Here is a 72,089-nt window from a genome sequence, read left to right as displayed (position 1 = left end):
TTATTCTTTGAAATTTTATTTTAATAACAATTTTCATCAATATTCATATTTTTCTTTTTTTATATACAACAATATATATAATACAAGAAAATTTATATATATACATATATAATTGTTTATATATTATTAAAATAATAATGACAAAAATAGAAATTTATAAAATTATAAAGGCTTATTTATAAATAATTATAATATTTAAGAATTAATTTATAAATATATGAATAATTTTGTAACTAGTCAAAACTTTTAAAGATCTAAAAATAATTAATCAAGATTTTAATAATTTAAATTTAAAGTTTTTTAATTGAATGAGACCTATATTTTAAAAATATATACTGATATGTATCACCAATTCAATATATAAACAATGAAATGATGGCATCTTGAATATGTGGAGATAATCGTGGAGTTTTTTTTGTTTCTTTTAAACAGAAAATGAGAATGCTTCAGATAAAACAATACAAGCCTACATAAAAATAAAAAAAAAATAAAAATAAAAATAAAAAAAAGGAAAAGAATACCACAAAAACTCCCCCAGGTGTCGGTTTAGTTCTTAAAACCAAACTTGTAATAATTGAGCTTCGGATGCAGACACCTGGCTCAATCCGAGAAAGAGGGGGATTATGGAATATGCTTCGGTGCCGTTTATGATGATGCTGAGAATTTCCTAAGGTTGGAAGCCAGCGACCAGCGGTTCAGCTTAATTCAGAAACGAAGATTCAACGCCCTTAAGACCAAAGTACCCTCGTCTCATTGAACAATATAAAGGCTTGTTTGTTTGTGAAAAATTATTTTTTAATTTTTTTGGTAAAATTATAAATTTTATTTTTAATAAAAATTAAAATCATGAAAAAGCACACAGATAAAAATAATTTTTAATTTAAAAAATTAAAAAAATATTTACATATTTAGAATTTAAAAATTTTATTATAAAATATATTTAAAAACTTATTTTACTATTAAAATTTCTTAATATGTTTTATTTATTTATTTTATAATAATATGATTACTTTTTATTTGTAATTAAATATTTCTTTTTATTTGTAATTAAATATTTTTAAATAATTATTTAATTTAGTTATAAAAAATTATAATATAATTTTAATTTCAGAAAAGACATTATTTCTGTTTAAAAAATAGTTAGAAAACAATTATTATAGAAAAATAATGAAAAACAACTAAAATTATGTTTTCTAAATTTTAATTAAATTTTAAAAATTTAATTTTTCAGATTTGCACTTCAAAAATTGGTTTATTTTCAATTTTCTTAAAAATATTTTAAAAAAAATTACTCTAATTTTTTAGTCTTGAAAAATCCTTATAATTTTTTTTTTTTCATTCTTTTGATGTTTTCATTTGAAAGCCAATTTTATCCCTATTCCCATCTAAATAATGGAGCACTGGAGATCTTTCCAAGCCCAGCCCTTTATGATATATGGAGGCACTGCCCATTGCAAAATATTAAATAAATAATATGAATATTAAGAAATAAGTATCTATAAAGACAGAATTTTCTTTTTTAGATTCGGTTACCATAAATTTAAAATACAAATATGCAAATCTCACTTATTAAATAGGTGAATTTCACTATATATTCTGTGAATCAGGTTTATGTAAAAATATTTTCACACTTTCACATCATTCACTGCTAGTTTCTCCGAATCTATCAATGGCTTTGGCTACTTGAAAAGATAAAAAAAAAAAAAGAAAAATAAAATTATATAACATATTACATATCGTATGAGAAGGCATATTTTCCTAGGGAAAACCCATTTATGTGAAGGGTATTTAAAAAAAAAATTCCAAGTCAAATATAGACTTACTTCTTGATCCCAATTAGTGCATGCATTTACTGTAACAAGTGCCACAACTTGTACTGAGAGCCCAAATATGATTCCCATCCAAAGCCCCTGACCACATGACAATTTGTTCTAATTATAAACTAAATCTACCAAAGAAAGAATAATACAGTGTAATGTGAGTGTAGGAAAGATACACAGACTCACCATGCCTCCAATATGCAAGACAAAAGCAAAGAGCAAAGCACAAGGAATTGCTACAACATAATAAGCCCCAAGGTTGATAAATGCACATAGATTTTGCCATCCACATCCTCTAGCAGCACCTGTATATCAAACCATATTGAGTACTTATTAATTGCTCTCATGAACTTCTTACCTATACCTGAGTATATATAGATAAGGATTTTGGATGAGCGTATTATGTTAGACTTTTAACCAATCCCGTTTGACTTGTGATAAGAAATTAGGACCTGAGAGCACACACTGGAATCCATCCAAGAAATCAGATAGTGCTAATAGAGGCATCATTTTAGCAACATATTTGATCACCTCTTCTTCATTGCTGTAGAGCTTTCCCCATTGTCTGCGTACCAAAATTGTACTGATTCCGACCACTGCACCTTCTGAGAGTGCTATTATGATCATGACACAGAGAGCCAGACGCGCACCTTGTGGGCGCCCTGCCCCTAGTTCATTTGATACTCTTGTACTGTTACAATGAGACAATGAGAGAGATGATCATCAACTAAAATCAAAGGAAGAATTGAAGAGAATATAAGATGGAAGACCGACCTTATGGCACTACCAAGGCCAACAGAGATCATGTAGACCATCCAACATGTGTTAAGGCTGTCAAAAACAGGATTATAAGCAGAAAGGAATAAAGATATGTTTTTTTCCTGTTTCCTTAATTTATTTTTCAAGAGAAGAATGAAAACTAATGGGCTCTCCAGGGCTATGTTTGCTGTGCAATCAAAGCTCAATCAACAAAGTAAAAATGGAGAAAGGAAGAGGAAGGAATGTATGTACCTTATCGATAGCACAGATGTCTCCAGTTTGGGATTTGGGAGTAGACCAGACAAGAGAACCACCATCTCAAAAGACCAATATTCCAAGCTAACAAAATTTAATTTACTTTAAGCATGAATTGCTGTCTAAAACAAAACTATCCATTCATATTGATTTCTGATTAGCAATTACCATATCATGATTGCTGAAGGAATTGCAAGCTTTACAAAGCTGAGGATATCATGCAGTGCTTCTCTTGAAAACCCTCTCCAAGTCTTCATGCAAGCTGGGGAGAATTTAATATACATTGCTAATAAGAATACGTTAATCCAATAGGAAATGGTAATTGCCAAGGCAGCTCCTTTGCTTCCAAGTCCAGACTTGAAAACAAGAACCCAACACATAAGAATGTGCAGAGAAGCTGTAATCCCAGAGCTGACCATCATAGGAATAACATTATTTTGGGTTTGGAGAAATCTGTTCAGGCATTGCAGCAAGCCAAAGGCAAAAAGGCTAGGAATCATCCAGCGATTGAATGTTCCTGCTCCAGTTGATATCTCGTGATCTTGGCCAACAAATATAAGAATGGTGCTGGTGTAAAACCAGATGATTGCCAGGGGAATGCTTAGTGCTAGAAGGGTTAGCATTGCCCTTTGTGCGTGAATTCCAAGCATGTGGTATTGTTTTGCTCCATAGGCTTGCCCACAAAGTGTCTCCAATGCACTTCCCATCCCTAGCTATAAAAATGAGAACGTTTCAGAGAAAACAAAAATTTTTTTTCTCACCCTTGCACTTCTGAAATTTAAGAAGAAATTGAAAGGAAGGGTTTTATAAAACCCTATTGTGTCTTACATGACCTTCAAAGCACTCCCTCACTTCTCTTACCTATAATTGTTTACAAAATTTTATGCTAACAAACAACAGTTGCATAACTAGACCAAACAATTCATTTACTAACTCTTCCTGAGACACTCCAAAGTGTTGAAGGTTTGATATTATTATCAGAGGTTTCTGGTCTGAATCTTACTGAAATTGGATAGAATTTAATTAATTCAACTAAGGCCCAATTGTCCAACTACAAAGGTCCAATGAATTGAAAACCAACCAACAAAAAGTGTAAAGCCCATTAGCTGGAACAGTGTTACATGATCAAATTATTGATTTGTGCAATAGAGACCACACAATTTATGATACTGGATGCCAGGGAAAGTCAGTGCACCAACCGACCACGTACTTGCTGAACATGAAAAATAATACATACCAATACACTGAAACCAGTCACTGAACCGAAGGAAGATGCCATGGAAGCGCTAGAAAGAGCAAGCTCACCAAGATGCCCCACAAACATAACAGATATCAATTGCAAACAATACTGCAGCATACTAACTGCTATAAGTGGCCCCGCAAGCCACAGTTGCTTCTTTGCTTCTTCAATAAAATCCCCTCTGCAGCAATTTTGTTTAGATAATTCTTCTTCTTCTTCTTCTTCGTCAAGTTCTTGGCTTGGAATCAGAGAAGATTCAAGACTTGATTTTTCTCCTCTTTCCATTCTGCTTTGGCCCCGTTTTAGTCAATGGATCAATGCAAGAAGAAAGAGGTAGCGTGCTTATATAATAAATTATTCAGTAATTGATGAGTATAATATGCTCAAATACATGTGTTAATAAAAATTAAAAAAATGCTTGTGTTAATTGAGAACGAGACAAAAATCTGTCATCACATAATAAAGGAAATGATTAATATAAATGGTACCCACCATTTTTTATTTTAAGTGTATTTTTTGGAAATATTGCAAGGTCATTAAGCCTTACCAAATTTACATGTGGATGTGGTGTAGAAAGGAATGGTTTAAGGTATTTCTTTTTTTTTTTTTTTTTTTTTACGAAGTTTCCTTTTTTTTAAATAATATTTGCAGCTAGAAATATAAATGTAATATTCTTTAATTTTTTGAGAAACTAACCAAAGCATCTATTTATATATTTTCTTTAATCCCTTTTATACTTTCTTAATTTAGCACTATTAATCTTATTGTTTACATCAAAAATATAATTTAATTTCCGTGCTAAAGCTCATGGCTAATTAAATTAATTTTTATAAAATTAATTTAATTAATTATATTTTATTAATTTAATTAAAAAGCCTGAAATAAGTATCTAGATATTATTTTGATTATTAATTAAGTGGTGGAATTGAGAAGTTAACTCTTCCAAGGAAGTTATTAAGTTATAGAGTAGTTACAAGCAGTTGCAAGAAAAGTTACAAGAATTGCAAGACGTGAAGGAATGCTAGTATCAAATACCAATCTATTTATTTTTATTTTACTTGTCATTTAATTTTTTTAATTTTGTATTCAATTCTCAAGTAATTAATCCATTTTTTTAAAAAAAATTTTATTCAATTTACAGTGAGATTTTAATGAAACTATATTTAGTGCAATAAAATTATCGCAACTGTTCGATTAAAGGTTAAAAAGTGCATTACTGATATATTTAATATTTAGTACACCCGTATTTTTTAAGCTGTTGGCCGTTGGATATTATTTTTTAAGGAAAACCTATAAAAAAAATAGCAATATTAATAATTCAAGCAAGATAATTTTATCAATGGAGACAAAATAAATATGTTGGAGTGAAATGGATAAAAGGGGAATAAATTCGTTGCTTCTAATGGCTCTTAACATGCTACGATGTTTGGTCCATTGTAGTTATACGAGGAAAATTTTAGAAAATAACTAATTATTTTTATTTTATTTTAATTATTAAGTATCATAAATTTTATATGATTTTTATTAAATATATTAAATAAATTCTGATTTTTTTCAATATAATTATAGTAGTACAAGATATATATATATATAGAAAACTTTTAAGATTTTGGGACCTCAAAGAAATTACATAATTTGGTATTAAGCCATCTGGATTTTCTGTCATTTTCTGTTTAATTTATTTATTACAAAATAAAAATCTAATTTTATTTGTATCGATTTGAGATTAAATTGAGGTTATCTAATTAATTAATAGATTGACCCTTTCATGTCATTTTTTAGATTTTATTTCTGTAAAACTTCCATATTAAAATAAAATGTTATTTATTAAAAAAAAAAAAAAGGGTCTAAAAACACAAAATAAAGTTTCATTTTTTCAGTAAGATTTTTTTGAAAGAATTTTGCATGTTTACTGCTTTATTAAAAGTAAATTCTAATCAAACTAAACTATTATCTCGCATCAAAACTCAACTATTGTTGATATGTAATTATTGCTTTAATCTAATGGTAAATATAAAGTTATCTTGATCCATATGGATATTACACTATAAATTTAAAAATAATCAGTTTTGCAACTAATTATTACAACTTACAGAAATTAATTATTATTAGCAATCAATTTTATAACCAATTTGTGATTTCAGTTTTTTTTTTAGTAAATTAATTAATTTTAAAAAAAAATTTAATAATTGATTCAAGAATTGGTTGTTAAATTGGTTATTATTAGCAACTGATTTATAATTATTTACTAAATCGATTGTTAATCGATATTAGAAAAATCTTAAATACATGATTAGCAATCAATTAAGAAATCAGTAACTAAAATTTGCTACTAATAGCAATCAATTTTAAAATTGATTGCTAACAGCAATCGAAAAAATTATTTTAGTTGACTCTATAGTTAGCAACTGATTTGTAATCAATTGCTAAAATTGGTTGTTATTTACAATCGATTAATTGTCGGTTGTTAATAACAATCAATTTTTACAACCAATTATAAATCAGTTGTTAAATTTTTTCCCTAAAAAATTTTTGCTCAGTTTTTTTTTTGATTTGTAACCAATTTGCGAATTAGTTGCTAACAATAAATGATTTTCCCCGACAAACAATTTTTTATTTTCTTTTTTCTATTTGCAACTTATTTGCGAATTGGTTGCTAGCAACAATCTGTAACAAAAAAAAAAAATGATGATGGGATTTTGGCGTGTGACAGTGAGTTTCCACTGTCACAGCCAGCCTTTTATTAAAAAAAAAAGAAAAAAAGTTCAAAAACGGGAGGAGGACCCCCCCCCCCCCCAAATTTTCCCTTTTCTCCTCTCCTTCCCTCTCTTCTTCTTCTTTCTTTCTCCGGTGACCGGCCGGCGACCTCCCAAGCGGCTCCTCCACCGGGCCGGCGACCCTCCGGTGACGGCCAGACACCAGAAAACGGCGGCAAGAGAGGGAGAAGAGAGAGAAAATGAGCGCACAGTGGGCAGCGGCTTTCCGGGCAATTCCGACTTCATCCGACGTCCGATCGAGGCGATTCAGGTGGCGTTGGAAAAGCTTGTTCCGAGAGCTTTCTTTTGATACCAATTTCGCAGCAAATGGAGGTCGGATAAGTGAGATATGGAGGAGAGAAGTTTCGGGTTTTTCAAGCTTTTTCGTCAGATCTACGACGATCCGACCGTTGGATCGACGATCTGAGACCACCTATGGACTGAGGAAGAGGAGAGGAACATGGTGGTATGATCAGATCCGTCAAATGTCGCCGGCGACCGGCGGCCGGTCACCGTGCGCGGTGGTTCCGACGGTGACTCCGGTGGGCTATGGAGATGATTCAACTTCCAGAGGCTTCCTCATAAATTTTTGGAATTTTTGAGACACAGATAAACTTCGGATAAGACAATTTTTATTATTTCTCTGTCTGTGGAGCATAAATACAGTGTTTCTTAAACAGGAAAAATTAAAGAAAAATTTTAAGAAAAATATATGATGAAAGTAAAATTATTTGGAGATATTCTATGGTATTTGTTGAATTTTTGAGTGATTGTAAAATATTTTTGAAAAATATAGATAGATTTTAGTTAGATTTTTAGCATATGGGCATATAAGATTATTTGAAATTAAGATATTTAAATTTTATATAATTGGTTGAAGCTTGAGGATGGAGGTTTAAATATGTGAATATTGAATTGGGTTGAATTAAGAATATGTTAGATGTTGGAAACTTATGGAATCGAGTAAAATTCTTGAATAAAATATTCATGGGTGATTAGAAAATTATAATTCATTTTGCAATAGCCTTATAATATTATTAAGGACTGCGGGACAAAATTTTAGAATTTTTAGAGCATGTTTGAGTGGATTTTTACAAAATGTCAATTATAGGGACTAAAACGTAATTTTTAAGATTTTGGGTATTGTTTGGTTTGGAGGGGCCATATAATGATGATGAATATGAGTTGAATTTAGAAGTGTTATTTGAGCCTTTTTGCAGGTTGGGTAGGTCCCAGGTATAGGAGAAACTCTGCCGGATTTCCGACATAAATTAGGCTGTCTATTGCCTCTTTAGAGTTTTATTCTAACTTAGTACTAATAAATTTATAACTTAATTATTAGGTGATCGAGATCAGCTATTTTTTCTGCATCCAGCAGCCACAATAGTCATCGGTGTACTGTGAGTAAAATATTAATTTTAATTGTAATTTCGATATTATTATATGTTTAAGCATGCCCATGTATCACCTATAAGTATGTATCTATATAGTTAAACTCTAGGCACGTTTTATGTTGCATTCTCAATTGTGAAAGTGCCATGGATGTTGTTGTGGTAATTTGGAGCAGTGTGCGTGCATTAGCATGCGTGTGATGTGGTGTGAACTATGGATAGGACGGGTAGACACGGCTTGAGATCTTCGCTGGGACCCGGTCGTTCGGGTTAGACACGGCTTGAGTTCTTCGCTGGGATCCCGATTTGGTTATTAAGTGGAAGTCCGAGCTGAGTTCTTCGCTGGCACAGGTTGGATTTAAGAGAGCTGTATAGGGGATTAGCTCCCATATATTATGATTGATATTACTGGGTGTGTGAGTACTCCAAAATACCTTTTTGCTGTTATGATGTGAATTCATTGTTGATGTTGCATTTCACTCTACAGGTTGCATTAGTATTAGATAGTTATAGAGATTATGGTTAAAATTGATATTTTACTCTCTGAGTCGAACGCTCATTCCTGTTCAATATTTTTCCAGGCCACAGGAGGAGTTATTTTACAGAGCAACCTATTTTCTTCCTCGCAGGTTTAACGTCGATTATTTAATTATTTTACTATCTTTTCTAAATTTAAAATCAAGAACTCCGCATGTGTTAGTAATAGTGTGGACCTTGTTAGAAATTGTGTTAATTTAAATTTTTGAAATTAATAAATGAAGATTTGTATGGTATTTAAACAGTTTGTAAATGAGGTAACAGGGTTGAGCTGGGCTCCCCTGATTTTAGTTTCTGAAAATTTATGGGTTAAGTTGGCTCAAAATATAATTATAACAGTTTAATTTAAATTATTTTATGTGCATATTGGGCCTAAATTGTGGGCCTAGTTATGGATTTGAGAAATAGTTAGGCTTACTACGGGTTTCGGGGGCTTTAAGCTGGCCCAGGTCCTAGTGCCGGTCCAGCCCATAGGTTGGGTCGTGACACAATCAATATTTGCAACCGATTAAAATCAGTTGATATTAGCAATTGATTTTTTTCCCTCAAAAAATTCCTACCCAATTTTGAGTTTTTTTTTTTATTTGCTACCGATTTACGAATCAATTGTTGATTTTGCAATCGTTTCCCTCCCCATCCCCCTCCCCCTCACCCTCAAATTCTCCCCAATTTTTTTATTATTTTGATTTACAATCGATTTGCAAATTGACTGCAACTGATTTGCAAATAAGCTGCAACCAATTGAAATCAATTGTTATTAGTAATTGATTTTGCAATCATTTGCAAATCAATTGTAAAATTTTTGTCCCAAAAATTTTCGTCCAATTTTTAAAAGAAATAAGCAACCGACATTCGGTTACTAAAATAAATTATTAATTTGCTTGTATAAACTATTACTCATTTTCTTTCTTTTCTATTTATTTTTGCTCTCCTTTTTCTCTTTTAACTCGTTTTCTTCATCATCTTTTTCATTTTCATCTATTTTATTCATCTTTTTGCTCTCTATTTTCTTCTTCATCTTTTTCTTTCTCATCTATTTTCTTCATCTTTTTTTCTTCTTCATTTTCTTTTTCTTTATTGTCTTTTTTATTTAATTTAATTTTCCTTGACATAAAATAAAATTTTTGTGCAAATATATTTTTGTTAATAAATTATTTGTAGTATCAATTTTTAGTTTTTTTTGTTATTATATATATATATATATAGTAATTTTTTTAATAATTTGTCTTATAAATATGTTTTTATATTTAATTTTTTGTCAATATTTTTTTACATTAGTTATTAGTAGTATTTTTTTATAATATTTTTATATTAATTTTTAGTACTAATTTTCATTTTTAATTTATTATTTTAGTATTTTTTGAAATTTTTATTTATTTGAATTTTTTATTTGGAAATTTAATTTTTTTTATAATTTTATTAAAATTAACAACTGACTTTTCGGTTGTTAAATTAGTTACAAATAGCAATAAATTTACAAAATAATTGTAAAATTATAAAATTAAAGACACTAATTTTTTTACAATTAATTATATTTTTATTATAATTAGCAATCGATTTCGATTGCTAGTAGCAACTGATACTTTCTTACTTAAAGTGTTATTTTTTTTAAGTTTAATGAATTTAGCAATCAATTTAATTGTCGGTTGCTATTTGTAATCGATTTAGTTGTCGGTTATTATTTGTACTTAGACTCATTGGATTGAATCGATTGCTAAATCAAATAACAACCAATTTTAATGGATTAACAATTAATTTATTTTCAATTGTTAATTTTATTTTATTTTTAGTGTTAATTAACCTATACTGTTTAAACTTATTTTGCGTCCTATACATTTTGGGTGTAGTGGGTCCTAAATTGAGTGTATTGAGTGGTCCGCTGGCCATAAGTTATAATGGACATGATATGTTTCTTTTTTCAATAAAATTTAATTAAAAAAAAACTCTTATTGCTAGGTTGGCTTGGTCCAATGCTCACTTGACAATAGTGTTATAAGATTAGGATCAACATGGTGGATTGACCAGATATAAAATCGAGTCAATTCTCTCGTTAAATCAAATAATGAGTTATGATAGTTGAATTGATGACTTTGACCCAATGAACTGGTAAATTTAAAAATTTTTTAAAATATCAAATAATATTTTAAAATTTAAATTTATATTTACTTATTAAATAAAATGTTATTTAGCCATTATCTTTGTATTTATAGTAATACAAGAAGTTTCACAAATGTTAACAAGATAGTTATTCATTTGTGAATGTATTTTTATTTTATCTATTAGTTATAAATTTTGAGAATAAAAATATTTAAAATTTAAATATTTTTTTTTTCATGTAAAATATAAATTTATTATTAATATATATAAATATAACTTAATAAATTTGTTTAAAAAAACTAAATAAATGTTAAAAATATTAATTTTAAAGATAAAATTTAGTTGATTAAACTTATGTAATTATATTAGTAATTATAATATTTAATTAATTTTTTAATATTTCATTAGTTAAAACCAATGACAACTCATTAGTTAAATCAGTAACTCGTCGATTTAGTCTTTTAGTCGAGTTAAGTTTTAGATCGAATTTAATAACTATATTTGATAAAGTCAAGTTTGACCATTCGAGTCTTCACCCTCTTAATCTTCTACTTAAAAATAAAAACTCTTATTAAAAGATTGAAAACAAACTCACCAACTATAATAATTTATAGGATTTATCAAAAAAATTATATAATAAATAATAATTTTTATATTATCATTTAACATAAAATGACAATCTACTAATAGTTGCACATATATGCAAATATCATTATTATTTAAAAAAAAATTATAAGGTGATTATAAATTTTTGAAACTCATATATATATATATATATATATACCCATACATTTATGTTCCTTTACTATTAAATTACCATTTAATGTAAAATATTTTAAATAAAATAATAATTTCACTATATAATTACTAGGTGTACCTTTCCTCAATGGTTCAAACAATTAATTGGCACATACGGTTCAAACAATTAATTGAAATTAAATTGTTGTCGCCGACTAATAGGATTTGAAGAGGAAGTGTTTAGGCAAACTTTAAGTTTGTTGGGTCCTGAGCATTCAATTGGGAGGGACCGGAAGCGTTAAGTCCCACAATTAAAAGATTATTAAAAAAAAAAAAAAGAAGGAATTTAAAGAACCGATGATAATTTATTTACAAACATCAAGTTTGTTGAAAATTTATTTGGCCCCCAAATTTTTTTTTTGTCTTAAAATAGCAAATTTCGTCTCTTTGAATTAATTTTATTTGAGAGGAATAAAAATTGTCTCTATTTTACTAGTCTCTATAATATACAAAAATTAAATTATAAATATATACAACAAGTATAAATAATGTCTAACGCACTTTAAAAAAATTATTATTTTTAAAAATACTAACATGACCTATTTAAAAAATAATAATTAAATAATTTTTTTATCATTTTGATAAATTAATTGGTATTCAATTATTTATTTTTAAATTAAAAGTAAAAGTAAGTTGTGAAATAAAAATTATAAAAAAGAAAAAAATTTATAAAATTTCTATAAATTATTATGATCGTCTAATTTTATCTATTTTTTTTAGAGTTATTTTGTCCAAAATTATCTATCGTTTTATAAAAATTAAGGAGAATAAATTGTTTTATTCTAATTTTGCTCTCATATTTACTAAAAACTGTAACTATTTAAACAATTTTAAACTTATTTTAACATATTTTTTTTAATTAAATGAGATAAAAGATAATTCAGTCAAATTGAAGAGTAATTTATTATAATTTAAGTGATTTAATTATTTTTTTTTATAATCATAAATGATACATAAAAGTATACAGAGATAATAATTTATTTAACCTTAAAGAATAAATAAAAGTGGACGGAGATAAAAATCTCTTTATTTATTTTTATCTTTCATATTTAAATTTTTTATTTAAAATTATTTATCACATTTAAAAAATTGTGTTAATTATTTTTTAAAATTTTTTTATTTGTATTAAATATAATAAATACTTATAAAATAAATAATTTAATAAAATAAAAAATAATTTAATTAATTATTAATATATTTTATAAAAATAAAATTATCAAATATTTTTTTTAATTTTCATATAAAATTTAAATGAAATAGATAAAAATGAGACGGTGATTGCTCACATTCAAAGTATACTAATTATATTAATGAGATACCAAACTATCACGTCTCTCTGCCCCTCCATTTTATCCTCTCCTCTCATTCCAATCTCAAAATACTGAGAGAGAGAGGGCGACACTGCCTGGAAAGAGAGGCGGCTAAGAAGAAGCAAGAACAACCCCATGGGAGACACAGCAGAGAATAAGATCATGGAAGAGACTCTTTTAATCAAAGAAATTAGAGATCGCGATGATTCCTTATCAAATCTAACATGGCACGTGTTCAGTCAAGAAGTGAAAAAACTGGGTTACATAGCAGGACCCATGGTGGCTGTGACTCTTTCTCAGTACCTTTTGCAATTTGTTTCCATCATGATGGTTGGTCATCTTGATGAGCTTGCTCTCTCTAGCACCGCCATAGCCATTTCTCTAGCTAGCGTCACTGGTTTTAGTCTTCTTGTAAGTCCTCTCCTCTGATCTTCTTATTCTTCGGCTTCTTCCTCCCCTGCACACCCTTTCCTCTTCTCTTTTAATATTGTTAATAATCTTTTCTGGGTTTGGTTTCTTATGCTGAATTGCTGGTTTTAATATTCTTTCTTTATTTGTTTTTTTCACTCTTTCTTGTCATGGTTATGAATGTGCATGGTTAAGTAAAAGAATCCAACTTATTTTCTGTGTGTAAATTAATTCTTGTTGATAGGTAACACTGTGTCTGCTTCTTTGGTGTTGTTTTCTAATTGTAGCAGAATATGTTTTGTCTGTTTACGATTATTATAGTAATTTCAACTTTAAATGGTGAGAAATCGAGAAGATAAAGAATTGGGCTCCTTAATTTTCTACTTTTATGCACTTGTCCATTTCTTTCTTAAAATAAAAAAAAAAATCTTGATCTTTATCTTTTGGTGTTTTTTTCTAGCATCTCTTGGATTAGTTAATTACATTGGTTCCAGTAAAATTAATATTGATGAGATGAGACAATAGATGGGCAAATTAAGTTAATGAGTACTTAATAATAATTTGGTGTTTAAAATTTTAATTTAGTTAAACGTTAGCTGTTTTTCAATTAAAAATAATTTAGTTCATAAAATTTTATTTTATATAATTATTTAAATATAATGAATAATTATTTAAATATAAAATTTAGATATGAAATTATTTTATTAATAAAATAAAATTTTAATGATTAAATTATTTTAAATTAACAAAATAATTAACTAATTTGTTAATGAAATTTAAATATAATGATTAAATTGTTATTAATAAATTAGTTAAATTTTCATATAACTATATAATAACTTCTAATTTTAAGATTAGTTTCCCACGATAATAATATATTAAAATAAATAAATCTCGTTATAATTACATTCTAAAAATTAAACAAAATATAATTTTATCAAAATAATTATTGAATTATTTTGCAAATCTAAATTATTAAATTTAATTAATTTATTATTATTTATTTAAAAAAGTATTTTCTTTAATTTTTGACACTTGAATAATTTAAACTAATTTAAACATATTATATTGCATAATATAATACTTTGTTATCATGATGATGACTTTCTTTGGCTATATGATTCCATGAGCTAATCTTTAAGTACATAATTTAAAAACTTTCTTGGCATCATTTTCTTCTCGCAAATTATTCTATATAGATATTGACGTCCTGATTTAACCTGTCGCCAATGAACATTATTGACTTCAAATGTTTGTTCTTTACTCTCAAAAGGTTAATTATTGGTTTTAACATTCGAAAATTCCCTAAGAGGTATATAGAAATACTGACAGTTTCTGTTTTAAATTATTATAATTAATATTTAACTGTTAATATAATAATCGATAACTATTAAAATAATTAATAATTATTAGAATGAACAAATCTTAAATATAGAAGAAGCAAAATCGGAGTCTACCTCTCAGTTCAGAATTGGCAGTTGTGGTGCGTGTTTTAGTCAAAAAAGGCTTTCGTTTTCATCCTTTTCTTTCTTTTCTTTTTTTTTTTTTTTTTTCTTTCCTTCTACAAAAGCCAACAAGTAAATATTTTGTAATGCCATTAAGTAAATTCATTATTCAATGCCTTGGGAAGCAAGTCCATCAATGAGGATGAGACATTGGACTTGATAAAAGCTAATATTGTCCTTTAGCAACAGTTTCTTTGAAGTGTCTTTGGCATTTGTCCTTTATGAAGATGAAAAAACTATCATACAAATTATATATTCTATATTATTTGATGGAGATTGGAATCTCTGCATTGAATAATCCAATGGCTGGTTTTATTATTATTTTTTTCTTAATATGTCTTGTAGGATGTAACAAACGTTTGATCATTAAATTTATTGATTTTAAGAACTATAAATAATATTGTCAATCCTGTTGTTGATGTGTAGAAGGCCTCTGTTACGAAGACCTGTTTTCTGCTCTGTTGGTTTCTTTTGATTTCCTTGTGGGGATGTTTGTTGGGTGCTTCTTGTGTCTCTTTAGCTTGATATTTGATCCTGTTTCTTTGTACTTTGTACTTCAATCAGGCCCCTAACCTTTTATTAATAATACCATCTCTTGATTGCTTATCAAAAAAGAAAAAATGTCATAAAATATACAACAAATTAACACTGATCTTTTACTCTTGAGAATCAATAAGATAAGACTTATTGGTTTGCAAAGCATACAGAAAAGCATCAAACTCCACAATCAAAAACTTATAGAAATGATATTATGTTAGTAATGATCTGAATTTTAGTTTGGATATAATCTTACAATTAACAAAATCTACTGATTTTTGTACGTGTCACACAGCTGGGGATGGCAAGTGCATTGGAAACTTTATCTGGACAAGCTTATGGAGCTAAGCAATATCAAAAACTGGGAATTCAAACTCAGACTGCTATATTCTGTTTAATCCTAGTTTGTATCCCTCTTTCTGTGATATGGATAAACGTGGGAAACATACTTATTTTCATTGGCCAAGATCCCAAAATTTCACATGAAGCTGGTAAATTTATAACGTCGCTAATTCCTGCACTCTTTGCCTATGCAACTCTTCAGCCTCTTGTTCGATACTTTCAGGCACAAAGTTTGATTTTCCCTATGGTCCTAAGCTCTTGTGGGACTCTTTGTCTCCATATCCCTCTGTGTTGGGCTTTAGTGTTCAAGTCAGGACTAGAAAACCTTGGAGCAGCATTAGCAATGTGTATTTCAAATTGGACGAATGTAATTTTTCTTGGACTATACATGAAGTACTCCTCTGCCTGTGCCAAAACACGTGCCCCAATTTCTATGCAGTTACTCCATGGAATCGGAGAATTCTTTCGCTTTGCTATACCTTCTGCAGTAATGATCTGGTAATTTATCTCTCCTCTGTATTTATACTTATTGTAAAACAAGTTTTTGTTGTGATCTTTGATGCATTAATCATGCTGATGATTGTAGCCTTGAATGGTGGTCATTTGAGCTGCTTGTGTTGCTCTCAGGACTCTTACCAAATCCAGAGCTTGAAACGTCAGTCCTATCTGTTTGGTATGTTCTAATTCAGGCTAGTTTGGTCTACTTTGAAAATGAGATTAATTAGCATTTGTTAGCATGCAATTCTTGGAATAGAATTCCATTTTTTTTTCTAATTTATTATCTACTTTCTTCTGCAGTCTCACAATTATTTCTACACTCTATGGAATTCCATATGGATTTGGTGCTGCAGCAAGGTCTTGCTCTATACACTTACATGCTATTTAATTATTTTCCTAGTACACTTAGCTGATAATTTTCTCACATTTGATAATTTCTTTCCTTTTTTTTTTATTTTTTTATAGTACTAGAGTCTCAAATGAATTAGGAGCAGGAAACCCACAAGCAGCACGTATTGCTGTTTATGCTGTGTTGTTTCTTGTAATTGTGGAGACGACTGTATTCAGTGCTACCCTCTTTGCCAGCCGCCGCGTTTTCGGTTATGTTTTCAGCAACGAAAAGGAAGTAGTGGATTATGTCACAACTATGGCTCCTCTGGTTTGTCTGTCAGTAATATTGGACAGCTTACAAGGGGTGCTTTCAGGTTAGAACTCTTTTACTCTGTCAATAATTATTACGTGTCATAGATATAAAAGTTCTGCACACCCATGTAACCAATGAGCATTTACTCAATAATAACAGAGTTATCTCAAGAATTGCAGGGTTACAAGTTTGAAAAAACTTCTGCAACAATTTGTGTATAACATTTTCTTGTTTCAGGAGTTGCAAGGGGGTCTGGATGGCAGCACATAGGAGCTTATATAAACCTGGGGGCCTTCTATCTATGTGGGATTCCAGTTGCTGCAATATTGGGATTCTGGGTGAAGTTAAGAGGAAGGGGCCTTTGGATTGGAATACAAGTTGGTGCCTTTACACAAACAGTTCTACTTGCTATTGTAACAAGCTGCACAGATTGGAAAAGACAGGTGAGTTATCCAATCCATAGCCTTAAACAGCTGCTTTGGATGCTGCAAGAAATTTTGGTCATACATGTGTTATGCTTTGGAATGTTGCAGGCAAGCAAGGCAAAGGAAAGGTTATTTGAAGGAAGATCTTTAGTTGACAATGCAATAATGTGAATTAAGAGACAATGGAGTAATGAGGTAAAAAACACAAAGAATTAATGCTGAGTTACCCAAATGCAATTGATGGATTAATATTGTACTGAGGGATTGTATAATATTCTCTTTTGGGGTGTGGAATTAACCTATCCATCTCCCATTTGGAGTTTAAAAAAAATGTATGGATAGTTGTCTTGTAAGAGAGAGAGAACTGTTTTTAGTTCAATAATATCGGAGACTACTTTATTTTTGACACAAATTGGATTGGCTCAAAACACCTAGTATGGCCAAGTTTTTTCTTGATTTTTTTTAGGAATTGGGGGAGTGAGAATTTCTAATTGGGCATCGAGTAATATACCTTCAGCTATTGGATTAGACTAGACAGTCTTTTTTTAATAGGTCGAAGATATAAATAAGTCCCAGAAGTATACTTAAAAGTACAATTAAACCCTTAAATAAAGTTTTTACGTGTTTGCAAGTGCACGAATTCGTATGAGTAATATTTTTAATTATTAAAATTTAAGTTAATTTTACTATTATCTAAACTGTTAAATTGTATTAAATTTAAGAAATTAAAGTTCAGCTAAAATAAAATTAACTAATAAAAGTAAATGAAAACTTTGATTTTAAAACCAAGTAAAAAGTGGCTAGAAATATTGATTTCGCTTGCTTAAAAAAAATGTTAATTAATTTTGTCTAATAATCGATTTTAACTTATCTTATAAGGGTAAAAAATTAAAAGTATTTAATAATTTATTCTGAGCATCATCAAATCTTCTAATTAATAAATTAACTCATTTGTTTTAATAGAGAGTTACTCAATTAATTAGAACATTAAGATAAGATTATTTTAACAGAACTCTATAGACTTAATCTTAGTTTCTACTCTTAATTGACATATGTGATAATTGTTATTAAATCAAATTCATAATCATGTTTTACAATCATAAATTATAAATATAAAATCATTCAAGTATTTAGCTAAGATACTCAAAAATATTAAACTCAAAAATAATTTCTCCTGCTTTTCCTTTATCAATCATTTTTCTTTATTTATCTTCATTTCAAATAGGTGAGAAATATTTTTAGTTAAAATTTCTCCTGCTTTTCCTTTCTCTCTCTTCAATTATCTCTTCTATTTGATGTCCAAAGAAAAAAATTTAAAGACTTTTCTCTTCTCTTCATTTTCCTCGATCCAAACAAAGGATGGTCCAATTTGATTTGTAATACCCACCTAGACTCAAAATCATGAATATACAGCCTTCCCCCAGCATCAAACACAAATTCATCCGTACAATATTATCAAAATTACCCAAATCGATTCCCTTGATAGCAACAGTAATAATATACGCATTCAAACAAACGAATTTCTCATGGCATCGAGAAATGGATTTGTGTACAAATGGTATGACTATGGGATGGGAATATTCTTCTGTGGAAGGTGGTTTTCGTGGGTTTGTGGAGTTCCAAATGAGAAGCTGGGTTTGGAGGGGGGGGGTGTAGTAATCGTTGCAGGTGGTAATGAATTAAGGAGGAGGAGCAATGAATAATAATAAAATTTAATAGAGGGTTAGAAGATATAGAGCTTTTGACGATGCTCGGGAGTGTACTTGCCAATTCTGATGTCATCAACGAGGCGATGTGGGGTGCTCAAGAGGTCCTAATGCTTAACTCCTTGTGAGAGCAACTAGCGGCAGTAAGTGGATCTCATATTTGTGCTAAGATGAGTGAGTTACGTGTGCCGTGGTTTAAGAAGCGTAAATGAAGTCTTTTAGTTTTGTAGCTTGTGGGTATTCTCTTGGTAACGTAGAAGATCCATTTCGCAAGCTTAAACCTGGAAGTAGTGGATTCTGGAGAAACATTTTAACTAGCATTTTAATATATAAGAATAAGAAATCCTTCTATATAGGGGATGTAGTAGGGAGAATTTATGATAATAGTGATGCTACCATAAAATTTGCTCGTGCCATTGGATTGAAGTTCTTAATCCCTGAGGATTACTTCGATGCATAAAAGATTTTGGCAAGCATCTCCTGATGGCCAGTGCACGAGTTTCTAGCATAAAGGTTCTGATCCGAATTTTACTCATATATTATCCATATGATGTATCCATTTATCATACTTCTGATTTGTCACTTGAGAACCTCAATCTGAATCTGATATACTTTGTATTAATTCGTATAAAAAAATGAAGTCATTAGAGGTCTTGCCGGTTGTCTAATTGGACCTTTTATATGGCTAGTGAAAAAGACTAATAATTCGTTGATGTGAATAGAAAGAATGCAAACATTTACACTGATTGTTGTAGGTAAATTTTAGTTGTGATAAGTGTGTATATCGGATATAAAGGTGTCTTTAGGGGTAAGCATTCGGTTCAAGCCGAACCGAACTGAATTAAATTATCAAAATCAAATTATTATATTTTAGAATCGAACCGAACTGAAATTAATAAAAAATCGAATCGAACCGAACTGCTTTATTTAGGTTCAGTTCGGTTTAAATGGATTGGTTCCGAATTTTGCTTTTTTTTTTTTAATTTAGACTTAATTTTCAAGTTATTTGATTTTATTTTAACCTTAGCTTGAACCTAATAACCATTAATCAATGAAATTAAGCAATTTATATATATATATATATATATATATATATATATATATATATATAATTACATATAATTCATAAATTCTCCATTAAAATAACTTAATTCAAAAATAAAAGATATTATTCGGTTCGATTTTTTTCTCTAAAACTGAACCAAACCAAAATAATTGAAAATTTTAAAATACAAAACTAAACCGAATTGAATTATCGAATTAAGGTGGTTTGATTCGATTTTTCGATTTAAACTGAATAGTGCTCACCCCTAGGTGCCTTTAATATCTCTCTCTCTCTCTCTCTCTCTCTCTCTCTTTTTTTTCTTTTTACTGTGTTTACATGATGAGATAAATTGGCAGTGAAAGTCCATAGCTGCATGTGAGATCTTGATTTAAACAGTAACTTGATCCTTGCTCAAATGCTATCTTCATTTATGACTTCTCAAATGTTGCATTAAACATTACTCTTTTTTTTTTTTTTTTTTTTTTCCTTCATCCATATGTATGAATTACTCATTCACTATGATCATGTAGAAATGAATCTTTTTTTTTTCTCCATAAAACCATTTGAGATCAAAACATGGTCTCAAAGCCTAGAGGTGCAATTGGAGGAGATGGTAGCAGATTTAAAAAAAAAAAAAAGCTCTTGACGAGTTGAATGTAATTGCTTGTATGATGGGATTGAGTTTGCACACAAGTTGTTTGATGAAATGCAAAAACAAAACTTTATTTTGTGGAGTGGTGTTTAATGATAATATAATCTCTATTAACTTTGAGTCTTAATGTTCTATTTAAAAATTACAAGGGTCCAATTGAACTTAAACTTTTTTTTAAGAACTTTATTATACTTTTAAGTATATTTCAAGAGTTTATTTATACCTTCATAATATATATTAGTAAAATATGTTGTGCTTATTTTGAATAATACAACATATATAGACAAGCCAATAATTAACTATTTACCATAATGTCATTATGTTTGGAATACAAAAATATGGAATATTTGACTTAAGCATGTGTAATCAAATTCACTGAATTAAAATTTTAAAATTCCAAATAGTTTTTTTTTTTGAACAAAATCATCTTGTTAAATTTGAACATGTCTATATAAATGAATTCGTTTATTTATATACATGATTATATATTAAGGTCAACCTTACATTTAACAATTTTAACCATTAATGAAAAAGAAAAATTTATCATTTAATATTTATATTTTTTCAACCCCACAATGTGGCTTTTTCATTCATGTTATAAGCTCCATTACATGTAGAACGATCCATTATGGTACCCTATTACTTTCAAATTTTTATTTAATCATAATTTAAATAATCCAATTTGATTTATTTGAGACTCTGAGTCATAGAGTTTCAATTTAGTTCAAACCCGTAAAATAAGGGTTTCACTTTAATTTGGAATCTAAAGCCTCTAAATTTAAAGAGTTTTTACTTTATTTGAAATATTGGGATATATTTTTTTTTTATTAAATGGTAACTGAGATCACTCTTTAATTATTTGAATATAAATAACTACTTATTCAAATATAATTTTATTTTTCTATATAGATAATTCTCTAGTTACTCAAATGTGATTGTTTAATTATTTTTAGTATATACCTATAATTTTATTTTTCTCAAAGTTCTATTAGATTTTTAGAAAATTTTTGTCTAGATCCTATCCATTAAGCATATGGAATCCACGCATCATATATATTATATTTTGAATTCATAATAAGTTAAATTTAGGTAAGAAAAATCCTAAATTTCACACTAATTCTGCACTTAGATTCAATTTTTGTTTTATTTTATTTATTTATACTCAAGTAATATTTTTTAGGTAAGACTAAATTTTTTAAAAATAATTTAATATATATCGTAAAAATCACCTAATATCTAAAGTTTATTGGCCTGATTAATCCGAATTCGTACTGAATAGGCCCATAAAAGGGGGCAAATCGCTATCTCTCAAATTTTAAAGGTGCTCCATACCCAGATTTAAACTCGAGACGAGACCACTGATTGAGGGAGAAGGGACTTTTGTCATTTTATATACTTAGAGAATTTTGGACTTATCTATTGCTAAAACTTTTTAATCATTGATTTTAGAATCCAAGAAATTCTCACTTTGAAACCCTTTTCTTTTTAGCAAATGAGTATATATAAATACAAGTAGTTGATATAGTAGAATACAAATATAAAGATTAACCAATGGGCTTTAAGTTGTAGTATTAAAGCTAGTTTTTAGAGCCATAAAGTCTTAAATTTAAATTTAAATTTTAATTATTTATAATAAAAAAATATAAATATTAAATAATATTATAAAAAATAATGATTATTTGTTATGATCATCTGCCTTCTTTTTAGAACCTCTTTCCATTTTTCTTTTTCTTTTTTATTATTTATTATTTATTATTTTCCTTTCATTTTTTAAATTTCCTCGTGAAGTGATCATGGATGAGTTTTTCATGACTGGTTAGCTCTAGGTCAATTTCTTTTGTTTATTTTTATTTTTCAATTAACTCTCGGATATGAATCTGTTTCAAATAAATTTAAATTTATTTTCTAAGTCAACTTCCGTTAAAAATGGATTTAAAATTCTCTTTCTAATATTTGAGGTTTTGCTCTCTCCAATGTCGGGTCATATTTTCTCCTTTTAGTGGAGTTTTATTTGTTTATTTCTATATTTAACAGGCTATTTGATAGTTCCAAATATAGCATGTATCACCAACTATTTTAGTTATAGACTTTATATTTTTTAATATGAATAACGATTTTCTCTCAATAAAATATGATAGTATAGTCTATGTTTGATAGTTTAAACTCTACAACGGTAATAAATTTCTAAGAAAGAAGTATTGCAAAATAAAATTTTAATTTAATTTTTAAAAAAATGAGTTATTAAGGTATCTATGGAATATGTTAGAACAAAAGAAGGTATCTATTAGGTACATACAAGCGTTGAAAGATATGTATGAAGGAGCAACTACTATTGTCCGTACAGTGAGAGGGGACACAAGAGATTTTCTGATCTCAATTGAATTACACCAAGGATCAGCTATGAGCCTTTACCTTTTTACATTAGTTTTAGATGAATTAACGAAACATATACAATAGAGCATTCCTTGGTGCATGATGTTTGCGGACGATATTGTTCTGATAGATGAGACGTGAGAAGGAGTCAATAGAAAGCTAGAGCTTTGGAGAAGTATTCTAGAGTCAAAGGGCTTTAAGTTAAGTATAACGAAGACAGAATACATGCATTGCAAGTTCAGTGAAGGTCAAACTAGTGATAGGGAAGGAGTTAGCTTGAATGGAGTGGTACTTGAAGGAGCGGAAGCATGGTGATTGGTTCATAGGAGCATTAAATTTCAAAAAATTTTCTTCTAGGGTTTCATACATCATGCCACATCTCTTATGTGACTAATTAATTTCAATACTCAATTGCATATTAAAACACTTTTAATATGTATTAGGATCTATATTTGCCATTCAAGATTCTGAATTAACAAATTAATTCATTTAAACCCTAATTTAAAAGAAGAGTTTGAGCACTAAACTCTTTGATGCACTATGGATGCAATTGGCATATTTAGGAAGCAACTAGGACCCTAAGTGTTATCCCTCTAGCTTGTTCACACAAAGATCACCAATGGATAGCCCTCAAATTAGCTTCTCAAGCCTTGCCAACCAATTATAATTTGAGTTTTTACATTTAGAGAGGTTATATGTGTGTATAGGATAATAGAAATAATTTCTAGCAATTTTAATTCAAATAAACCAAGGGATTTTTCTTTGAATCAAGTGAGAAAGGAAGAGAGGAGAAGAAGAACACTTTGTGCTGTCACATATAAGAGAGAAAGGAGAGGTGGCTAAATTTTTCTTATAACTTCTCTTTATATACTTAGGTCAAATAATCACTTAAACCCTTTGTCACATGTCACCACTATATTGCATCTTATTTTTAATTGACTTAATCACATTAAGCCAAGTATCAAAGCTAGACTTAATCTTATCTTTGATCACCTTGTATGATAGGAAGACAAATGACAAACTTATATGATGCCATGTGTCACCATCTTATGGTGCTACATGTCACCATTTGAAATAACCAAATTACTCTTATGTTGTAATTTTGAATTCTCAACCCAAAATCATTATTTCTCCTCTTCAAATCAATTTATATCAAATATAAATTAATTAATTAATCTCCATTAATTAATTTCTCACAATTAAATTCATATTTAAACATTTTAAATATAAATTTAACTTATAGTATACATCCAATAACCTAGATTTGGTTTCAAGTCATGCTAGAGACTTTGCAATCTTATTGGAAACTAAACCTAATTAATTAATTAAACTCTTTAATTAATCAATTAAATTACATTTTACTTGGTGATTATCTTGTGTATGTGTGTGACTCACTAGGCTCATCATTAATTGGCAATGAGATATGATATTAACTCTTAATATCATCAGAATTCTTTCTTACCATAAATGATTTCTCTAAATCATTTTAGACATGTCATAGACCATGGTTGACACCTAGCATAGCGTGTCATCGCTACTCAATCAGTAACAAGAAATACCTTAAATGAACCTATAATTATATGTTACCATGCACTAAAATCTCTCTGTTACAAAATCCCAATTTGAGCTGGAGTCATGGTTTATGTCAAACCCCATTTGCTATGAACCTTATGTTCTCTTTTAATTCCAGTTCTTGATTAATTAGATTTTCTTGTCAGAAACTCTTTTCTGAATAAATCTGTCTGTCCTGGCCAGGAACTTGAAACATCAAGAACAATTAAATAAACATAGGATTTTATCCCTATTTACTTAGTGTAACAGATTCCATCTTGATCAACACCTATTTCCATATATAACTAGTAGGAGCTAACACATGCCCATATACCCATACACAGTACAAGTATGAAAGCAGTATCAGACTCAAATCACCTATATACAAGATAATTGTGTTATCTCAGGTCTAAAGATTATATGCACTAATATGATATATGATAATGCATTGACAAAAGTAAACTCCATGTGCTTGTCATATGCGTCACTGGTTTGGCCTACTTATCATGTATAAGTGCCTATCATGTTTGTTATATGGCATAAAACTCACCATTCCATTTTATTTATATCTCATATAAATACTTTAAGAACAAACATGAATACAATCTTTCTGAATAAGTCATGTCATGTGTGAAGTATTCTCGATTGTGAACCAATTTATGATACTTTATGCTAGAAATACTGTCACTCATATTCTTAACAACTTAATAATAGAATTTCTAACAAAATATCAATAGACCTTTTCTATTACACATAAATATATTATGTAAACAGAAAAGTGAAATTGCCTTTTATTAATGAAATATATACAAGATACATACAAAATGATATGCTCTAGGACATACTACTAAAAATCTCTCACTAGCACTAGAGCCATTCATTACAATATCTTAGATCCATCTTCTCAAGATGTCAGTCTAACTGAGTTTGTAACATAGGCTTTGTGAATGGATCAGCTGGATTTTTCAGTTGATGCTATTTTCTGTAAGGCTACATAGCCTTACCCAAATATCTCTCTGATAATGTGGTAGTGCCTTTCTATGTGTTTGGATTTCTGGTGAGGCCTCTTTTGCAGCATTTGATGCACCAATGTACTCGGCCTCTGTAGTGGATCAGCAGTCATACTCTATTTGAAACTCTTCTAACTGACTGCACCTCCATTACAAATGAGCACAAACTCAGAGGTAGACTTTCCATTATTGATATATGATTGGAAATCAGAATCAAGATAACCATCCAATTGCAAGTCACCACCTCCATAAATCAAAAATAAATCCTTAGTTCTTCTCAAGTACTTAAGGATATTATTGACAGCTATTCAGTGTTCCAAACCTAGATTGGATTGAAACCTGCTAGTCAAACTAACAGCATATACAATATTCGGCCTAGTACACATCATTGCATACATCAAACTTCCAATAGCCGAAGCATATGGAATCCTAGCCATTTTATCTCTTTCTTCAGGTGTCTTTGGAGACATCTCTTTAGAAAGATGGATATCATGTCTCACTAGTAACAATCCTCTCTTGGAATCAAGCATGTTAAACCTCTTTAACACCTTTTTCCAAGTATAGATTTGGGATAAATCAATTATTCTTTTCACTCTATCTCTATAGATGCGAATTCCAAGAATACAGGTTGCCTCCCCTAAGTCTTTCATGAAGAATGTATTTTATAACCATACCTTGACAGTTGTCAACATACCTATGTCATTACCTATCAACAGAATATCATCCATATATAAGACAAGGAAAGTGATAGCACTATCACTAACCTTTTTATATACACATGACTCATCCAAATTTTTGATAAAACCAAATGACTTAATGGCTTCATCAAAACGGATGTTTCAAATCCTCGAAGCTTGTTTCAACCCATAAATGGATCGCTTTAGCTTACACACCTTGGAACCATCTTGGGATTCAAAACCCTTCCATTGTTCCATGAAAATGTTTTCATCAATGTACACATTGAGAAAAGCTGTGTTGACATCCATCTATCAAATCTCATAATCATAGTATGCAGCTATTGTTAGTAAAATCCTAATTGATTTAAGCATGGCAATAGGCAAGAAAGTCTCCTCATAATCGATTCCTTGCCTTTAGCGAAACCCTTTTGCTACTAGCCTTGCTTTATAGGTCTCTACCTTTCCATCAGAACCAATTTTCTTCTTGAAAATCCATTTATTCCCTATAGGTACAATACCTTTAGGTGGGTCAACAAGGTCCTAAACTTGATTCTTATGCATGGAATCAATTTCGGATTTCATAGCTTCAATCCATTTTGAAGAGTCTATATCTGATATAGCTTCTTTATAGGTAAGAGGATCATCTCCATGATCTACTTCTTCATGAGTAAACAACTCTTGTTCATCTTCATGAAGAAAATCATATCTCACTGGTGGGTGAGATATCCTGATCGCTCTGCGAGGAATTACTGTAGATGTTTCATTAATAGGTGTAGGTTGACTAGATGGATCTATATCCATTTGATGTGTTGGTTAGTTAGAATTCTCCAATTCTAACTCTATTTGCCTTCCTTTGCCTCCTTTTTGAATAAATTGTTATTTAAGAAATATGGCATCTCTGCTTACCACAACCTTTTGTGATGTAGGCAAATAAAAATAATATCCAAAACTCTTTTTTGGATATCCAACAAATCGACCTTTTTTTGATCTGATTTCTAATTTATCAATGTTCAGCTTTTTGATATAAGTTGAACAACCCCAAATCTTAACATGCTTAAGACTCAGTTTTCTTCCATGCCATATCTCATAAGGTGTGGAAGAGACTGATTTTGATGGAATTCTATTCAGAATATGCAAAGCTAATTCTAATGCAAATCCCCAAAAAGAGATTGGCATGTAAGTATAACTCATCATATTACGTACCATATCTAATAGGGTACAATTTCTCCTTTCAGATACACCCTTCAACTGTGGCGTTCCTGGAGGAGTCAGCTGAAAATTAATGCCATGCTCTTTCAAGTATTCATCAAATTCAGTACTTAAGTATTCACTTCCATGATCTGATCGAAGAGTTTTAATACTTTTTCCTATTTGATTTTCTACTTCAGATTTAAATTCTTTAAACTTTTCAAAGGATTCATGTTTGTATTTCATCAAATACAAATACTCAAACCTTGATTTATCATCAGTAAAGGTAATAAAGTAATGAAAACCGCCTCTAGCCATTTCCTCAAATTGACCACATACATCACTATGTATTAGCTTCAAAATATTTTCAGCTCTTAGTCCTTATCCAACAAAGGGTGATCTAGTCATTTTGCCCTGAAGGCGGGATTCACAAGTTGGATTAGGTTCAGAACCTAATGAGGATAAAATCCCCATTTTCTATAGCTTTGCAATCCTATCTTCTGCAACATGACCTAACCTTAAGTGCCAAATATATTTTGAACTTGAGTTGATTTTTATCATGGCATTACATTCATTTAGATTGCTTGCATTAGATTTGTATTTAACATTATTATCTAAATAATAAAGTCCATTATGCATATAACCCGCACCAACATATTTATTTCCAAAATAAATATTGCAAACATCATTTATGAACTGAAATTCATAACTATCTCTAGTTAAATTAGATATAGAAATAATGTTCTTAAAAGTATCAAGTACATGCAAAACCTTATTTAAGTACAAAACATGTCCACACATGTATAAAGATTTAGATCCTATGGCTAAAGCTTTAACAGTTGAGCCATTGCCAATTCGGAGTCTAACATCTCTAGCATGCAAGCTGCTACTATTTGCTAGTCCTGCATATTATAAGAAATATGAGAACTAGCACCGGTATCTAAAACCCAAGCTGTAGATAAACTATAAGCATCATCAGTATTTAAATAACAAGATATAGACATACTTTCTAAAGGTGTATCCTTCTTGTTCTTCAGAGAAGCAAGATACTCTGGGCAGTTCCTTTTCTAGTGCCCATCTTTTTGGCAATGGAAACACTTTCTTTGCCTCCATCAGCTTTGGTCTTCCTTTTCTGTTTGGCTATCTTCTTGGAAGGTCCTGGAACTTGAGGTTTCTTATTCTTATTGCCCTTCTTCTTTTTGGACTTTCCAACATAAGAAGAAGATGTAATCAAAGCTACATCTTTTTCTTTATTACTCGGCATATTCTTTTGGGTAATAACTAGCATGTTAAGTAAACCAGCCAAGGTGTATTGCTGCTTAGTTATATGAAAATTTGTCACAAAATTCCCAAATGACTCAGGTAGGGATTGAAGGATCAAATTCGTCTGTAGTTGAAAATTCATGTTAAAGTCAAGATGTTCCAGCTACTCTATAAGTCGAGTCATCTTATGGACATGATCCCCAACATTCTATCCCTCAGACATCCTCATTTATAATAGCTGCCTAGATATCTCATACCTAGCATTCCTGCTATGCTCACCATACAACTCTTGCAGGTGAAGGAGAATCTCACTTGCACTTTGCATATTTTCATGCTGCTTCTGTAACTCATTATTCATAGAAGCAAGCATATAACACTTAGCTCTCATATCATGCTCCTTCCACTTGTCCAAAGGGTCATGTTCCTCTTGAGTGGCCTCTGGAGGTAAGGGATCAGAAACCTTTGAGTATAGAATATATCCAATACATTCTAGGTTCAGGACAAGTTTTAAATTTCCGAGCCAATGAGAAATATTAGGTCTTGTCAACCTATTTGTGATCAAGTATGCTCGCAAGGATATTGGTTGGTGGTGGTTGTTGTGTGCTCATTTTTATCAGAAAATTAACTACAGAAAATAACTAGATTAATTAGTAAATATATCAAGTAATTAACCAAAATGATTATGGTCTTTTAATCAAATTGGTCCTCCCACTAACTTGGGGAATCCTACACTTCCAAAGTAGGAAACATAAATCCTAGTTGGATGGATTTCTAGTGGGTGATTGAATTCTTATAGTCTTATTGATCATCCTCAGGCACATTCATTATTGGAATTACAATAAACTATAAGTGAGCAACTCCTTGCCCATCACATCTCATGTGAGGTTCAATCATTCATCTAGCTCCTAATGCTCAAAATCTCAGGCACATCCATTATTCATTTATCTTGCATTAGTTAAGTTGATCCCATTGAGTCAGTAAACATACAAATAAATTTAATTTTCTCAGGCACATCCATCATTGGCCATCAACTATTTACATATTTACAACATCTCATGCTTAAAAATTATCTTTAAGAAAATCTCTTAAATTAAATGCATTACATGCAAGTATTTAGAATTTCTTAAAATAATTGCATCAATGGAGGGCCCATGATATAATTACTTTAATTATACCATTTTCAACTTAATCATTTGTTTGGAAGATTTAGTGGTTGACTTGATTACTATTATGGTCTCACTTTGCATATTATCCAATTAGCATGCATATATCATATACTTGCATACATTCCCATACATCTCATGCATACATTGATAAACAATTAGTATGGTATGATCATGGAGTTTCTAAGGGATTCAATTCTGAGCCACCAAGAATTGAATCAGGGCATTCGTAGGTGCATTTCATTTATTCATTTTACAAGAGTTGCTGAAGGAGTACATAATCAACACTTGATCTTGATTTCCTCCCACTGGTCCCACCAATGCTCTTGACCTCCTTGATCTTCTTGCAATCCAATTACATTGTAATCCTTGGCATACCAAGGCGAATTTACAAGATTATAGACTTTAATGTTCTCAAATAAATGAAATTACAATCCAAATTATTACAACACTTATAATACATGCCACTAAAATAAAAATTAATTATTTTACAACCCAAAGAAAATAAAAGAAATAAATCCAATCACATTGATCTTTTATTGTCCATGATCATCTATCAAGCATATTACCATTTAACAATTAAATAAAACAAACATATTAAAATTAAATTGAATATCTTATTTTCTACTAAAAAATTCAGATTTGAATCTCATTCAAACAAATTTAAAAATTCAGATTTGAATCTCATGCAAACAAATTTAATAATTTAGATTTGAATCTCATTCAAACAAATTTAAAAATTCAGATTTGAATCTCATTCAAACAAATTTAAATTTAGAAACTCTTTCCAAATTTAATACCTTGAAAACAATTTTCAATAAATTAATTGTGTGATTAAAATTCCTAATTAAACAAATTAATTAGATATGGGCCTAAAGATATACAACAATTATATATTGAACCCAAGAAACCATGCACACCATTGAGGTTAGCTTCATTCTCTTGATGCCGCCACCTTTTTGATGCATCCAACCAGCATTAGATCAATCATAATTTGATCAAATCACACAATTAAATCTCATAAACAATCCTAATGGCAAATATAGTGGCTTTGATACCAATTGAAGGAGTGGAAGCATGGTGATTGGTTCATAAGAGCATTGAATTTAAAAAAATTTTCTTCTAGAGTTTTATGCATCATGCCACATCTCTTATGTGCCTAATTAATTTCAATACTCAATTCATATTAAAACACTTTTAATATGTATTAGGATTTATGTTTGCCATTCAAGATTGTGAATTAAAAAATTAATTCATTTAAACCCTAGTTTAAAAGAGGAGTTTGAGCACTAACCTCTTTGATGCACTTTGGATGCAATTGGCACCTTTAGGAAGCACCTAGGACCCCAAGTGTTGTCCCTTTAGTTTGTGCACACTAAGATCACCAATGGGCAGCCCCCAAATCAGCTTCTCAAGCCTTGCCAACCAATTATGATTTGAGTTTTTGCCTTTAGAGAGGTTGTATGTGTGTATAGGATATTAGAAATAATTTCTAGCAATTTTAATTCAAATAAACCAAGGGATTTTTCTTTGAATCAAGTGAGAAAGGAAGAGAGGAGAAGAAGAACACTTTGTGCTGTCACATATAAGAGAGAAAGGAGAGGTGGCTAAATTTTTCTTATAACTTCTCTTTATATACATAGGTCAAATAATCACTTAAACCCTTTGTCACATGTCACCACTATATTGCATCTTATATTTAATTGACTTAATCACATTAAGCCAAGTGTCAAAGCTAGACTTAATCTTGTCTTTGATCACCTTGTATGATAGGAAGACAAATGACAAACTTATATGATGCCATGTGTCACCATCTCATGGTGCCACATGTCACCATGTGAGATGACCAAATTACCCTTATGTTGTAATTTTGAGTTCTCAATCCAAAATCATTATTTCTCTTTTTCAAATCAATTTATATCAAATATAAATTAATTAATTAATCTCCATTAATTAATTTCTCACAATTAAATTCATATTTAAATACTTTAAATATAAATTTAACTTATACTATATATCCAATAACCTAGATTTGGTTTCAAGCCATGCTAGGGACTTTGCAATCTTATTGCAAATCAAACCTAATTAATTAATTAATTAAACTCTTTAATTAATCAATTAAATCACATTTTACTTGGTGATTATCTTGTGTATGTGTGTGACTCACTAGGCTCATCACTAATTGGCAATGAGATATGATATTAACTTTTAATATCATCAGAACTCTTTCTTACCATAAATGATTTCTCTAAATCATTTTAGGTATCTCATAGACCATGGTTGATACCTAGCATAGCATGCCATGGCCACCCAATTAGTAACAAGGAATACCTTAAACAAACCTATAATCATATGTTACCATGCACTAGAATCTCTCTGTTACAAAATCTCAATTTGAGCTAGAGTCATGGTTTATGTCAAACCCCATTTGCTATGAACCTTATGTTCTCTTTTAATTTCAGTTCTTAATTAATTAGATTTTCTTGTCAGAAACTCTTTTCTGACTAAATCTCTCTGTCCTGGCTAGGAACTTGAAACATCAAGAATAATTAAATGAACATAGGATTTTATTCCTATTTACTTAAGGTAATAAATTCTATCTTGATCAACACCTATCTCCATATATAACTAGTAGGAGCCAACACATGCCCGTATACCCATACACAGTACAAGTATGAAAGCAGTATCAAACTCAAACCACCTATATACAAGATAACTGTGCTATGAACCTTATATTCTCTTTTAATTTCAGTTCTTAATTAATTAGATTTTCTTGTCAGAAACTCTTTTCTGACTAAATCTGTCTGTCCTGGTCAGGAACTTGAAACATCAAGAATAATTAAATGAACATAGGATTTTATCCCTATTTACTTAAGGAAACATATTTCATCTTGATCAACACCTATCTCCATATATAAATAGTAGGAGCCAACACATGCCCATATACCCATACACAGTACAAGTATGAAAGCAGTATCAAACTCAAACTACCTATATACAAGATAACTGTATTATCTCAGGTCTAAAGATTATATACACTAATATGATATATGACAATGCATTGACAAGAGTAAACTCCATGTGCTTATCATATGCGTCACTGATTCGGCCTACTTATCATGTATAAGTGACTATCATATTTGTTATATGGCATTAGACTCACCATTCCATCTTATTTATATCTCATATAAATACCTTGGGAACAAACATGAATACAATCTTTCTAGATAAATCATGTCTTGTGTGAAGTATTCTCAATTGTGAACCAATTTATGATACTTTGTGCTAGAAATACTGTCACTCATATTCTTAACAACTTAAGAATAGAATTTCTAACAAAATATCAATGGACCTTTTCTATTACACATAAATATATTATGTAAATAGAAAAGTGAAATTGCCTTTTATTAATAAAATATGTATAAGATACATACAAAATGATATGCTCTAGGGCATACTACTAACAGTACTGTCCCAAAGTAATCACTTTAAATATCTCGGCTCAGTCCTTCAAGTAGATGGGGGATGTGAGGAGGATGTTAGTCATAGGATTAAAGCCGGATGGTTGAGGTGGAGACGTGCTATAGGAGTTTTATATGATCGCAAGATTCCCAATAAGTTGAAAGGAAAATTTTACCGTACAGCCATACGACCGGCTATGTTATATGGTAGTGAGTGTTGGGCACTGAAGGAGTCGTATGTGTCTAAGATAAGAGTTGCAGAGATGAGAATGTTAAGGTGGATGAGTGGCCATACTAGACTAGATAAAGTCCGTAATGAGAGTATTAGAGAAAATGTATGAGTGGTGTCAATTAAGGATAAGTTGAGAGAAAGGAGATTGAGGTGGTTTGGTCATGTGAAGCGTAGACATACGGAGACTTCAGTTAGACAAGTAGAACACGAACACATTAGGTTAGAGGATAAAAAGAAAAAAAGGGGTAGACCTAAATTGACTTGGAGGAGAGTAGTACAACATGACCTAGAAGCATTATACATTTTTGAGGATTTAACCCAAAATCGTTTAGAGTAGAGAAAGCGAATCCATATAGCTGATCTCAAATTTTTGGGATAAAAGTTGAGTTGTGTTGAGTTGAGTTTATGAGTTATTAAGGTAAATAAGATTACTAAGATTTAAATACTTAAAAGGACCAAAAATGAATTTTATATATATTTGGTAGTGGGTAAATTATATAATAGATTTAGAGTGTATGCTATTTGATTCAAATAAATATGAGACCCATTTCATATAATTTATGAATAGATTTACATTATGCGAATGAAAGTAGCACTAAAATTTAATATTCCTTGTTATTTTTTTTAATATTTTAAAATACATAATGTTCTGTCTAAATAAAAAAAAAAAAAAGTTTATCCTTTTGCTGCGCGGATCCCTGATGTGATACTTCGAAACAAAAACATAATCAATCGTGAAAAATCCACGATTGGTAGCTAGCTAGCTAGCTAGGCAGGCATGACCCACCGCCCTTTATTTATCTTCCCTTCTCTGCTAATTTCATAGTCCTGCTCCTCATATCTGAGTCTTGAAGGAATAGCAAGTGTCGCAGGCAAATAAGAATCCGTGAAAGACACAGAGAAGAGCTTGAAGGAGACTTTACTGCCAAAACAGAGAGAGGAGAAAACAAGGTTCATCTCTAACTTGGGATGTGTTCACTGAAGAAGGGAAAAAACTATTTTATATAGCAGGTCCCCTGGTGACTGTAACCCTATCCCTGTACTTGATAAACGTTATATCAATGATGATGGTGGGTCACCTTGGTGAACTTGCTCTCTCCAGCAGCGCCATAGGTATCTCTCTCTTTTCTGTTACAGGCTTAAGTCTCATGGTAATTAAGCATTCATTTTTATATCACTTGAATGAATGCATGGCAAACAATTTTCCATGAACTTTCAGCTTTCTCTGAATCATTGTGTATATTCACTCATTTCTCAAGCAGTGAAAACCCTGAACTTAGAATCCTGATTCAAGTTCAAGTCAATCCTGCTTCTTGGTGCGTACTTGTAGATAATCATAGCTGGAGTCATGGATCTTTCTCCCAACAAAAAAAAGAAAAAGAAAATAAAATAGCTGGAACATAAAATCTGAATTGAATAGCAGAGATATAGAATGAAACAATTGGAGTTAGTAGTTATTAGCAACTAAATCTTGTATTACATTGTGTACATGCATGCCCAAAACAGTGTGGAATGGCAAGTGGACTGGAAACTCTGTGTGGGCAAGCTTATGGAGCAGAGCAATATCGGAAACTTGGAAGCCAAACTTGCCATCTTCTCTCTAATCTTAGTAGCTCTTGGTGTATCTATTATATGGTTCAATATGGAAAACCTGCTCATACTAATTGGCCAAAATCCATTAATTGCTCATGAAGCCGGTAAATTCACAAGCTTGCTAGTTCCAGCTCTCTCTGCTTATGCAATTTTTCAGCCGCTTACAAGATACTATCAAACACAGAGCTTAACCATTCCCATGCTCATAAGCTCGTGTTACTCTTTGTTTGCACATACCTTTCTGTTGGAGCTTAGTATTCAAGTCTGGACTAAGAAACCTTGGAGGGGCATTAGCAATCAGTATTTCGCATTGGTTGAATGTGATTTTTCTTGCATCATACATGAAATTTGTTTCAGCCTGTGCGAAAACCCGCGTTCCAATTTCCATGGAGATATTTCAAGGAGTTGGGGAGTTATTTCGCTTCGCCCTTCCTTCTGCAGTAATGATTTGGTAAATAAATTCTCTCTTCTCTTTTTCTTTTTCTTTCCTGACCCACTAGCATGAAGAGTGAACAATCCTCATTAATGTTTGTTTTTCTTGTTTACAATCGTAGCCTGCAATGGTGGTCATATGAATTTGCAATCTTGCTGTCAGGGCTCTTACCAAAACCTCCGCTTGAGACCTCTGTCTTGTCTATATGGTAAACTGTCCATTACACTTGGTGATAATTTTTTTTTTAAATTACTGTATATATATATTTGATCAAATTTAATAATTTTTAATCTTGTAAACAGCCTCACAACAATTGCAGCCCTCTATTCATTTCCGTGTGCGCTAAGTGCCGCAGTGAGGTTTGCTCCACTGTCCATACACATTTTTTTTCATAGGATGAAGGGAATATATTATTGGGAAAAAAACTATAAAAAATTATTGAATAAGACAAAATAAATTTATTGTATTTTATTCATTTAATAAACTCCTTGCATACAACTACACAAACAATCAATTTCATAGTAAGACAAAATACAATCTCATGACTAACCAAAACTCTAATATCAAGAACCAAATATACGTAAAATATTAACTAAACAAATAATATTTATCGCTGTTTGGATTAATTATAATATAATTTATTAATATATCATATTGTATTGAATTATATAATTTTTATTATTAATATATTTAACCTATTATTAAATATAAAAATTATTAAAATACTTTAATAATTATTTTAAATATATAAAAAGTTATTTTAAATTCTGCTTGCTCTGCAACACACGCACAATTTCTATTATAAAGAATTATTGAAAATGCATCTGTAAGTTCTTAATCTTTTGCCCGTCACATAATTTACCTTCTAATATAGGTAAAAAATTTTATTTAAAATTACTAATAGAAACAGTAATATTATCAAATTCAGTAAAAAAAATTTCAAATAAAAATTTATTTAAATATTTTTGTTAATTAATCTAGTAATATTATGAAAGGCGATGAGGATTGACGTATGTGAGATATTGAAGATTTTTTATCGAAAAAAGAGACTGAAGATAAGAGATAAAAAAATGTTTCTAAGTAAAAAGAATAAGATATAGTTAAAATTTTATAAATTGTATAAATATAAAATTAGAATGCAAAAATTTTAAATCATCTAAAATCACCATTTGGTGATTTTAAAATCTGTGGTAAAATTGTAATTAAGAAACCATCATTTTTGTAACACCCCAAGATTTTAAATTTTATTATTTATGAGTATTTTTGGTATTTTAATTTTTTTAAAATTTTAGGAATTTTTTTGAGATTTTTCGGATTTTAAAAATCGGGTTCGATTTTCCGAAAATATAAACTTTGATGATTTTTAAAAATTAATTTAAAGACCACGTGGCAAAACTAAAAATATATTTGGAGTCTACGTATTTTTCTGAGTTTTATGAAATTTTTTCGGAATTTTTGGACCTCGTTTTCGGTCCCGAGGCAGAGTAAAAATTTAAAATTTTGTATCATGAATCGAACCGACCGAATCGAACTGGACCGGATCGGACCGGTCGAATCGGACCGGCCCTTTTCCTTCTTCCCTTTTTCTTCCCCGCGCGCGTCGTCCCTCTCCCTTTTCTCTCTCGTTTCTCTCTCCTCTCCACCCCCAGCCGCCGGCCAGCCGCCGCCCAGCCCAGCCAGCAGACCGGCGCCGCCGCCCAGCCCAGCCAGCCGCCCCTCGAACGGCCGGAAAAACGCGCGCGAAAATGCCACACGCGCACGCGCCGCTTCGACTTTCCCGGCCAAATCCGGCCGATCCGGCCACCAATTGGACCGGGTCTTGTGTCCAAAATCATCTACTCGGCGAGAGCTTTCCATAGACACCAAGAACGCCGAAATCCATCGAGCGGATTGTCCGATTTTTGCTCGGGAAGATTTTAGCCCATTTCGACTTTTGGGCTAGATTTCTCGAAAACCGTGAATCCCACGAGAAAACCGAGGCCACCAGCACGCTCCATTCGTCGAGAGCTTCGCAACGACATAAATTTCGAATTTTTCCGACACCGTTTTTCGGTGGGTCCCACGAAACTTCGCAGTGTTTTTCCGAGCATTTAATGAGCTTAGAAAATTCTGAAAAATTTATGTACTAACCCCCGTGTTATGGGCTTCGTGTAGGTATCCTCGATTCACGGAAATTCGACAGTTGACCGGGTCTGCAAATTTCGGGCCAGACAGACCCGTTACCGGAAAAGTCCCCGAATTGGATCGAGGTTTTGGCTAGCCCCCCATTGTCAGACGTCCCGAGCGCGTTCCCGAAGTCGGAATCGGCAAAGGTAAACCCGAACCTTGCTTTTTCGTAATTTTCTAGTGTTTAAATAGGATTAAAAATCCATAAAATATTCGTGGTAGCTTAGAAAATTACGATTCTTTTTGCAATAGCTTAATAATATTGCTAAGGACCGCGGAGCAAAGTTTTATAATTTTTAGAGCTTGTTTGAGCAGTTTTTGCAAAAATGATCAATAATAAGGACTAAATTGAAATTTTGCGTATTGTGATGGGTGATTGATTTGATGGGCCCAGGAGGGGCTGTGTGATATGATTGAACTGTTGATATATGGATTGTGAATATAGAAGTGCGTTTTTAGCCCTTTTGCAGGTTGGGTAGGTCCTAGGTATAGGAGACTCACTGGATTTTCGCACGACTTAGGACGTAATTGGTCTTTTCTTTGTTTGTATTGAGTCGATTGTATTAAATAAATGTAATATGATTGTCGTGTGACGCCTTTCTTCCTCCGCCACCGCCACAGTGATTGTCGTCAAGTCCGTGAGTAGAATATTAATTTTAATTGTAATTTCGATATTATTATATGTTCAGCATGCCCATGCATCACTTATATGCATATATTTATGTAGTTAAACTCTAGGCACGATTTTTGATGCATTGATAAATGTTAAAGTGCCATGTATGTTGTTGTGGTAATTTGGAGCAGTTGGCGTGCGTGTGATGTGGTGTGGACTATGGATAGGACGGTAGACACGCTTGAGTTCTTCATTGGGACCGGTCCTTCGGGTAGACACGGCTTGAGTTCTTCTGGGACCCGATTTGGTATTTAAGTGGAAGTCCGAAATGAGTTCTTCACGGCACTGTGTTGGATTTAAGAGAGTCAGATAGGGATCGGCCCCATATATTATGATTGATGTTACAGGGTGCGTGAGTGCTCCAAATTACCTTTTTGATGTTATGATGTGAAAATGATGTGGATGTTGCATTTCACTCTACAGGGTGCATTAGTTTTAGATAGTTATAGAGATTATGGTTAAAATTGATATTTTACTCTCTGAGTCGAACGCTCACTCCTGTTCAAAAATTTTTATAGGCCACAGGAGGATATTTTGTTCTGGGTTAACCTGCTTTTCTACTTCGCAGGTTGTTTATTAATATTTGTGTAATTTTAATTACTCATAGAATTTCCGCATGTGTTAGCAGTAATTATTTGAATTTGGTCTGTAATATTATTATCATGATGGACCTGTAAATTTAATATTCTATGTCTGTTTTGATGGATTGGATGAGGGAGCTGAGCTCCCATTTATTATTATGTTGATGAGTATGTGGAGGGTGAGCTGAGCTCCCCAATTGACTATATATTGTGTTTACAGGTCGGGTGAGTCGAAAACTCCCCGTTGGAAAGTCCATTTTATGGCCGGACTCTGTCCGTTTATTTTCTTGATATTGGGCCCAAATGGGCCTTAGAGTTGGGTTAATGAACAGTTAGGCTTACTACGGGCCTCGGGAGCTTTAAGCTGGCCCAGGTCCTAGTGCCGGTCCGGCCCATAGGTTGGGTCCTGACAATTTTACAACTCAAAACCATCATTATAATCTTCATAAACAAGTAGCATCATCGCACCATACATTGCAAAACCATGAAAACCATCAAACAAACAAGGTGTTAATAACGTACCTTTATTGATTCAAATTAATATATTTCTGCATTATTCACTAACATATGTAATGCCTTGAACTCCTGACTCTACCTGCAATAATTATTTATGTGGCACTAGAGTCTCAAATGAACTATGAGCTGGGAAACCACAAGGGGCACGCACCGCAGTGTGCTCTATGATGTTTATTACAGCTGCAGAGTTGATTATAGTGAGCGGAACCCTCTTTGCTAGCCGGCATGTTTTTGGCTACACTTTCAGCAGCGAGAAAGAAGTGGTCGACTCTGTATCATCCATGGCTCCTCTTGTTTGTCTATCTGTTATAATAGATGGATTACAGGTCGTCTTTTCAGGTTTCTCTGTCAATTAATTAAGCAAATGCTTAAAGTTGCAATGACAATTAATTTCAGCGAACAAAGGGTTGCATTTAGATTTTTTCGTTGATCCATTTCAGGTGTTGCAGGAGGCTGTGGTTGGCAGCACATAGGGGCTTATATCAATCTAGCAGCATTGTATCTGTGTGGGGTTCCTGCTGCAGCCATACTAGGATTTTGGTTCCAGCTTAAAGGAAGAGGCCTTTGGATTGGCATAAATATTGGGGCCCTTTTGCCAACAGTACTGCTTTCTTTAGTAGTTATTTATACAGATTGGGAAAAACAGGTGTGGAATTCTTCCATTTCTTCAGCTTTTTTGCTTGGAAACTAATTAATAGAAAAGAAGTAAAAAAAAAAAAAAAAAAGATTGATGGTTTATTCTTTTTTTTTGCTTGATATATATATATATTGCAGGCAAGCAAGGCAAGAGAAAGGATATTTCAAGGAAAAACTTCAGTAGAAAATCTTTATTTCAAGGAAGAACTTGAGTAGAAAATCTTCAAATATGAATCAACAATTTAGCTAATTTTGCATTTTGTAGTTTGTAAGAGAGATTATTTTGCTTGGAATAACAAGCATTTGAATTTTTTTTTTTAAAGAATCGGATAAGAACTTAACTAGTTTTCTTTGGTAATTATTTTATTCCATAACCTGTGTCTTAATTCATGAGCTTACCACATGAATTTATGCAGTAATGAAAAAAAAAAAGAAAATTGTCAGTATATGTGTCATGTGATGCAAGGAAGAGGAGAACTGAGAAGCATAGAGAAGGGGAAAAAATAAAAATCATAATGAGTTTTGTAAAGGTAATTAATGTTAAAATCAAAGTTGATGGTTCTTTTCCACAAGAGACAAACAAATTAAATGATGTTTATCACATTTTGTTTGATTTTATATTCTTTAATCACAGATTTTGTTTTTATATGCTGAAAGCCTTCAACTACAGAGACAGCTCGTAACAAGTTTCATTAGCATGCTAAATATCGTCAATTTGGAATTCAAAATCCCTTTCTTTCATAGGCCAAGACCCTTTAATCTTATAAGAAGCTGCTAAATTTATTACCTGCCTTATTCATGCATTATTTTGCTATGCAACCCTTCAAGCAGTAGTTCGATAATTTCAGGTGCAGAGTTTGATAGTTGCCCTTTATTAAGCTCCTTATTTGCTCTTTGTTTCCACATACTTTTCTGCTGGATTCTAGTTTTCGATTCTGGAGTTGGTAACCTTGGTACAACATTTTTCAATTGGTATTTCATATTGGTTAAATGTGATTTTACCCGTATTCTACATGAGGTTCTCTCTTCCAGTTGTGCAAAAACTCTTATCCCAGTTTCCATGGAATTATTCCAAGCAATTGAGATTTTTTTTTTTTCACTTAGCTATCCCTTCTGCTGCAATGATTTGGTAATTTATTTCTCTTCCGTTTTGATATAATTTTACCAAAATAGAAGATAGGAAATTGTTGCAGATATATGCATAATTATTTTCTTGCTTTTGGCTGTGTTACTGGAGGCAAGCAAGGGAAGGGAGAGGGTATTTTGAGCGAAAATAATTAACTGAAGATGGATGGGATTGAAGGAAGAATTTTACCAAGCAAATATTGAGTTTCAGTACCCTTTTCCATTCTTTGTAGATGTGGATGGAAGGTCTGCATTTTAGCATTTCATTTACTATGCAGGAGCAATAAGCTTATGCTACTTCTAAGCAATGAAGCAGTCCAGACTATTGAAAAAAAAAAAAAAAAAAGCAGTCCAGACTCCATAGAGCGGGCAGGACAGGAGAATTGAAGGGATGCTACCATGATCCGTATGGTTCTTCAAACTGCAGCTAATGAATTCCGATTCAGGAAACAGATTACTGAATGTTTCATTTGACTAAAAACTGACAGGAAAATGAATTGACTTGGCAATTACAGAAGAACAGTGATCCCTGATTATTTAGGAATATTTATTGTTTTTGCACATATCGCCGGCGACTCATGTAGTAGGGTATATTTAGTATTACACAGTAAAATTTCGTTCTCTTAAAAAGAAGAGATTGGCTTTTGCAAAGGAGGAGCAATAACTAAAATAAAGATAACATGATTTTTTTTTTAGAAAGTTAGGCTACATTCCATTAATGGATAAAATAATAAAGCCCCCAATACATATAAAGCTGACTAAAGCCGGCTCTTTACCGAGAGACGCAAAAAGCAAAAGAAAACCAATTCTAAAAGTCCTGTCCTTCTCTTAAAAATGGAGCCCCAAAATTCAAAATAACCAACCCATGAGAAACAAGCCAGGTCTCATCTTCCTCGCAAAGCTTTGGAGTCCTAGCCGACACTATCTCCACAAGCGTAGCAGACAGCCATCACTAGAACCCAAACTAGAGAAATCCTCATACCAATAGATAAAAGGCAAACCGATGCTCAGGCGAGGCTACAGAACCAGATCTCCAACATCAACGACGGCATCGGCTATCTCTTTTGCCTCAACAGGGACTAATCTTAGTCAAGTTAGGAGCAATATGGTAGAGCTCTTCAGCATCAGCTATCAAGGACGAGAGGCTAACCAGTAGCAAGAGAGAGAGCCCACAGAGATGCCATCCCCACGAAAATGAACCTCCTAACACAGAGCCTAAACTCAGCAAATGAAACGGCTACCCAAAGGACAGACCCACCACCGCTGCACAAGATATCTATAAACATCGCAGGTTCCTCAAAAGACCCTCTACTTATCAACAAGACCGGCATACAACAAACGAAAAACACAAAAGAGTATATACAACCCACCCAGAGGAGGGGAGGGCGACCCACATCCAAGCAGGGAAAAGGAGAGCCGTCCCTTGCCCCTGCAACCGACGAAGATCCCGACAAAAAACGAGACCGAGATCCCAAAGACAAGTCTACTCGAAAGAAAATTCGCTCCCTAAACTGTTAGAGAGAGAACCTTGTAAAGTACAGTTAAATAACATGTTTGCTCACCATCTTATTGTATTTTGGAATCAAATTACAAAATGTATTTTCCTCGTAGGGTAACTGCTATAGCTATGGTTATTTTATAAATTATATAAATATAAAATAATTAAAAATTAAATAACTTTTCTTCATTATTATGTTAGTATAAAATAATTTACTTGATTTAATTTACAAATAATATAATAAACCGAGTCTATCTAAAAATTTCCTTTCTAAATTTTATTAGATTGTTGCAGAAGTTTTTAAGAAAATTGAGTGGCTTTATTTTTTTCTTTTCATAAAAACATTTTTTTTTTACGAAGTAAACGAATTATTACATGAAATGTATACGAAATTTAATAAAAATGTCTTTTTAAAAAAAAAAAAAAAAATCATAATAGACAATAATGAAAAACATTGTTAGGGTGCGCAATAACTGCAGAATAAACGACGTCGTTTCAATTGCGCGGCTTAATGATGAAGGCCCATATGTGCCGGCGTCTTTGGTTCAATCTCGCAATTTTGTAGTTCTTCATCATAAACCCCAGAAGCCCCGACGCCAAAACCCCAAAAGCGTTGATAGCCGGAGAGCGAGGAATGGGAAAAGCTGAGAAAGAGAGACTGAATCAAACTCTTAATTCACACCTCAACACCATTCATGAGACCCTCCAGGTTTTCTATTCAATGCTGTGAACCTATACATCTATACTTGCTTCTGTGTACATATTTTATTATGATTATTTTTCGGGTAGAAAATTTATCTGAATTTAATTGGGTTTTGTGTTTTTCTTGAGTAGTTGTTGGATCAGACACCAGCTTCATCACTGGATAAAGTGAGCTGGGAAGAAGTTGTGAAAACGGGTGACCAAGTCTCCAAGCAAGCTACTATTGGTACAATATATCTCCTCTCTAACCTTTGCTCATTTTCTTTGCTTTTTATGCTCTCATGTGATTCTTCTGTAATGGGTATGTTCTGAATCCAAGTGTTTTTCTACTTGGGTATTTTTCTACTTCAATTGCTTATGTATTATGGGTTTTTCAAAGCTAAAGTTATCTTATTTACATAGAATGTGCTGTCAGATGGTTGGTGCCTTTGTTTATTCGTGTGAAATAGGTGCTTTTAATTGTTAAGGAATATCATATAGATTTGAATTTGAAGTTATTTATTTAATATGGAACTTGAACATGTGGGGAAATACAGTAAATTATCAATTTTTATTATTGATTTGTGCTTGGAAATAACGAGTAATTTTTACATAAACAATACTTCTTTTTTGTGCAAAGAGAAAGAGGATTAGCAGTCGAATGGATAACATCCAGTGGGTCTATGACCAGAAGTTTTTCCTAAGTGTATTAGTTTGAAAAAGTTGATGATGGTCAAATTGGTTGTTTTAGATGAAACAGAATGGCAAATACAGGATTTGAGCTCATGAACCATCTTTTCATTTTTGGGAACATCATAAGCATGGTTGGTATTCAGAATAGTGTTTCACGGCTATTTGTTTTTATGCTTTTTCAAATTCATGAGGAGAATGATGCGTGGAAGAAAGTGAGCACTGATAGCATTTTACTTCTCATCATTATCTGTCAAATGAATAAGATTCGAGACCAGTCGTTTGCGTTTCCTCTGGAGGAAGCAATAGCTATCCAATTTTTCTAATTTCTATGTCGTATTATGTCTTATATTCAACTAATTGATGTTTTCTTTTACATATTCTACTATGCAGTTGGAATGCTTTGGACTGGGGAAAAACCGGAATTGAAGGCTGTTGAGGAGAACATGGCAGCATACTTCAACACACTGCAGGGTTTCCTTTTGCTTTCTCATGGAAGTACAGTGGGCGCTGGGCCTACTCTTTCTTCCTGTATCCATGCTTCTGTCAAACAAGTAGTTGATTGTAGCTTTAAGTTGATGATGGAAACTGTGTCTTCATATGGTAATCTCTCTCTCTCTCTCTCTCTCTCTCTCATGTGTGCCCATATACATAAAAATCATGTGCACCCCTATTGCCCTGGTATACCGAAGAAACACACACTAATTGGTTATGCATGATCATTCTGATTGGTGGCAATCTTTTCCAAATCGGTGCATATCCTTATTTTATCTTAGCGCTTGTGAAGAGATAAAGCAATGGTGCCAAACTAAGGCACTAACCCAGAAACGTATTAAACTGTGAATAAATACTGAAGAAGAATACTCTAAATATGATGATGGAAGAACACGCAAATATACTTTTTGTAACTTTTTGTGACACTTCCTACAAATGACAAGACTCCTATTTATATACGAGGATTTTGACTAGGCTAAGAAAAAATAAATGAATAATCCCACTTTGGAAATTGAAGAGAATTAATTGTCATCAAACCTGAAGAACCATGCACCAAAAAAGATTAATTGAATTTGGTCACAAAAATCAACTTTAATTCATAACAGAACTGTTCCTTCTAGGAATTTTAATGTGTAGAGAATTTAAAGTAAGATCAATTAGTTTCATATATACATTATGGACCGCTGAAATGAAAATGGACATTTTGAGTTTGGAAACAATAGAAACAAAGACAAATTTTGGATAAAGAAGTAAAACTTCCCTAGCCCTAAATTGGAATTAATTTTGGATATGCATGAATTTTTCTTAAGTTAGCAGGTAGACGAAAACTAACTATTATAGTTTCTGGATATAGAGTAAGACTGGTTATGCATATGTCATTCAGATATCTTACACATCATCTACATATCCTACATTATCATGGAATTCATGCCCATCAAAACAATTTGATTTATATTTTTTTTACTTTCCTCTTAAATTTAACACATGCAGGATCTCACAATAAAGACTTAAAACTTGAAGTCCCTCGGTTAGTTGGTTCAGTATGGGAAGCATGTTCTGCTCTTAAGAAGACTCCTGCCACAAATATCACTGCAATTGGGCGAGCAATGACACAAGTTGCAGTTTCAGTGAAGGATGTTCTTCGTGAGCTGAAGGAGCTCAAACCAACTTCCTCCAACCTGAAGGATGAGGCTTGTGATGATGGTGCTCCTACAGCAGAAAGTGGCGTCCAAGATGATGATAATTCAAGTGATGGCGAGCTAGGCAATGACTTGTCACCTGAAGAGATGAAAATTGCTCAATCAGCAATTGGGGTTGTGTCTGAGACAACAGTTGTCATAAGGGAACTTATCCGTACAATCACAGGTATGCTGAAGCAGGAAAAGCCTGATGATGGTAGCAGTTTCGTGGATTCCTTGGAGAAGTTATTAAAGCTGTGTCAAGAAATCGGTGTGCAGATTGATGAGCTTGGAGCATGTCTTTATCCTCCACAAGAAGTTATCGCTGTAAAGGCTGCTTTGGAAGAAATATCCCGTATCATCAGTGAAATGTTGGCGGTGGTAGAAAGTTTCAAAACCTTTTCAGCAACTTTCTTACAAGCATGCATTGGTTTGAGGAGTTCAATAACACACATGGAATCTGAACTAGACAACTCCTGTACAACTGATATAGCAGCCAAAATGCAGAATGTTGCCGTCAGCGATTAGAAAGAGAGAGAGAGAGGTGATGGGTGCTGATCCTTGGTTGTCATTAAGCATTTACGCTGCCCCAAGGAGCAGTAACCTTCTTGCTTTTTAATTAAACCCCCACCTTTCAAATTAGTATTAATTTTAATTATCCTCATTGATCACAACAAATCAAACTGGAGATTTCGTGACTAATTATCCTTCATTCCTTTGTTACGGATAACTACAAATCTAATAATATGTATAATATGTTTACATCCTTTGGGCAAATATGCAAAGGCCATTCATGCCCTTTATATGCACTGACCACTGAGAACAAATCTCCTGCACTGACGCCTGTGAAAAAACCAGTCATCGGCCTGTGAGCTTGACCATCCATGCACCACCCAAATAAAGACCGAGAAGAGGTGCTGCTAAAAGCATCTGGGTAAGAGGATCAGTTGATGGTGTGAGTACAGCGGCTGCAACAACTGCCCCAACAACCACATATCTCCAAATTGACAGCATTTGGTCTCCTGACACTAGACCGACTTGTCCAAGTAGAAATTGTATAACAGGAACCTATAGAATACGATAATTTAATCAACTATCAACCACATCAGGGAGAACAGCAAAGTTTATAGCATTCAACTGCAGGATTTTGTTATTTAGATTATAATGATCACACAAAGAAAGATGACAGAGAACCCACGGGATCTCTATGAACACACTAATAGAACTAGTCTTAAATGTTCATGCAAACAAGCCACATACAAAACTCCCCAAATCTAGGCAACAAGTCGGAGTAGCATGAATAAAAAACAAGCTCAATAAAGGAAAGTTTGGTTTATTGTGCCAATAGAATAATGAAATCTTATTTAACAAAACAAGATAATGAAACTAATTTCAAACTTCAAGAGGCTGAAATTGCATACCCTTCCATAGACATAATGATAAATGAAAAGACAGTGGGTGGGTTGGAGGGGGAGACGTTTTACCTGAAAAGACAGGCCTGTGCTGAACATGAGCACAAGCACAAACTCAAAGTATTGGTCAATAGACCATAAAGATTCCACAGCCCCTTCTGCATAACTAACAAAAAAATTTAAAGCCGCTGGAGTTAGAACCAAATAGGAGAAGACAATTCCAGCATAGAAGAGTATCGAGGAGCCTAAAACAATTGGCCCCAAGAACCTTCTTTCTTCTCTTGTTAAGCCTGGAAGAACAAAAGCTATAATCTCATAAAGAATAATTGGGCTTCCCACAAGAAGGCCACAGTAGCCTGATACCTGCAAGGCACAAAAAGTTTTTATTACTATTGGCGTGCCCAACTGAAACCAAACAACTTTTTACTCAATGGGGATACTAAAAATGAAACTCAATTACCATGGACTGCTAGATATGTTGAAATAGAAAAAGCACATATTAAGGAATTAGCTTGTTGAAGGTATAAAGTATCAGGGCGCCAATAGTCATAGATACCAGGGTTTCAATAAATGTGGAGAACGCAACCATCCTAGCAGAAAGGTAATAACATTGGATTTCAGATTTCCAATAGGCACACCCACTCCTTCAGATGCTTTATGATTCCTTTCTCACCAAACAGACCACATTAGTGAGGCATGCCTTTCAAAAGAGTATGAATTTATCCAGCATAGAAACTAGAAAGTCATAGTAACCATATTTTCAGGTATAAAAAATATAGATTAAGAAATTCCTTGTCTATATAAATGCCTTGCAATGACAACACCATACACTGAAATTGCATTATGCAAAGGTAATTTTAGAAAGTTGGCCTCACGAAAAATGTTCTATAGCAAATCCTTTTCATTTTCCACATATGCAATTACATGCTTTGAGTATTTTCATCTGTTCTCTTTTTGTAATCTTGCTATTCTTGTTCTACCTTTCCATTTTTCTTTTATATTCTATGGTATTAAACTTTTACTACTAATCTTGTGAATGATGAAACACATTTAAGCATTCAAAGCAAGTCTGACTTCAGTGTAGTCTTGAATTTCTAGTTTGTCAGTACATCACAGTAAATAAGACCACTTGATAAGAACACTAATCACAGTGTGCAGGTGTGATAGACAGCCATCAGCGCTGCCCTTGTTTTCCACAACTTTCTGGAGGTTGGTACAACATATAAAAATGAATAATCAACTTAATGTCATCACTCATTCTTACACAATTGGGCGGCGGTGTCATTGTCAGGCATTTATATTCTATTAGCAGCATAATCATTACAAACATGAAGGCAAAATTCAATTGAAAATGAAAGAAGAACAAAAGAAAAGCATAGCAATCCCTATTTTCATTATTATGGTAAACACATATCATGAAGTTCCTGATTAATCCCTTGAATTTCAGAACTAGGTAGCTAGTAGCCTAATAGTTGCACCAATGTCCACCCAGAATCCGGAAACATAGGTCTTTTAGGTGCCTCAAAGAAAATAGAGGCTGCAGATATGGCCAACCAAGGCCACATAAAATCCAACTTCGCCATCTAGTCTGATACCAAAAACCATTTCCCTCTTCTTCTTTTTTTCCCTTCATTTCTAATTTGGACTGGCAACATTAGATAATTGCAAATCATAAAACAATTTTAAAGGCAAGAAGTATGTTAGTTCCCTCTAACCTTCAATGTTGTAAAGAAAAACTCTCCTGGAGCTATTTGCAGAAATCGTACACCCTGTGCTTTAACAGGAGCTTCAAGAACCATAATAAGTTCTTTTGAAAATGCAAAGCATCCCAATATAGCAGCTCCAACAGCCAAAACTGACACAAATATTCTCTGACGCAGCTCTTCAAGATGATCAAATATACTCATTTCTTTATCATCAGGAAGGAGCTCTTTACTGGGATACAGGAAATCATAAAGTGCACTTCCTTCAGTATTTTGAGCAGAGTTTTCTTGTGAGCTGTCAAGCATGTCTGTAATGTCCATAAAAAAAAAACAGCATATATAAATCTTGATAACGTCAGAGACATTTGTAGATCTAAGAGAGTAGCATTAGCATCTATAGTTTATCTTGCAGATTTGAGTTGCTAATAAAAATATTACAGATTTGATCATTCATACACGTTGAAATGAAACATTTTATAAAATATTAATACTTCAGCCTATCGCATTTTGCTTAGATAAGTTACAATTCAACAAAAACATATATGTATATTGATCTTCTAAATTAAAGATCCCAGCTTTGCCCAGAAACTAGCAACACCAAATGGCAACAAATCATGATCTATTTAAATATAATTGCCCAAAGTGTTAATCATAACCTAAATACACTATTCTTTCGAGAGCAAGTAAATGTATCTAGCGTCGGTAAGCATAGTTGTTCATAATCAATTAAAATTATCCTAACATCACACCACCGAATGGAAAAATTTTTTCTTTTAGACACAGCCTTATCCTTGGACATCATATTTTCCTAAGGACATACTAACAGCTAACAAACAGCACATATGCAAACAAAAGCACTAAACAAAGAATAGCTAAAAATTCTGAATTCACAAAAGAAAAAGGGGGAAAAGACAAATTATGATTTATCCACTTACCAGGCCTATCCTCGAGAGCCGAGCCGACACCTCCACCAGTAGTAGAGCTAGTAGTAGGTAACTCCGGCTGCTTCTCGCCGATATCATCATCGACAGCAGCGAAACAAACGACTCTACTGAAACTTGTGGTGCTCCGCAAACCACCGAATCTCAACCTCCGTCTCCTCGACGACGACGAAGTCAGTTGTTGTTGTTGGTTTCTAATAGAGAGGAAGCGCTTACAGAAGCAGCCATGGAGCTGCAAATGGGCGACGAAAGCGGTGCTCGTACTTCCCATCTTTCTATCTCTGCTATTGTTTTATCTTTTCCTGTCCAAAAAATAAAATAAAAATAAAATAAAATGGGTCGCCGTTAGCAGGCCAATCCAAGCGGTGGCGAATAATTGGCTTGGCACTCGTTGGGCTGCCGATATTTTGAGATTTTTCGATGGAAGCGCATTTTTGCTAAATGCAACAGAGATTGCTAATTGGTGCCATTGGCATTGGCATATGGATTTTGGACCCTTTTCATGCCATTCACTCTTGGCGCTATTGGGCTTAGTCCAATCCAGTAAAACCTCAATTATTAGACCCTGCAATAATCGTTGCAAACTGGTCAACAATTAATGAGGAATTGATTACAAAGCAAATGCCAAGGCGGCTGAAGCACATCATTAAATTAATGGTGTATCATAATTTGCATTGTTTGCAAGTCGCACCTCTATTGTTGGCAATAAGAGATTTATAATTTGGTTTATTATAGAAAACTCTGCTGATGATGGAGCTGATAATGATGATAAAACAAGCATGATACACGATATGCATTTCCCTTTAGAAATAATCATCATATTGTATTAATGGTGATATATAATGGCATTTTTCTTTGTTAGAATCCTTAATTAAATAATTAGGAAATGCACAATTTGAGAGAAACCCATGTTTTGTTTTGTTTGTTTTTTGTTTTCCTTTTTATGATTTTTCATTGCTTGTGAATTTCAATTACTTGGTTACAAGGAAAGATTCAATGGGTTTTTAATTAGTTGAGAAAAACTAGAGATTATTAGTAACATGGTATTTGTTTCATATGTATTGATTGTTTAATTGGTTGGATTTTAATCACTATTACAGCAATATTTACTTCAATTATAGTCATAAAATAATAACAAAATTTTAAGTATTGCAAACAAAATGCCTAGCTAGCTATAACATAATTAAAGACAAATAATTAATATTGGGTTTAAAAATATTCTCCTTCAAGATGCAAAACATGGTTTTCTGGGGGCAATCTATTTTCTTGTAGAAGAAATACACCATCGTCTTGAATTGTCCAATTACATTGCAAGCATTGCATTCTCACTTGATATGCCCAAAACACTCCATGATTAGTGTGGTTTAGATGAACATAACACCAAGCTAGTGGAAACATAAAATCATATAGTTTCCATGATATTTCTTGCCCTGTCTTCAATACGTGAAGCCCATCGTCATAATTTTCAGTGCCACACATAAAAGACACATCATGGGTTGCATTATTTGTCAGCCTTATTTCCACTATCGGGATTAATAAATCAAGGAACTGTTTCCATAGAGAAACCTCAGCCCTCGACACCGCAGACGAAGATAAGAGAAGCATAATGCATAAAATGCATTTTACGTTATTACTTGTGGAGATAATCATGGTATCTCAAAGGTGATAATAATGGTGATAATGGTAATTCTATTGCAAATCAAGAGAGACTTTGCCCTGTTTCAGGTGTTGTTAACAATCTTAATGGTTAGAATCCTTAAATAAAGAATACCCTAGCAAAAAATAGTTACCTTTCTTGTCATGATTGCTTGTTAATTAGTTAAAATACAACCACTTCATTATTGTTTGACTTAAGACAGCAAATTAGGACATAATTTCTAATTTGGGCATAAAATCTATATATTTTAACCTTTTTTTTTTTTATTTCTTAACAATGTGAAATGTGCTGTAATTAAAAACAATGTAGATATAGATATGCCAGTTCTACATACCTGACAAGTAATAATAATTACAAAAGAATTCAAAAGACTGTTATATTTTGGGAAAAAAATAAAATCTTAATTACAAATAATTTAATTTGCGGCATTATTAATTTAAATAGTTAAGCCTATATATTACACTTAAATTATTTAATCCTTTGGCAAACCGAGTCAATGAATCCGGGTTAGAATGATATTTGAATACAGAATTTTTATTCAGAACATGTATATGCATGAAAGATAATTAATGAAAATAAAATTTTCTTTCATTGAGCTTTTAGCTCACTCCCTCAGCTTACAATGTGTAAAAAAAGATTACCGATCATTAGAATTAAGGTTACATTTGGTAAAAAGTAATATAATGCAATATAATTAATTATGAAATGCAATCAAAGTTATAATAAAATACAATACAATTATTATATTATTCCTATATTTAGTTATAAAATAAAATATAAATAGTATAATATAATAATAATTTTAATTTTAATATTTAATTTATTTATAACATTAATAATAAGTGACAGACTGGCAATGGTTACAGTGACTGATAATCGAATAGTAGTAATAGTTGAGTGGTGGTAGTGGTAGCGATATCGATAGTTAGGTGGTAGTGCTGGCAAGGTCTAGTAGTACTGGTGGTAATGGCCAAGTGGTGGTGGTGGTAGAGATAGCAATGGCTAAGTGGTGATAGTGGTAGTCAAGTGATGGTGGTGGTGATAATGATAATGTAACAGAGTGGTGGTGATAGTGATAACAATGATGATGAGAGTAGTAGTAGTAGTGGTGATAACAACGACGGTGTGGGATAACAGTGATAGTAGCAGTAATGGTTAAGTAGTAGTGATGGTAACATTGATGATAATAAATAAAAAATATCAAAATAAATAATTTTGATTACATCTATTTTGTATGTAATAATCATTACATTACTTGAGGCATAATTAATTACATTATGCAATTGTCATTTTATTATATTAAATTTTTATATGTTACCGAATAATGTAATTAAATATGGAATATTGTCACGATTACATTATAATTTTAATTAAATTATACTAAACATAGTCTAAAGGTTTTAGAGGTAGAAAAGCTCTAAATTACTTGGTCTTTAGTGGTCTTAAGAAAAAAAGTACAAAAAAGATGCAGGTATTATTTATAATCACTTAAAGTAAATATGAAAGTATATGCAGGATTTTTTTTCTGCACTCAGGTTTATTATGGATCTAATATACAAGATATATAGTGAAACCTACTTATTAAATATATCGATCTAACATATTTATATTTAAATTCATAATAAACCGAATTTAAACAAAAATTATTTGTATATAAATTATTTATATTATGTTACGTATATGAGGATTGTAAATAATTATTGATCTTAATTTTTTTAAGAGAAATTTTTAAAAAATTGTGATATGTATCATGTGTATAAATACAAAAAGAGGTATATTATGAATTTTAATACTCTTAAATTTAGTCAAATTCTAGGACTGATTGTAAGTCAATAGATGATATTACAATAAAAGTTAAAATTTTATTGAGTGAAATTTATCAACCAAATTGGGTAATAAAGCACAAAATCTGGCACTGACCAGACTACATATACTGTGATTTGCCTAGCACCCGCATTGCCTTAAGTCATATGGTTCAAACAAATATTAATAATTACGCTGGTTGGTAAGAGTAAAGTCCCTCGAAGCTTCCATGATTCCATTATGAGAATTATATCAGTCCAGGACATGAAAAGTGTGCCATAGTTGTCTGAAACTTTGAATTATTAGTTGTGGAATATGAAAAGCAAGTCTGAATAAGTAAGATGATAAGAAACTTCCTGTCGAAAATTTTGACAATTTTTACGATTAGGATACGAGCGGAGCCTCTATAGAGGGACAGGCAGTTGAGTTCCTCTTCCAAGGCCCAAGCTCTTGTTAATTATATGCATTTCCTTACTTCAATTAAGATGGCCAAGAGTAAGGTTTTCATTGCTATCCTTATCATCTTCGTCATATTGGCTATTTTAGATCGTCGGCCACCAATACAATATGATTATTCACCTACACATTGTACGCGTCCTCGCCGCGGAGCTCCATGTCAAAGTATATCACCACCGGGAGGACCAGGGAAGCGCTGATGAACCGTACTTGTTGGTTTGGACACCCAGACAAGTTTAAATAATGCCTAATGCAATGTCCTACTGCTATTAAATTAATATTAAGGATCGCCGGTGAGAATGCGACACAGCCATTGAAGTTTTTATATCCTTTAGATATTAGTATTAAAGAGAAAATTAATAGAGGCTATAGCAAGGTAATATGGTGCAAACGGCGTAGAGTATTCAGAACAGGTAAAAGCTTTCACATATTGTTTTGGAATATTTCCAAATTCAATCTTTCGTCCATGCAATGTTTCATATCTTATTGGTGACATTGGTCCTTCTGTGGTTGCCTTGGATTCTCCTGTTATAATTCTTGATTCATTTCTTTTCTTCAATTAACTGAATAAACATCATGCCCTTTCCACCTTCATCATTCCTCCTTTTTTTTTTTTTTTTTTTTTTTCATGTACAGGCCTACTAATCATGACACTCTATAGCTCTCCCCCAACTGATCCATGTGCTACTCAATTGAGTTGCTGAGTTAAACAACTCAACTCATTCACTAACTCATTTTTTTTTATATTTGTCATTAATTAAAATTAATATTCTTATTAATTATTAATTAATAATATTTTTTTATTAATTAAAATTTCAAATTTTAAATGTTAAAATAAAATTTTAATATTATTGAGTTAAAACTAATATCAATAAGTGAGCTGGTTGGTAAATAGAGTAAACTCGCTTGAAACTTCCATTATTTTGTTATGTGGGCCATTACAGGAGAAAGTGTGCAGTAGTGATCTGAAACCCTGAATTATTAAGTTGTGGAATGTGAAAATAAGTCTGAATAAGTACGATGATAAGGATTGGGAATATTACACTAATTTTCTACAAATTAATATTTTATGTGAATTTTTTTTTCAAAAAATGAAATTTGACGTTAATTAACTAAATGGAGAAGCTTCCAGTAATATCTCATTGCCCATTGCACTATTCAAAATCTTTTCAACAAAACAATTATAATCCTCCATAAACAAAATGTGGTAATAAATATAATACTCAATCAATAATCAAAATAACTAGAATTAATAATGAAGAACTATTGCAAACTAAATGCCTAGCTAGCTATAACATAAGTAAAGACAAATAATCAATGGGTTTAAAATTTAAAAATATTCTCCTTCAAGATGCAAAACATGGTTTTCTGGGGGCAATCCATTTTCTTGTAGAAGAAATACACCATCATCTTGAATTGTCCAATTACATTGCAAGCATTGCATTCTCACTTGATATGCCCAAAACACTCCATGATTAGTGTGGTTTAGATGAACATAACACCAAGCTAGTGGAAACATAAAATCATATAGTTTCCATGATATTTCTTGCCCTGTCTTCAATACGTGAAGCCCATCGTCATAATTTTGAGTACCACACATAAAAGACACATCATGGGTTGCATTATTCGTGAGCCTTATTTCTACTATAGGGATTAATAAATCAAGGAACTGTTTCCATAGAGAAACCTCAGCCCTCAACACTGCAGACGAAGATAAGAGAAGCATAATGTATAAAATACATTTTATGTTATTACTTGTGGAGATAATCATGGTATCTCAAAGGTGATAATAATGGTGATAATGGTAATTCTATCGCAAATCAAGAGAGACTACGCCTTGTTTCAGGTGTTGTTAACAATCTTAATGGTTAAACTCCTTAAATAAAGAATACCTGAGCCAAAAATAGTTATTTTTCTTGTCATGATTGCTTGTTAATTAGTTAAAATACAACCATATCATTATTGTTTGACTTAAGACAGCAAATTGGGACAGAATTTCTAATTTGGGCATAAAATCTATATATTTTCCTTTTTTTTTTTTTTTTTTTAATTTCTTATGAATATGAAGTGATGCTGTAATTAAAAATAATGTAGTTATAAATATGCCAGTTCTACAAACCTGAATCCGGCTTAGCATGGCACTTGAATATAGAATTATAATTACATTAAAATCGAAGCAGTGAATTTATAATATTTTGGGATCAACAATAAAATGAAAAATTATGCAAAAGAAAAATCAATAATTGTTGTCATTGTTGTCCTCATTTTAATTTCAGTTTTAGATATTGTTCTTGGACAATGTATTTCTGTATATACACTTGACGATTTTTCTTATTTGTCTTTCTATGGCAAATGAATGTTTGATTATCATGCATGAAAGATCATTAATGTAATATTAATCAAGAAAATACAATTTTAGGACTGTATATAATTAATTACTGATTGTAATTTTTAAGACAAATTAGAAAAAAATTATCTATATAATGAATGCGAAAAGACGTTTATTATGAATTTTAATGGTGTTAAATTTATTCAAATCTTAGTGCTGATCGTGGCTTGGTAACGAGTCGTGACAAGAATTTTTCGAGTGAGAAAAAATGTTTTAAGAAATTTAAAGTATTTAAGTTATTATTTTTGCAAAACAATATAAAGCTAACAAATTATGAAATTTTACATTATAAATTTAAGTGGATAGAGGAAAGTTAAAACTAATTAAGTGAAATTTATCAATAAAATAAATAATAAAATATTAAATATCGTATTAACTAGACTATATTGTGATTTTTCAAGCATTCACATTGCTTTAGACCTTGTTTAGAGTTGAGGTTTCAGGCTACAAAAGCACTTTTTTTTTTTTAAAAAAAAAAGCACAATTTTAAATATTGTTGAAAAAAATAATTTGAAAAAAAAATTATTTTATTATTTTAAAATTTTTATAATTAGAACATACTAAATCTAATTTTTAATTAATTTTTAATATTTTATAATCAATATAATTTAAAAAGTTCTTACAGTCTCTTAAAATAGTCGAACATTATGAGAGACGAAACCAATATTTACAGCCAAGGGCGACGGACGAACTTTTTGAAAGCTTCCATGTGGGCCATAGTATATGCTTGGCTGCCGAGAAAAATCTACAAAAAACTTTCATCATACTAAACTTGTTAAACAAAATGTACAGTGGTCGACCAACTTAGTCGTGGAAATTAATGGCAAGAAATCAACAGCTTTGAATAATTTCTCAGATCTTCCAGGATTTCATGGAAAAATTTGGTCATCTTGGAAACTAAGAGCAAGTAAGCAGCAACTCTGAACAAGTTGTTTCCCATTCAAAATTTTGGTCTGTCGTAAAATATATAATGCCCTAATTCTGTGCATTTCCTTACTCAAATTAACATGGCTAAGAGTAAGAAGGTTTTCATTGCTCTCCTCATCATCTTCCTCGTGTTGGCTATTTTAGATCGTCGGCCACCAATACATGGTCATTCACTTCAAAGTCTCGCAGTCACAGATCCGCGTCGAAATAAATCACCACCAGGAGGAACAGGGAAGCGCTGAGGAGCCACACTAGTTGGTTTGGAATTTGGAGACCCAGAGGAGAAGTTGAAATTAATGTGCTAATGTAATGATCTACTATTAAATATGGATATCCTGCACAATTTTTCTTTTTCATTTTCTTTGCGTTAATTTTCGATATATTTGAAAAAAAAAATATATATATATACACTATCAGTATTTCTGATGGCGGACATTCAATGGCCTAACTTGAAATAAAACATTTGCTAAAAAAAAATTTAATTAAATTCTCACACAGTGATGTTTGATTTTTACTAAAGAATACCTGAGCCAAAAATAGTTATTTTTCTTATCATGATTGCTTGTTAATTAGTTAAAATACAACCATATCATTATTGTTTGACTTAAGACAGCAAATTAGGACAGAATTTCTAATTTGGGCATAAAATCTATATATTTTCTTTTTTTTTTTTTAAATTTCTTAAGAATATGAAATGATGCTGTAATTAAAAATAATGCACATATAGATAAGCCAGTCCTACATACCTGACAAGTAATAATAATTACAAGAGAATTCAAATGAGTGTTATATTTTGGGAGAAAAATAAAATCTTAATTAGAAATAATTTAATTTGAGGCATTATTAATTTAAATAGTGTAGCCTATATATTAAACTTAAATTAATTAATCCTTTGGCAAACCGAGTCAATGAATCCGGGTTAGCATGATATTTGAATATAGAATTTTTATTCAGAACATGTATATGCATGAAAGATAATTAATGCAATATTAATCAAGAAAATAAAATTTTCCTTCATTGAGCTTTTAGCTCACTCCCTCGGCTTACAATGTGTAGAAAAAGATTACCGGTCATCAGAATTAGGATTACATTTAGTAAAAGGTGATATAATGTGATCAATTATGTAATGCAATTAAAATTATAATGTAATATAATGTAATTATTGTTAAGTTTCTATATTTAATTATAAAATAAAAATATAAGTAGCGTAATGTAATAATAATTTTAATTTTAATATTTAATTTATTTATAGTATTAATAATGTAACACCCTCCCTGTAGCAACTCTATACATTCTACTATTCCGGTAACCATTGTCGGTTTGGACAGCTAGAACGTCCGGAAAATTATTTAAACTAAAGTGAAGAACCATAATTAACTCAAATATTAATAAGAAAAATTTAGAAAAAATTTTAGAAATAAAATACAACCAAGATAAATGAGCCGGTGCCCTAGCGATGGGTAACCTAGTGGGAAGTTGCGGTTCTCGCAACTAGGAGCCCTAGACCTGAGGGAAAATTCATAAAATAATTTTTGGGACTCCAGAGAAGGGTCATTGAGGTTCCTATGGCATTAGAATGCCAAGAAAATGCTTAGAAAAATTTTTCAATTGGTATAGACAATTTTAGTTAGTTAAGCCAAACGGAGGGCATTTTGGTCATTTGCCTTCAGAGGTGATTTTTGGCCAACTAGTCCAGTTAAGTAAATAATTATTATGACACAATATGTAAATAAATATTGCTAAAAATTGAATTAAAATTAAATAGACAAGAAAAGGATGAAAAATGAGAGAAATTGGACTTATGACATCATTATGATGTTATTATTATTCTTCCACCAATCAAAATTGAGTAAACATTTTATAAGGGATAAGGAAGACAAAAAAAATCACTTCATCTTCCTCTTCCTTCCATTGCAGCCGAAAATCTCTTCCTAAGCATTCCACCATTTTTTTTTTCTTTCAAACTTGAGTATTTCAAGCTTTTCACCATAAAAGCTATACTTGTCTTCACAAAAAAAATTCACTACACCTTGGAAAAGCTAAAGATAACAAAAAGAAGTAGGAAGGAGGAACTTTTACAAGCTTGGGATTAGCTCCATTAGAGGTTAGTGACTTAACTTGCCTTTTCTCTTTCAATTCATGTTGAAGGAGTATGATTGAGTGTAAATTTACAAAGAAATTTAATAAATATCATGTGTATGCCCATCCCACATTTTCGATAGCCTTGGATGTGGTAAGGTTTTGAGGATTTCATGGAACTAAAATCGTAGTATGGTTGCCCTTAGTATTAGTCTTTTGAGTGGAATAATGAAATGCAAGTTAAATGCATACTTTTAGATAGTTGAGTTAGGGTTTGGGATGGAATTGAGACTTTGATTATGTAATGATGAAAGTAGGTTTTAATGGTCGATTAGTGACCATTTGGTTATGTATTAATAAGAAATGAAGTGGTTGGTTTAGTGGGAATTGAAGTTAGTGTGGCTGCCCTTGGTGACCTATATGACTGGGTATGAGTCCAACAGGTTTGGACAGTAATAACTGGAGTTGTAGAGGTTCAATTGGTACAAAACCAATTGGACATGAAACTAGACACATAATGGCACAACTTTGGTGAAGAAACCATGCCCAGAAAATCAAATCAAGTTGACCTAAAGATTGTCCTAATCTGAGTGACCTGCATTCTGCCTAGGCAAAATAATCAAATGAATAGTTATTCATTTGGTCATAACTCTGTGTAGAAAGGTCCAATTGACCTGAAATTTTACCAAAAAATAGCTGAGACATAGACCTACAACTTTCAGAAACCTAACCCAAATTTTGACCATAACATGTTCAAAAGATGACCTGTAGTCACTGCAAAAAACACTATAGATTTGGTCAGTCCAAAAAATCTGGGAAGTTGGCAATCCGGCCAGTCATGGTATTTAGGCCATAACTTGAGCTAAAAAACTCCAAATGGAGTGATTCAAAAAAAGAAATGTAACTAGACACAATAAGGAACAACTTTCATGTTGACAACTTTGTCAAATTCTGATACGGTGTGTCCGCAAGTGCACGGGTCACAGTAGTATAGTTTTAAAAAAATGATATCGATCCCACAGGGAATTGTGCTTAAATTGGAAATAAAAGTATAAGCTAATTAGAATGACAAAAAATTAAAGATGTAAAATGAAATTTGGAATTAAAATTGGTATTTGAGGAATTAAAACTAAGTCAAACAATTAACCTAAATTAATTAAACTAGATTACCAAAAATTAATTTGAAATTTCTATTTATAAAATTTGAGAGGAATTAAATCTAAATTCAATAAAAATTAAAGTGATTCTAGAGATTGGATTTTCCATATTGTTTGCATGTGGTTTATCCCTAATTTAGCCAAACACATGAGAATTGCAATTTTGAGGGAAATCAATTCTTAGTTCTTTGAAACCTTTTTCAAGCATTTCAAAGTTGGTTTTCATTAAATCAAACCCTGTTTTCACGGTATTTCAAACCTAACAAAAACCCAATTAATGCTCTAATTGATTTTGGAAAGTCCCCTTAATTCTCCTAGCTTATCTCTAACACCAAGAAAACAAAGTTTATTGCAAGATTATCTATCCCTAATATTCACTTTTCAGTCCATCTATTAAGGATTAAAGCTTAACTTAATGAGGGCCCATTCATCAAGCAAGGCAACAAGCTCACAAGCAATAAATCAAAATGTAACAATCTTCATTTAAATGGCTAAATCAGTTCAAAACCACAATCCAAAACAATATTTACAAACCCATCTCTAGAATCTCAATCAACTACTCACAAATCATTGTTTAAAGACAAACCCAAATGTATAAATGAAGAAATAATGAAAATCTAAGTTAAGGAATAGAAAAACCCAGAAATATGCAGCAGAATCTGCTGCAGAGAAGTGCAGAAAACGAGCTCCTGCTGCTGCTGCAGAAATGGAACCCGTGCTCCCTCTTTCTCTCTTTCTTTTCTTGCAAAAAATGCCTCCCTTGCTCTCTTATGGAAAGAAAATGATAAAGGGGACTTTATATAGGTGAGGGGACTACCCTATAATGGGTAAAAGGGGGAAGGTTCCAGAGAAAGTGAGGTAAAAAGCCAGAGTAACGGAAATGCCACGTCAACCATTTCCAGTAAAAATAACATAAGCTGGATCGGTTATGTCGCGGGTTGTGTCGTGGGTTGTGTAGCTCTCGGCCTGAATATCTGACGATCGACACAACTTGCGACATAAGCTAACTCGGTTGTGCTGAAGGTTGTGTCGCTCTCGGCCATTTTTACTTAACTTCAAAAATTTTTGCAATTCAACTCTAATCTCCTCCAAATGGCTACTCTGATCAAAATACATCAAATTTCTCCAAATTTAACCTACAAAACAAATAAATTCCAAAAATTAAACTAAGAAGTGTGAAAATTGTAAAATTGACTAAATATATACTAATATCTATAATAATAGCTATGAACAAGGGTAAATTATGTGCAAAAATTACACCTAAATGATGATATAAAATGCATGCATCAAATTCCCCCATACTCAAACTCTTGCTTGTCCCCAAGCAAAATTTCATTAAAACTCATTTGGAAGGGGATAGAATCAGTCTTTGAAAACTCAAAAATCACTAATCCAAACCACCAACTTACCCCTAGCCACCAACATTCCAAGTTCCCACCAGCGAAGCACAAGGAATGAAGCAATCACTCTCAACAATTACAAAATAGCTACAAGAATTAACCAATCAACCCAAGCAACAAATACCAACCAGCTACAAGAGTCAATTGTGCCAAAACAAACCTAAATGAAATAGATAGCCAATGTGTCTCAAATAGATGGTGAGTAATGTATAAAAGATTATATTGCCAAACCCATATGCAAGCATAAAAGATCTAACTCTACTAATGTAACAAGCATTTTTCAAAGAATCATTAGGTCTTTTTAAGGGTTGTAATGGGGTCAAATAGGGTAAAATTGTGTTAACAAAGAAAGGAAATAAGGTAAACAAAATATGAGAATAATATTAATCATAAAACTCAAAGTGCATCTTTTTTTTTTTTTTTTTTTTTTTTTTTTTTTTTTATCAAGAGGAAAGAAATTCACAATGAATCTCAAGTGCTATCACAATAAAGGGACTATTTTTATTTTTTTTATTTTGTATGCGTCCCTATTTCACATCACACCCAAAATTACCTTTGGGATATTTTGGTGACCATTTTTTATATCAACTTTTCACAATTACTCTAGCACTTTTCAAGATGTTTCAATCCTCCAAGTTTTTTTTTTTATCATTATTTATTTTATTTTATTTTATTTTATTTTTTTTATGCACTTAATTGCTAAAATATTATTCTCATAATAGGTGGTAGTGTTTAGGTTTAATGGCTAGGTAAATGATTTGGGTTCCAAAGAAATTAGGGAATTATGGTTCAAGGGGGTTTGCAAGGGTTGAAATGAAATTAAGGTAGGTTAAGGCTAAATGTGAGGTTTAAAATATGAAGGAATGCCTAAATCATATTCTTATCAAATGCAAGTTAAAAATTTCACTTTGAAAGATCTAAGATGCTTGTTCTAGGAATGGTGAGACGACAAGGACCATTTTCTTCCTTAAAGGCTTATTCAGACACTCAAAACTCAAAATAACTAATCAGAATCTGCATACCTAGATGAATGTATTAATTTTCAGCTATTAAGTAAGAGAAAGAATAATGCTTAAGACTTTGTACCCAGCTGGAACTTTCATTCCACTAACCATCTAAAGGCAAGTTGGATTGCTTGAATAAGTGGCTTATGGAATTCAAAGACTGGTTTAAAAATGCAAAAATTTTAAAAAAAATGAAATGCATGAGTGTAAATGTATAGTCAACCTATATGTAACTAAGTATGCATAACTAAGTATATGAAGCTATATGCAAGTGTATGTATGTGAATATGTACAAGTATGAAGTGATGAATGAGTATGTCACTATATGCAAGTGAAAAAGGAAAAATAATTTTTGCAAAAAATTTACCCTCTCCCCCATACTCAGAATGAACATTGTCCTCAATGTTAAAAGAGTGCAAGAAATGGGATAATTTGGCTATATGTGCAAAAAATGGGTGGCTCATATGTGCATAAAGAATTATTATCCTGTTGCATAAGCGATAGCACAACTTGTGTTGAAAGTGACACAAGCTTAGATGAGAATTGTTACCTCATTGAAGTGCAGCCAATTTAATTAAGTAAAATTTGGACAGCTGCTACACTCATTGCAAAAGAAACAGTGCAATGGAATCCATTAAATCAATTAAACTCAAAAAGTTGAAATAGGAAAGTTAAGCTAAAAAATATAGCCATCAAGTGTAAATCCGAAATAGCAAATCAAAGTAAGTGAGCAATGTACTAAAGATATAAAAGAAAAATGTATTTTATGAGGAACTAAAAAAAAACTAAGTAAATGGTTCAAGTAAAGGAAAAACAACACAAGTAGAATATTAACTAAACAAGTTAAAAACACTAATGAATTAAGCAACTAAAATAAAGACATGAAATGTTTTTTTTTTTTTATTTTTTTTATTTTTTTTATGGGTTAGTGGGCTTTTTTTTTTTTTAGCATGGGGTGGTTGCGGGCCCATTCTGGTGAAGTGAGTTCTTATCTTGCAAACAAACAGGCGACACAAGTTAGAACATAAGGATAGGGGGGTTGTGTTGCAAGTTGTGCAACAATCTGCCCAAAAGTGTGCCCAACGAACACAAGCAACGACACAAGCAACCCCGGTTATATCGCAGGTTGTGCAACAATCTGCCCAAAAGTGTGTCCAGCGGACACAAGCGACGACACAAGCAAACCTGGTTATGTCGCAGGTTGTGTAATCTGCTGCCCAATTTGACCAAATTTCATAGCACCTAAAAAAATTGAAACAAATTAGATTTCAAATGATTAAACCTTCATAACATGAATTCTAATTGTTCAACTTGTTATGTTCATCAAATCTCATTAAAAATAATTTTTCAAAACACAAATTCACACATCCACATTCAAATAATTTTCTTTGTTAAACCAAGATGACAAGGTTTGGAAAAATTTTCTCTTAAAGTTAACAAAAAGGGCAATGAATCCAGCAATATGCACCAGCAAATACTGATGCATACATTTTGCATAGTCATTTAGGTCTAATTTTATAACCATTTTTATTTGATTATTAGTCATTTTTAGCTAATTTCATTAGTTAATTAGTTAGTTTTTCATAGTTGTCAATTTTGCATTAATTTGTGATTTTTACTTTGTTTTGTAGGAAAAATGGTGTTTTTGAAGGACCGAAGAGAATTTTGCCATTGAGGAGTGTCTTCTACAGCCAAAGATGTCAAAAACAAGTTTTCAAGCTGAAATATGCATTGACCAAACTGTGCATAACTTGCCGCATAAGCTATGCAGATCTGCATAAGGAGAAAAATCACTGCTCTAAACACGAAATGTGCATAAGGAGATCGCATAGCTTGTGCACATTCACGCCTCCTTATGCACTTTCACGGAATTGTGCATAACCTATGCACCAAGTCATGCGTTCGCATAAGTGACCCAAACAATGAAATCGCATAAGGGACTGCATGACTTATGCAGTCCACTTATGCAGTCCCATAAAGAGTCCATTAATGAGCTGGCAGAAGATTTCCTCAGATAATTTCTCCTAGAACATACCATTTTAGGGCTCCATGTCAGAAAAATACTATAAATAGTCTCATTTTCCCATTTTAGAGGAGAGAAAAAAAAAGGAGCAGAAAAGGAAAGGAAGAGGAGAGGCAGAATTTGAGGAGACACTTTCACCTTCCACACCATTTTCAACCAAGATTTGCAGATTTCTTTCTTTCCTTACATTTTTTCTACATTTCTAGTGTTTAATTTCTTATTTCTTAGCTTAGATTAAAGCTTATTTTCATATAAACTCAGATTTTCTTGTAAACATTATGAATAGTGAGTAGTTTACCTTTGATTCTGGAGTAAGGGTTGTAATATTTGAGATATTTTGTGGATTTTGATTGGGTAATCCATATTTTGTGGTCTTAATGAGTTTTATTCATTTCTTGTGTGCTTAATGACATGCTTAGTGTAGGATCCCATTAAGTGATGTTCTTAATCCATGGTTGAAGCATCGAAAGGAGAAGGCCTTGTGATAGATAATCAAGAAATCGGACTTAATTAACTTAGACCTAGAAATAGGCTAAGGATTAAGAGGATTCACAGATTAATTAAAGAACTTAATGGGTCTTAATTAATTCTAAGTCCACGAAAGTAGGATTAGATTGATTAAGGCACTCTTTGTCTCACTCGAAAGGGTATTCGAAGGATTTAAGAATTAATCTCCTTAAAACCATAAGTTTCACAAGATTGGATAACCAATTTAAAATCTCAAAATAGCTCGGATATGAAATCCCGAACTCCGGAATCGCCTTTTTACCATTGTTAATTTCTAATCGAATTTAATTACTTGCCATTTTGAATATTGCCATATTTGAACTTGCTTATTTCAATTTGATGCAGTTTTAGTTTAATTAACACATTGTTGAATAGATTATTAATTTTGTATACATAGATTTCACATTCTCAATACCCATTAATTCATTACTTTAATTTCAAAAATATTTCAATTTACTCAACTTTTTATATCAAAAATTCAATCATTAACACAACTCCTCATGGGAACGATATCTTTTCTATACTACTTGTACGACCCGTGCACTTGCGGTAGGGACGCATCAAGTTTTTGGCGCCGTTGCCGGGGAGTTGTTTGTTTAAGATTGAATTCTTGATTATTTTAGTTGTTTTTAGTTTTATTTTGTTATCTTTTCATTTTGTGTTTGTTTGTTCTTTTTCAGGTAGTTTTAATCTTTTATGAGAAGAGCTAGAAACACAAGTGACACATCCTTATTGTTTGATCCTGAAATTGAGAAATTTTGTAAAGCCAACAAGAAAGAAACCAGAAAAAGGAAAGAAGCTTTGAGAGAAACTGAATTTGAAGCAGACATGGCTGATGAAAGAATGAGAATTGGTGTTAATGCTGGAAATGATCAAAACAATGAAAATGCAGCCCAAGGTGAAGAAGTTGTTAATGCTAATGTGCATAGGGGAAGTATGATGGATCATGCTTTTCCTCATTTTGATGACTTGAGAGAGAGCATAGCAAGACCAAGAATTGATGCAAATAGTTACAAGATGGATTTTGGGGTTCTTCAAATGATTTAGAATTCTCAATTTGGAGGACATCCTTCTGAAAATCCACACACACATCTGAAGAAGTTTGCTATGATTTGTGACATGCAAAAACAACCTGGAGTGTCTGATGATGCAGCAAGATTGAAGCTATTTCCATTCTCTTTGAAAGATAGAGCATTGGACTGGCTTGATTCTTTACCTCACAACTCCATTACAAATTGGGAGCAACTCACTGATGCATTTCTTGCACAATATTTTCCACCTGGAAAAACTCAAGAATTGAGGAATCAAATGACAGCTTTCAGACTAAGAGAGGATGAAACTCTATATGAGTCATGGATGAGATGGAAGGAATTAGAGAGATTATGCCCACATCATGCCATTCCAAAATGGATGATTAACCAGAATTTTTACACAAATGTCACTCCTGCAATTAGAGGGATTTTTGATGCTCAAACAGGAGGAGAATTTATTATGAAGCATGAAGATGAAGCTTATGAGCTATTGGAGAAAATTGCAAAGAATACTCATCTTTGGAGTAGTTCAAGAGGACCAGCTCCAACTCAAAAAAGGCAAGCTGCTGGAATGTATGATCTTGATCCATTCAATATGATTAATGCAAAGTTTGATGCACTTACTAATGTTTTGGCTAAGAAGATGGAAGATTTGAGTATGTTGGTTAGTTCATCATCATCAGCTGGAAGTTCACAACAAGTGGCTTATGCAGAGGAAACTACCAGCTGTGGAGTAGATTATGGAGAACAAGCAGCATATGTTGGTAATTATGGAAACAAACATATGGGGAATTCTTATTCTCAAACTTACAATCCAAATTGGAGGAATCATCCCAACTTTTCATGGGGAAATCAGCAAAATCAAGTCCAAAATCAGAATTTTCAACCACAACAGCAACAAGGAGTTCCATATCAGCAAAATAGGCAACCATTGCCTAATTTTCAGCAGAAAAATATGAATCCTCCTCCAAAACAGCAAGAACAAAGTTCCACCACAGAAGCTTTATTACAACAGATTCTTGCTAACCAAAATAAGCATGATGAGGAGATGAGAGAGATGAAAGCAAGGCTAGAACAGATGCAAACACATAACAGAATGCTGGAAAATCAGATTGCACAACAAGCATCTTCCTCAGGTGCCAAGTCTTTTGGAAAACTTCCAAGTCAACCAGAAAACCCAAGAGAACAGTGTCAAGCTATTACTTTAAGAAGTGGGAAAGTTATAAATGATGAGAAGAGTGAAAACAGTGAGAAGAGAGAAAATGAGAAAGAAACTGATGAGAGTGAAAAACAAGAGAGTGCAGAAAAATGTAAAGAGAAAATTGAAGAGAAGGAAGAGAAGTATATACCTCCTGAGCCCTACAAGCCACAACTTCCCTTTCCACAAAGATTTCAAAAAGCCAAGCTTGATAAGCAATTTGGGAAGTTTTTAAAGGTTTTGAAGAAACTTTACATAAATGTGCCATTTGTTGATGCTCTTTCACAAATGCCCTCTTATGCAAAATTCTTGAAAGAAATTCTCTCAAACAAGAGGAAACTTGAAGATGATGAAACTGTAGCTTTGACAGAAGAATGTAGTGCTATCCTCCAAATGAAACTTCCTCCAAAGCTCAAGGATCCAGGGAGTTTTTCAATTCCATGCCACATTGGGGAATCGTGTTCTATAAAAGCTTTATGTGATTTAGGGGCTAGTGTAAGCCTTATGCCCCTCTCCATCTATGAGAAGCTCAACATGGGAGATCTTAAGCCAACCCACATTTCTCTTCAGTTAGCTGATAGATCAATTAAGTATCCTGAAGGGATTTTGGAGAATGTGCCTCTGAAGGTTGGAAAGTTCTATATACCTGTTGATTTTGTCATCTTGGACATGGAGGAAGATTTTAATATTCCAATTATCTTGGGAAGGCCTTTCCTGGCTACAGCTGGTGCTTTGATTGACGTGAAAGGAGAAAAGCTGACTCTTAGAGTTGGTGAAGAGCAACTGGTTTTCAATATTAATAACACTATGAAGAAGCATCATTCTGAAGCTGATACTTGCTTGAGAGTTGATATCATTGATGAGCTGGTTGAAGAACACTTCAGAAAGAAATATCCAGAAGATCCACTTGAAAATTGTTTGGTTCATGGAGGAGGCATAGACTATGACAACCCTCATGTGGCTGCATATGCTCAACACTTAGAGGGAAGTCCACCATTCATTTCTGCTCCAGTTTTTCAACTCACACAAAAGGAAAAAGTAGAATCTAAACAACCATCATTCAAGGAAGAAGATGCACCTAAGGTAGAACTTAAGCAACTTCCTTCTCAGCTCAGGTATGAATTTCTTGGCACTAATAACACTTATCCAGTAATTGTAAATGCAAACTTGAGTACCTTAGAGGCTGATAAGTTGTTAAGAGTGTTGAGACAATTTAGGAAAGTCTTAGGATACACCATAGATGACATTAAGGGAATAAGCCCACATTTTTGCATGCATAGAATCATTTTGGAAGAAAATTGTAAACCATCTATTGAACATCAAAGGAGGTTGAACCCAAATATGAAAGAAGTTGTTAAAAAGGAAATTTTGAAGTTGCTTGATGCAGGGATCATATACCCTATCTCGCATAAAGTACTTGGGTGAGCCCAAGACATGTTGTCCCAAAAAAGGTGGAATGACAGTGGGTAAAAATGAAAATAATGAATTAATTTCCACCGTAATGTTGACTAGTTGGCGAATGTGCATAGATTACAGAAAATTAAATGTTGCCACTAGAAAAGATCATTTTCCACTTCCCTTCATTGATCAGATGTTGGAAAGACTAGCTAAGCATTCTTACTTTTGCTATTTAGATGGATATTCAGGTTTTTTTCAAATCCCTATCCATCCAAATGATCAAGAGAAAACCACTTTTACTTGTCCATATGGAACCTTTGCTTATAGGAGGATGCCATTTGGGTTGTGTAATGCACCAGCCACTTTTCAAAGGTGCATGATGGCAATCTTCTCAGATTTCATTGAAGACATAATGGAGGTTTTTATGGACGATTTTTCTGTTTATGGATCTTCATTTGACATATGCTTGGCTAACCTTTCTAAAGTTTTGCAGCGATGTGCAGATACTGACCTTGTGTTAAACTGGGAAAAATGTCATTTCATGGTTCAGGAAGGGATAGTGCTTGGACATTTGGTATCTAACAGAGGAATAGAGGTTGATAAAGCCAAAGTTGAAGTGATAGAGAAGATGGCTCCTCCTACCAATGTCAAGGGAATTCGAAGTTTCCTAGGACATGCCGGGTTCTACAGACGCTTTATTAAGGATTTTTCTAAAATAGCCAAACCTTTGTCTAATTTGTTAAGTAATGACACACCATTTGTATTTGACCAAGAGTGTTTGGATGCCTTTTGCAGGTTGAAGCAAGCTCTTATCACTGCACCAATTATGCAACCACCTGATTGGAGCCTACCTTTTGAAATTATGTGTGATGCTAGCAACTATGCAATTGGGGCTGTTCTTGGTCAAAGAAAAGACAAAAAGGCTTATGCTATTTATTATGCTAGTAGAACACTGGATGAGGCTCAAACAAATTATGCAACAACTGAAAAGGAATTTTTAGCAATTGTCTTTGCATTGGAAAAATTCAGACCTTACATTATTGACTCAAAGGTGGTTATATTTTCAGATCATGCAGCCATTAGGTATTTGCTCCGTAAAAAAGAGGCTAAACTTAGGCTCATTAGGTGGATTCTGATGCTACAAGAGTTTGATTTGGAGATTAGAGATAAGAAGGGAGCTGAAAATGTAGTTGCTGATAATCTTAGTAGGTTGAAATTGGATGATGAAGAATTGGATGAAATCCCTATTGATGAGTTTTTCTTGGATGAACAACTTTTCTCTCTTGTTGCTAAACTACCTTGGTATGCAGACTTTGTGAATTATCTATCTTGTGGAGTTTTACCCCTAGGTATGACATGGCAACAAAAGAAAAAGTTTTTGCATGAGGTGAAGTTTTATAGATGGGATGACCCTTTACTCTTTAGGAGATGCTGTGATGGTTTAATAAGGAGATGTATTCCTGAAGAGGAGATACAGAGTATTATACATCATTGCCATGCTTCTGATTATGGAGGACATTTTGGAATCTCTAAAACAGCTAGTAAAATTTTGCAAGCTGGTTTCTTTTGGCCAAATCTTTTTAAAGATGTGAGGAAATTTGTGTTGGAATGTGATAAATGTCAAAGGAGTGGAAACTTGTCAAAAAGAGATCAAATGCCCCTAAATGGTATTCTTGAAGTAGAATTATTTGATGTCTGGGGAATAGATTTTATGGGGCCATTTCCTCCTTCATTTGGTAATAAATACATCCTAGTTGGAGTTGACTATGTGTCAAAGTGGGTGGAAGCTATTGCAACTCCAACTAATGATGCTAGAGTGGTAGTGAAATTCTTGAAGAAATTTGTCTTGAGTAGATTTGGAGCTCTTAGGGCTATAATTAGTGATGGGGGTTCCCATTTTTGTAATAAGCAATTTGAAAGCTTAATGAGGAAGTATGGTGTAGTGCACAAGATAGCTACCCCATACCACCCTCAAACTTCAGGACAAGTTGAAATTTCTAATAGAGAGCTTAAGCATATTTTGGAGAAAACAGTGAACAATTCTCGAAAAGATTGGTCTATCAAACTAGATGATGCTTTATGGGCATATAGGACTGCCTACAAAACCCCTATAGGAACTACTCCCTTTAGGTTGGTGTATGGTAAGTCTTGTCATTTACCTGTGGAGCTAGAACATAGAGCATATTGGGCCATTCAGACCTTGAATTTTGATCTTAAGCAAGCTGGTGAGAAAAGGTTATTACAACTTAATGAGCTTGAGGAACTGAGGATGGATGCTTATGAAAGTGCCCATATTTACAAAGAAAGAACTAAAGTTTGGCATGATAAGCATCTTAGGAAAAAGGAATTCAAAGAAGGTGATTTAGTTTTGTTGTTCAACTCTAGATTGAAATTGTTCCCTGGAAAACTTAAGTCAAGGTGGACTGGTCCATATAGAGTTTCTAAGGTTTTCCCTTATGGAGCAATTGAAGTTTGGAGTGAAAAATCTGGGAATTTTAAGGTCAATGGGCATAGATTGAAACATTACATAACTGGAGACCCAATAATAGGAGCAAGCTGTTACAAGCTCTCCAATCCCTCACCTCTTTTGAGTGAAATTCATGAAGAGTCCAGCTAAGGACTATAAATTAGCCCTCTTGGGAGGCATCCCAAGTCCTTTTATTTTGCTTTTGCTGATTTACTTTCATTTTCATTGATTTTGTTTTTATCTTAAATCTCCCCAAATTCAATCTTTGACATTGTTAAATCTTGTCCCTTGTAGATGTATTTCAATGAAGAAAGGCTGGTGAACTGTTGGGGAAGTGATTCTTAACTTGAAAATTTTGTCCTTCAAATTCTCCCAAAAACTGATTGATTTTTGCTGCATAACCTGTGCAGGAGCTGCAATCTGGTTTATGCAGAGGAAAAATGAAATCTGCAGCAAAAAGGGTGTCTGCAGCAAATAGCTTGTGTTTTTGGTAAGGTTGGGTGTGTGACTTTTAAGTAAATGTGCTTTTAATGTTAATATGGTGGTAAGTGAGCCATTTTTGTAGTTATGAAATTATTTGGGTTGTGGGATTCAAGGTAGGTATGCTACATTTTCTTGGCAAAACTTGGA

At 32.3% G+C, this 72,089-nt stretch overlaps 4 protein-coding genes, 1 non-coding gene and 1 pseudogene across 7 annotated transcripts; 3 read left to right on the top strand and 3 right to left on the bottom strand.

The window, feature by feature from the left end:
- Nucleotides 1-1,451: 1,451 nt before the first annotated feature.
- LOC110647111 (protein DETOXIFICATION 16) lies at nucleotides 1,452-4,420 on the bottom strand. Of its 2 annotated transcripts, XM_058139385.1 has the most exons (8): nucleotides 4,072-4,418; nucleotides 3,003-3,547; nucleotides 2,832-2,918; nucleotides 2,595-2,651; nucleotides 2,273-2,511; nucleotides 2,007-2,125; nucleotides 1,820-1,910; nucleotides 1,452-1,679 (listed from the first exon to the last, which is right to left on the bottom strand). In XM_058139385.1, exons 1-8 carry the CDS (start codon nucleotides 4,357-4,359, stop codon nucleotides 1,639-1,641), a joined length of 1,467 nt encoding a protein of 488 aa, XP_057995368.1. In that variant the 5' UTR covers nucleotides 4,360-4,418; the 3' UTR covers nucleotides 1,452-1,638. The 2 variants fall into 2 exon arrangements, 1 of the variants encoding a protein (XP_057995368.1); XR_002493296.2 differs by lacking the exon at nucleotides 1,452-1,679 and having other exon boundaries at nucleotides 1,821-1,910; nucleotides 2,352-2,511; nucleotides 4,072-4,420.
- An 8,515-nt stretch (nucleotides 4,421-12,935) lies between these two features.
- On the top strand, nucleotides 12,936-17,733 carry LOC110647114 (protein DETOXIFICATION 12). Its single transcript, XM_021800794.2, has 7 exons — nucleotides 12,936-13,374; nucleotides 15,709-16,253; nucleotides 16,342-16,428; nucleotides 16,554-16,610; nucleotides 16,719-16,957; nucleotides 17,134-17,339; nucleotides 17,430-17,733. The coding sequence occupies exons 1-7, from the start codon at nucleotides 13,099-13,101 to the stop codon at nucleotides 17,490-17,492; spliced, it is 1,473 nt and encodes a 490-aa protein (XP_021656486.1). The 5' UTR covers nucleotides 12,936-13,098; the 3' UTR covers nucleotides 17,493-17,733.
- Nucleotides 17,734-19,235: 1,502 nt separating this feature from the next.
- On the top strand, nucleotides 19,236-40,456 carry LOC110663518 (protein DETOXIFICATION 12-like; annotated as a pseudogene).
- Nucleotides 40,457-42,065: 1,609 nt separating this feature from the next.
- LOC110663427 (uncharacterized) lies at nucleotides 42,066-46,585 on the top strand. Of its 2 annotated transcripts, none has more exons than XM_021822710.2 (5): nucleotides 42,066-42,900; nucleotides 43,343-43,572; nucleotides 43,698-43,791; nucleotides 44,628-44,837; nucleotides 45,720-46,585. In XM_021822710.2, exons 2-5 carry the CDS (start codon nucleotides 43,498-43,500, stop codon nucleotides 46,433-46,435), a joined length of 1,095 nt encoding a protein of 364 aa, XP_021678402.2. In that variant the 5' UTR covers nucleotides 42,066-42,900; nucleotides 43,343-43,497; the 3' UTR covers nucleotides 46,436-46,585. The 2 variants fall into 2 exon arrangements, with proteins under 2 accessions (XP_021678402.2, XP_021678401.2); XM_021822709.2 differs by having other exon boundaries at nucleotides 43,325-43,572.
- Nucleotides 46,586-46,597: 12 nt separating this feature from the next.
- LOC110663429 (sec-independent protein translocase protein TATC, chloroplastic) lies at nucleotides 46,598-50,388 on the bottom strand. The gene is made up of 4 exons (XM_021822712.2): nucleotides 49,958-50,388; nucleotides 49,035-49,330; nucleotides 47,392-47,682; nucleotides 46,598-46,975 (listed from the first exon to the last, which is right to left on the bottom strand). Exons 1-4 carry the CDS (start codon nucleotides 50,232-50,234, stop codon nucleotides 46,766-46,768), a joined length of 1,074 nt encoding a protein of 357 aa, XP_021678404.1. The 5' UTR covers nucleotides 50,235-50,388; the 3' UTR covers nucleotides 46,598-46,765.
- A 16,270-nt stretch (nucleotides 50,389-66,658) lies between these two features.
- LOC131175723 (small nucleolar RNA R71) lies at nucleotides 66,659-66,765 on the bottom strand. Its single transcript, XR_009145912.1, has one exon. It is a non-coding gene; the product is annotated as a small nucleolar RNA R71 (small nucleolar RNA).
- Between the last annotated feature and the right edge of the window lie 5,324 nt (nucleotides 66,766-72,089).

This window comes from Hevea brasiliensis, chromosome 17 (assembly GCF_030052815.1).
Source record: "Hevea brasiliensis isolate MT/VB/25A 57/8 chromosome 17, ASM3005281v1, whole genome shotgun sequence".
NCBI classification, from domain to species: domain Eukaryota; kingdom Viridiplantae; phylum Streptophyta; class Magnoliopsida; order Malpighiales; family Euphorbiaceae; genus Hevea; species Hevea brasiliensis.
This window is presented reverse-complemented; position numbering and strand designations above follow the sequence as displayed.

Bases quoted from the DNA above. Each gene is read 5' to 3' on its own strand.
- LOC110647111 (XM_058139385.1), bottom strand. From the start codon at position 4,359: ATGGAAAGAGGAGAAAAATCAAGTCTTGAATCTTCTCTGATTCCAAGC. The intron at 3,548-4,071 runs GTATGTATTATT...TCATTTTTATAG, and splicing joins TGACTGGTTTCAGTGTATTG to CTAGGGATGGGAAGTGCATT. The intron at 2,512-2,594 runs GTCGGTCTTCCA...TCATTGTAACAG, and splicing joins GGCCTTGGTAGTGCCATAAG to TACAAGAGTATCAAATGAAC.
- LOC110647114 (XM_021800794.2), top strand. From the start codon at position 13,099: ATGGGAGACACAGCAGAGAATAAGATCATGGAAGAGACTCTTTTAATC. The intron at 13,375-15,708 runs GTAAGTCCTCTC...CGTGTCACACAG, and splicing joins TCACTGGTTTTAGTCTTCTT to CTGGGGATGGCAAGTGCATT. The intron at 16,958-17,133 runs GTTAGAACTCTT...TTCTTGTTTCAG, and splicing joins CTTACAAGGGGTGCTTTCAG to GAGTTGCAAGGGGGTCTGGA.
- LOC110663427 (XM_021822710.2), top strand. From the start codon at position 43,498: ATGGGAAAAGCTGAGAAAGAGAGACTGAATCAAACTCTTAATTCACAC. The intron at 43,792-44,627 runs GTACAATATATC...TCTACTATGCAG, and splicing joins CTCCAAGCAAGCTACTATTG to TTGGAATGCTTTGGACTGGG. The intron at 44,838-45,719 runs GTAATCTCTCTC...TAACACATGCAG, and splicing joins GGAAACTGTGTCTTCATATG to GATCTCACAATAAAGACTTA.
- LOC110663429 (XM_021822712.2), bottom strand. From the start codon at position 50,234: ATGGGAAGTACGAGCACCGCTTTCGTCGCCCATTTGCAGCTCCATGGC. The intron at 49,331-49,957 runs GTAAGTGGATAA...TGGACATTACAG, and splicing joins GGCTCTCGAGGATAGGCCTG to ACATGCTTGACAGCTCACAA. The intron at 46,976-47,391 runs GTAAAACGTCTC...CGTATTCTATAG, and splicing joins GCACAGGCCTGTCTTTTCAG to GTTCCTGTTATACAATTTCT.